Source organism: Juglans microcarpa x Juglans regia, chromosome 2D, assembly GCF_004785595.1.
Source record: "Juglans microcarpa x Juglans regia isolate MS1-56 chromosome 2D, Jm3101_v1.0, whole genome shotgun sequence".
NCBI classification, from domain to species: Eukaryota; Viridiplantae; Streptophyta; class Magnoliopsida; order Fagales; family Juglandaceae; genus Juglans; species Juglans microcarpa x Juglans regia.
This window is the reverse complement of record NC_054596.1, coordinates 5,409,138-5,479,188: the sequence shown is the minus strand read 5'-3', so window position 1 is coordinate 5,479,188 and position 70,051 is coordinate 5,409,138. Positions and strand designations below refer to the sequence as shown.

At 35.8% G+C, this 70,051-nt stretch overlaps 11 protein-coding genes across 14 annotated transcripts in view; 5 read left to right on the top strand and 6 right to left on the bottom strand.

Moving 5' to 3' along the window:
* The window catches only part of LOC121248823 (stress response protein NST1-like), a 13,894-nt gene extending 3,766 nt beyond the window's left edge, over positions 1-10,128 (bottom strand). For all 3 annotated transcript variants that reach the window (XR_005937517.1, XR_005937516.1, XM_041147411.1), the window contains exon 1: positions 8,744-10,128. Coding sequence is in view for 1 of the 3 variants with exons in the window: in XM_041147411.1 (XP_041003345.1) it covers positions 8,746-9,972 (1,227 nt within the window). In the remaining 2 variants the exon portion in view is untranslated. The remainder of the gene's footprint in view (positions 1-8,743) is intronic.
* Positions 10,129-16,581: 6,453 nt separating this feature from the next.
* LOC121248821 (pyridoxal kinase-like) lies at positions 16,582-27,508 on the top strand. 2 transcript variants are annotated; one of them, XM_041147409.1, is made up of 14 exons: positions 16,583-16,810; positions 16,930-17,032; positions 18,227-18,320; positions 18,468-18,572; positions 19,744-19,827; positions 20,484-20,557; positions 21,124-21,188; positions 21,929-21,992; positions 23,089-23,154; positions 23,792-23,848; positions 25,740-25,784; positions 25,881-25,934; positions 27,115-27,255; positions 27,287-27,508. In XM_041147409.1, the coding sequence occupies exons 1-13, from the start codon at positions 16,737-16,739 to the stop codon at positions 27,253-27,255; spliced, it is 1,026 nt and encodes a 341-aa protein (XP_041003343.1). In that variant the 5' UTR covers positions 16,583-16,736; the 3' UTR covers positions 27,287-27,508. The 2 variants fall into 2 exon arrangements, with proteins under 2 accessions (XP_041003344.1, XP_041003343.1); XM_041147410.1 differs by lacking the exon at positions 27,287-27,508 and having other exon boundaries at positions 16,582-16,810; positions 25,740-25,797; positions 27,115-27,210.
* A 2,749-nt stretch (positions 27,509-30,257) lies between these two features.
* Positions 30,258-32,142, bottom strand: LOC121248820 (heavy metal-associated isoprenylated plant protein 21-like). The gene is made up of 3 exons (XM_041147408.1): positions 32,015-32,142; positions 31,841-31,916; positions 30,258-30,706 (listed from the first exon to the last, which is right to left on the bottom strand). The coding sequence occupies exons 1-3, from the start codon at positions 32,084-32,086 to the stop codon at positions 30,393-30,395; spliced, it is 462 nt and encodes a 153-aa protein (XP_041003342.1). The 5' UTR covers positions 32,087-32,142; the 3' UTR covers positions 30,258-30,392.
* A 1,879-nt stretch (positions 32,143-34,021) lies between these two features.
* Positions 34,022-40,629, bottom strand: LOC121248819 (methionyl-tRNA formyltransferase). The gene is given in 12 exon segments (XM_041147407.1): positions 34,022-34,271; positions 34,274-34,295; positions 34,637-34,840; positions 34,896-34,955; positions 35,425-35,525; positions 36,726-36,759; positions 37,315-37,419; positions 37,517-37,587; positions 38,330-38,432; positions 39,520-39,654; positions 40,260-40,322; positions 40,396-40,629. Coding segments are annotated over 12 exon segments (1,065 nt in total). The 5' UTR covers positions 40,498-40,629; the 3' UTR covers positions 34,022-34,206.
* Positions 40,630-41,283: 654 nt separating this feature from the next.
* Positions 41,284-44,859, bottom strand: LOC121248818 (E3 ubiquitin-protein ligase SINA-like 10). Its single transcript, XM_041147406.1, has 3 exons — positions 44,176-44,859; positions 41,475-42,242; positions 41,284-41,443 (listed from the first exon to the last, which is right to left on the bottom strand). Exons 1-2 carry the CDS (start codon positions 44,698-44,700, stop codon positions 41,547-41,549), a joined length of 1,221 nt encoding a protein of 406 aa, XP_041003340.1. The 5' UTR covers positions 44,701-44,859; the 3' UTR covers positions 41,284-41,443; positions 41,475-41,546.
* A 1,034-nt stretch (positions 44,860-45,893) lies between these two features.
* LOC121248814 (ATP-dependent Clp protease proteolytic subunit 3, chloroplastic) lies at positions 45,894-50,297 on the bottom strand. The gene is made up of 5 exons (XM_041147401.1): positions 49,912-50,297; positions 49,362-49,476; positions 47,050-47,225; positions 46,441-46,536; positions 45,894-46,328 (listed from the first exon to the last, which is right to left on the bottom strand). Exons 1-5 carry the CDS (start codon positions 50,230-50,232, stop codon positions 46,038-46,040), a joined length of 999 nt encoding a protein of 332 aa, XP_041003335.1. The 5' UTR covers positions 50,233-50,297; the 3' UTR covers positions 45,894-46,037.
* A 320-nt stretch (positions 50,298-50,617) lies between these two features.
* On the bottom strand, positions 50,618-55,099 carry LOC121248815 (ELL-associated factor 2). Its single transcript, XM_041147402.1, has 4 exons — positions 54,803-55,099; positions 53,895-54,262; positions 52,037-52,067; positions 50,618-51,434 (listed from the first exon to the last, which is right to left on the bottom strand). The coding sequence occupies exons 1-4, from the start codon at positions 54,927-54,929 to the stop codon at positions 51,004-51,006; spliced, it is 957 nt and encodes a 318-aa protein (XP_041003336.1). The 5' UTR covers positions 54,930-55,099; the 3' UTR covers positions 50,618-51,003.
* Positions 55,100-56,544: 1,445 nt separating this feature from the next.
* On the top strand, positions 56,545-58,933 carry LOC121248816 (50S ribosomal protein L22, chloroplastic-like). The gene is made up of 2 exons (XM_041147404.1): positions 56,545-56,878; positions 58,383-58,933. Exons 1-2 carry the CDS (start codon positions 56,644-56,646, stop codon positions 58,754-58,756), a joined length of 609 nt encoding a protein of 202 aa, XP_041003338.1. The 5' UTR covers positions 56,545-56,643; the 3' UTR covers positions 58,757-58,933.
* Positions 58,934-59,148: 215 nt separating this feature from the next.
* On the top strand, positions 59,149-60,899 carry LOC121248817. The gene is made up of 2 exons (XM_041147405.1): positions 59,149-59,771; positions 60,562-60,899. The coding sequence occupies exons 1-2, from the start codon at positions 59,510-59,512 to the stop codon at positions 60,714-60,716; spliced, it is 417 nt and encodes a 138-aa protein (XP_041003339.1). The 5' UTR covers positions 59,149-59,509; the 3' UTR covers positions 60,717-60,899.
* A 1,309-nt stretch (positions 60,900-62,208) lies between these two features.
* Positions 62,209-63,582, top strand: LOC121248813. Its single transcript, XM_041147400.1, has one exon. It carries the CDS (start codon positions 62,865-62,867, stop codon positions 63,312-63,314), a length of 450 nt encoding a protein of 149 aa, XP_041003334.1. The 5' UTR covers positions 62,209-62,864; the 3' UTR covers positions 63,315-63,582.
* A 2,101-nt stretch (positions 63,583-65,683) lies between these two features.
* On the top strand, positions 65,684-66,130 carry LOC121248089. Its single transcript, XM_041146445.1, has one exon. It carries the CDS (start codon positions 65,684-65,686, stop codon positions 66,128-66,130), a length of 447 nt encoding a protein of 148 aa, XP_041002379.1.
* The last annotated feature ends 3,921 nt before the right edge of the window (positions 66,131-70,051 follow it).

Genomic DNA, 70,051 nt, shown 5'->3' with positions numbered 1-70,051 from the left:
TTGGAGGATTAGGGAGATTTAAATAAGCCCACTCTCTGGAATTGTCTCCCTCTCTGCCACATTATACTGATACCTTCGTTTCTTTCTTACTTCATGTATTCCTTTATTTTGGGCAATATTTCAATCTCCTTGTCTCTCAAAAACTCACAGTATGAAGCAAGGCTCCATTTTGGTTCCACAAATACATTCCCTACCACTTCCATGCATCAAAAAACTATAGCACACAGAGTGATTCATGTGACTTCTATTGATGACATCAAAGACAGCAATGATTGCAGTAATTGATTGTACAACTTATTAAGCAATCGGCAATAATGAAATTGATTTGCCCTACATATATATTTTTTTACAAGTAAGAGATAAATATTATATATATATGAATGAAATAGGCATAGCTCATGTACACAGGAAGTATACAGAAGAACAACTAAATACATTCTACATGCGATAAATTAAAGACAAAAAATCATGGACATTGCCCCCCTGTAATAAAATAGCGGAAAGCCAAGACAATAAAGTATGAAAGAAAAAATTCTTCAACCGAACCAATGTGCATTCCTTGTCTTCAAAGCAGCGCGCATTCCTTTCCATCCAAATACACCACATGATGCACAACGGAATCATCTTCCACACCGCTGCCACTTGATGACAGCATTGTATCTTCCTCCAACAACCCAATAGATCCACCACCCTCATAGGCATAACCCAAGCAACATCAACTCTTTGAAAGATCTCATCCCACAAGACCCTTGTTACCTCACAATGTAATAAGAGATGGTCCACCGATTCTCCATTCTTTTTACACATGTAGCACCAATCCATGACTACACATCCTCTCTTCCTCAAGTTGTCCGTGGTCAAGATCTTTCCAAGGGCAGCGCTCCAAACAAAAAAGGCTACTTTAGAAGGCACACGAGACCTCCAAATAATCTTCCAAGGAAACAGAGCATGATCTTGTGTTGTCAAGATGTTATAATACACCTTCCCTGCGCATAGCTTGTGATTATTAGACTTCCACTTCAATCTATCTCGCTATGCTATAGGGGTCCCTATAGAATATAGTGAACTGAAAATTTTTGAAACAATAGATAATTTCCAGTCGTGAAAATCCCTACTAAAGAGAATGTTCCACTGATACGAACCATGAGAAAATAACCACACATCCGCCACTGACGCCTCCCTGTTAACTGCAACACGATATAGGCCTGGACAAGCCCTTTCCAAAGCTTGATCTCCACACCACGTCTCGCCAAAAACTTATTCGATTGCCCTCATCAACCACAAAACGAATTTGATTTGCAAAGCATGGCCACTCCTTCCTTATAAACTTCCATAAACCAACACCATACCCCTCTCACTTCGTTGGAACACCAACCACCCCTAGCGACACCATATCTAGCGTCAATAACTTCCTTCCACAATGATCCCTCCTCCAAATGATATCTCCAAAGCCATTTTCCCAGCAGAGCTTTATTAAAAGTTATCAAGTTACACTCCCAATCCCCCATTCACAACTGAGGCACAAACTGTTTTCCAGCTAACTAGATGAAATTTCTTCTCCTCCCCTATGCCTTCCCATAAGAACGCCCTAAATAGTTTTTCCATCCTATTCACCACCCCTGCAGGCATAGGAAACAAAGATAAAAAGTATGTTGAGAGGTTAATGAGAGTACTCTTAATAAGAGTGAGACAACCCCCTTTTGATAAATACACCCGTTTCCAACCAGCCAACATTTTCTCTATCTTCTCCACCACCCCATCCCTAATAACTCTATTCTTAAAAGTTGCTCCCAACAGAAGGCCCAGATATTTCATTGGGAAAGAAGACACCTTACAATCCAGAAGGCTTGCTAAACTGAGGATATTAGGGATCGTACCCACAGAAACCATCTCAGACTTGCCAAGGTTCACCTTGAGCCCAGACACTGCTTCAAAGCAAAGTAACAAAACTCGTAGAGTTTGGATTTGGCTCTTATCCGCTTCGCAAAAGACTAAAGTATCATTTGCAAAAAGAAGATGTGAGATGATAGTAGGGCCTCCAGAGCCATTGCCCACCTGAAATCCAGCTAAAAACCCTCCCCCAACAGCAACCTGCACCATCCTACTTAGAGCCTCCATAACTATAACAAATAAAAGTGGAGATAGAGGATCTCCCTGTCGCAGTCCCCGTGAACTATAAAAAAACCAGCAGGTGTGCCATTGACTAGAACTGAGAACTGGGCCGTTGAAATACAATGACACATCCATGAAATCCACCTAATCCCAAAGCCACACCTTTCAAGCAAATATAAGAGGAATTCCTAATTCACATGATCATACGCCTTCTCCATGTCAAGCTTGCAAAAAACCCCTAAGCCTCCCTCCCGAAGTATGTGATCCAAGCACTCATTTGCAATGAGTACCGAATCAAGAATTTGTCTCCCTCGAATAAATGCGTTCTGAGACTTGGAAATAATATGCTCCAACACTGGGCTAAGCCGGTTGGCAAGGACCTTCGCAACAATCTTATACACGCTACTAACCAGGCTTATTGAATGAAAGTCCTCAATAGTCGAAGCCTCGTGTTTCTTAGGAATGAGAGCAATAAAGGTCGCATTAAGGAATTTTTCAAATTTTTTGAAAGAGTGAAATTCACTAAAAACATGCATTACAACACCTTTCACAATGTTCCAACAAGTTTGAAAAACCCATTGAGAAACCATCCGAACCCGGTGCTTTATCCTTAGCCATACCAGAGATGACCTTGTAAATCTCTTCTTCAGTAAAAGGTCTTTCCAGAACACTCACACTCTGTGAGTCAATTGCCTCAAAGGCAAGGTATCAAGCTTCGGCCTCCAAGAAGCCAATTATGTGAGAAGGGTCTCATAATAGTGTACTATGTGATTTTCTAACTCGGGAGGAGAAGAAATCACCTGAGAGCAGTGTTTTAAATTTCGTACTGTACCGGCCGGTACGGTCGAAATTTTTCGTACCGGCCATCCGGCCGGTACAGGTACTATACCCATTTCGTACCGACCTCAATTTCAGCCTGTACCGGCCTATATTTTGGCCTGTGTTTTTTTTTTTTTTTCAAACTACAAGCATATTTTTTAACCTCCAATTCAGACTAGACTATTTATAATTTATATATTATGTATTTATATATAGACTATTATTTTGGAATATAATTTATATATATATTTATATATATAATTTATTTATATATCGACTATCCCGAAACGTTATCCAGAAACGCTATCCCGAAACAGTACCGATATCGAAATATTTCGTTCCAGTGCCTTGACCGGTACGGTATTCAAAACATTGTCTGAGAGCCTAACTGGAGCGACTCAATATCATTGTTACGCCGATGTGAATTAGCCACTTTGTGAAAAAACTTAGTGCACATATCTCCTTCTTTCAACCAAAGGGCCCTGGATTTTTTACGCCATGAAGTCTCCTCTGACAACAGAACTCTTTCCAAGTTTGCCATAACCATGCCCTTCCTCAAGACCACCTCCTCCGAGGTATCCCCCAATAATTCTTTGCCCTCTAACTCTTGCAATTCCTCCAGTAGTGTAGACTTCTGATTGTCAATGTGACCAAAAACTTCCAAGTTCCACTTCTTGAGGTCTTGTTTAAACGCCTTTAACTTGCTTGCAAGAATGAAACTTGAAGTATCAATGAACTGATATGATGACCACCAAGCACTCACCATCTCTGCAAACTCATCCGCTGATAGCCATATGTTTTCGAACTTGAAATACCGGCAACCCCTGTGAATACCCCCACAATCTAAAAGAATAAGGAAGTGATCTGAGCTAACTTGAGCTAACCATTTCTGGCTTATTCCGGATAGTGGGCTTCCCACGAAGGAGAGACAAGGAATCTATCCAATCTCGACCAAATCCTCTCATTTGACCAAGTGTACTCTCCCCCTACCAGGGGAAGATCCATGAGATTCAAATCAAAGATAAACTTGAAAAATTCCTCCATAGCTACAGAATTTTGATAATGCCCTGATCTTTCGCTAGGGAAGCGAGTAATGTTAAAATCACCCCCTAAGCACCACGGCACTTCCCATAATAAGTATAGGCCAGCCAACTCCTCCCACAACCTTCTCCTGTCCCTGTCCACGTTAGGACCATAGGATCCTGCAAATGCCCATTCCCATCCATCAACCACATTTTTAAACAAAGTCGCCACCAAGAAATCTCCAATACACTCCTCATTCGCCTCTACCACTCTTTTATGTAATAATCCACCTAAAGCTCCCAAAGAAGCCAAATAAGCCCAACCCACATACGAGCACCCCCATAAACTTCGCACAATTCTTCTATCAATGAATTGCAACTTTGTTTCTTGAAAACAAACCACATCCCCTTCCACATCCGCAATAAAGATTTGAAACGAAGGCATTTATTACAATCATTGAGCCCCCGTACATTCCATGATAAAATCTTTGGCTTCATAAAAACCTAGATTGCCCCTCCCTTTCGATCTATCCCTTCCTCCACTCCCTTCCTTCACATCATAGTTAATGGAAAAAGTTAGCCATCTAAGTTCCCTATCCTACTTTGAAGTTGATTTCGAGTGGCTAGCTTCGAGTGTTACAAGAAGGGCCTTGAATTGTTCTTCATAACCTCCAAAAGAAACCCCGATAACAGCTTGAATCTCCTCTACCTTCTTAAAAACCCAATTAGACGGATAACTCTCAAACTTAGAGCTGGGAGGAAGTGTACATAGAGGAGTTAGAAATGTCCCCTCCTCACTAGGACTATCAGGGGCAAATAAGGCCAATTCCGAGCTAGAAACGAAGTCTGGTTCACCATTGGGTTTGTCCACATTTAATTGGTTCACCACTGGTACATCACATAATAAAACTAGGTTCTTTACCTCCCCAAGCTTATTCCCATCAACACACTCCAACTCTAGTGGTAAAAAACCCAACGGAGACCCCTATAACGACAACCCACACTCTGGCATGTCTGACTGCATCTGCAACGCATCTGGGCCTCCCACCATCACGCGCGATTGGGTCTGAGCAGTCAACAGCCCACGCGATGGCGACAGGAGATCAAAACTCAAAAAACCATCCACTGCCGACGCCTCAAACAACTTGCCATCCACTGTACTGGTGAATAGTGACTGCGTAGACTCACCAAGGTGGTCAACCGTGACCGACGGGAGTTTCTATGCCGGAGTGGGGTCCGGAGAGACTCTTATCGGCGCCGCAGGAGGAAGGCAACCTGCCTGGGCCGAAATATCGATCTACGCCCGAGACATATGCTTCGCCCGATTAGTCAGCTGCCAAACCTTCTTTGGGCCTTGCCCTTGGCCCGGCCCAGGGCCCTTGACCAACCCAGCCTGCCCAGAGTGAGCCCTCCCCACCCTTGAGCCCATCACCCTCTCTTCATTAAACCAAGAATCATGGCTCAAGCCCATCTGCATTACTTCTTTCCCTTTAACACAACGTTTAAGGTAGAGTATATCTTCCAATAGAATCCCAACTTTTCCTCCATATCAGCCAACACCCGTAGCAATTTATCCTCATTTAGCCCTAACAACACACTGCCATCTCCCTCATTTCTACGCACGATCTCTGAGAAGGACACTTCTGGCACCACTGCACTCACGAGAGGCAGTACCTTCTGCACCACCTCACTGTAGGACAGAGAACCATCAACCGTCGACGATGGAGCACCACCACCTCCCCTACCTTTTGGCTTGCCTGCCTGGGGAGACCACAGAATGCAACCCCTGTTTCTCCCCCTCAAGGCAGAGGAGGAAAAAGTAAGCTCCTTAATGGTGTCTCCAAATTTTTTCTACCCCTCACCCTTCCTCTCTTCCGGTACCACTATCATACCCCTCCTCTTATCATGCCCAAACTTCAAAAGGGAGAAGAAATTACCATTGTGGTTGCATCCCCCTGCACCATTAACACAGAGTTTCCTTTTCTACGTGTTCTTAGAAACTCAAGAAAGCCCAAAGACGCAGCACATTCCCTCACCATAAAGCCCAACCACCCCAAAGCTTCATGATCCAAGGAGATATATTTCACCACGTGACGACTACTCTTAGTGATACTCCACCACCTATCATTCTCCTTCCTAAATGTAAATAGCTTCTCTTCAATGAATACATCTGTAACACCCACTTCCCGTAAGCTAGGAGTGTCACGTACTTTTCATAAAAATAAATCCGGCAAGAAATCTCAAATTTAATAACTGAAATTAGGATTTATTTTGTACAAAAACTGTCTAATAAAATGTCTTCCAAATATTTAAATGAAATAAATTGAACAAAATTCATGTCATAAAAGCATGTTTTATTTTAGAAAGTCTGAACCAAAATTTAATGCTCCTTCTATTCCTGGCCTGCCTGCTCGTATGCATCATCCTTAACTGGGTGGTTAAAAACATGAAAACAAACTAAAATGAGTCGAAGACTCAGTAAGAAATCTATCACAACGTAAACATAATAAACATAAAGTTTTCATAAAAATTTCATGCCGAGAGTTTAAATTCATGACTGATCATACTGATGCTTATGCTATGTATGACTAATTTAACTGAATTAACTGACTGATCTGACTGATTTATATGATTTAACTGATTTATATGATTTAACTGATTTATCTTACTTAACTGACTGGCCAACACACTTAACCCTGTGTGCGAGGTTGCGCACCGGCCCCACAATCCCGCTACAGTAAGGGGAGCTGTTGATAGTATTCTGGCATACTATGGTGGACCACGACTGAGTTCGTGGCTTGCACATCCACCCTGAAACTAAACTGCATTGGTACCATGCATCTGAATGGCCTTCTGATTAACTGATCTGATCTTATCTTGCACTTGAACTTAAGATAGCTTACGTGTCTTATACACATAAGATGCATGACATAAAACATACATAATTATAAATTTCTGAATTTGAACATGATGCAGAATGACATGATCGTATGCTATGCTGGATGACATGCTTACATATGACATGAGCGGTTCATAAATAATGGTTATCAATGAACTGGCTTGAATAATACTTATATATAAGCTGAACTGTGATGATCCTAATTTATGATCAAATTACTTACCTCGCTGCGTTTCTTCTTGAATATCACTTCGTAACTCGACACCGAGAGAAGCTGGGTACGACGGCGGCTCCGGGGGTCTGGGAGTGACCGGCGATGCGTCTGGGGGTTTTCCTATGGTGGTGCGACACCGAGAGAGAGAGAACGTGAGTCGGAGAGAGGGTGCTTTGTCACGCTGAAACGCTGTCGAGAGAGAGAGGAGGGTGGCGACGGTCGTGTGCTTACCGGGAAGATACGGGTTCAACAGGAAACAACAAGTCGGTGGTTTCTGTGCTGTCCGAGAGGTGCTCTGATGTCCTTAAGGTGGCGAAAGCAACTTGTACTGGCTGCTCTGTTTCGGAAGTGGAAAACAGAGGCTCGTCTATGTGGTGCATGGTGAGGCTTACTATGTTGTCCGAAGAGTGGGTTCATGGTGCTTCGGTTGGTGGTGCGAAGTCTCTTCACAGTGGCGTGCACGGTTGTGCATGGTCTGGATGGTGGAGTTGACGCGGTGGAACGTGGGTGATGGTGGTTCCGTCGAGGTAAGTGGCTCTCGGTTGCTTCTTTCATGGACGTGGCCTGGAGGCCGTGCATGAAGTGGACGGCAGCGTGCAAGGGCTTAGGGAGTGCGGCTTGGCGTTTTGGTGAGTGTACCATAGAAAACCTAGCGGAGTAGCGTGCATGTGCATGGGAGTGGAGACGTGTGGAGTGGAGAAATTGATCATCAACAGAGTCGGCTTCCACTAGAATACTAACAACTAACATTGAGAGACGTACGGGTTTGGAGGTGTATTGTGTTTATAACATAGGCTAAAATCATGAGATGAGGTTCGGTGGAGATAGGAAAAACTAAGATTTAAATTCAAACTAAAACTTAAAATCTGATAATAATAATAATAATAATATATTTATAGGTATATAAAAAAAATACATAAAACCTATCTTATATCCTAATCATAAGATCGGGTTGTTACAACATCACTGCACATTCCCATCGAAACCAACAAAAAACACCAACTCAATAATCACCAAAGTGGACTACATCAAAATGGACTACATGCTAATCACCACCGAAAAATATTGTCATTGACAACCCACCTCCAAAAGCAAAAACCAAAGAAACGAAAAGTGTATGGAGAGAAAACAGTGTTTTGCCCTATATATACAACTTATGAAGCAAGAGGCAAGGCCGCATTTTGGTTCCATAAATACATTGGCTGCCACTTCCTTACATCAAGAAACTATAGCACACAGAGTGATTCATGCGACTTCTATTGATAACACCAAAGAAAACAATGTGTGTAGGAATTGACTATACAACTTATTAAGCAATCGAACCATGATGAAATTGATTTTCCCTTTCAAGATACTAAATAATTGTCATATCCATTGAGCATTATCCGCGTTTGAATATAATAGGACAACATATTCAGACACAAAATAAAAAAAATAATATCAAAACTTCGAATGGTCCAAAAAAGTGCAGTTTGAGAGTAGATTTTCTCGTGCTTAAACAGAGAAAACAAGAGTTGCAATATTCTGGACTGAGATACTTTTTTGTAAGACAAAGGTATAAGGGAATTTCATTCGTTCCAATTATCATATTACGAAGGTACACAAAATCCCAAGATTGTACTAATTAACATGTCTCCAGGCTAAAATAACGGTATGGAAAGAAAAGTTTAGAATTACAGTCACAGGAATTCAGAAGGAGAATTGGCATCAGGCTTCCCGTTATCACTCAATCCTCCTGGATGCTGCAAACTCTGCAAAACTTGAGGCGGCAAGGCTCCCAACGCACCACCCAACCCATCACTCGCAGACCCAAAAAACTGACATACAAGTCGAGCCATCACCCCGAGAATCTGCATTTGGTTCTGGCATGCCTCCGCGTGCATTTGCATCATTTGCTTCTCATGCTCAATCTGCAACCCCACCATCCTCTCCCTCCACTCCATCTCCTCCTCCTCCCTCTCCTGCTCCATCCTCAGCTTCCTTCGCCGCTCATCGACAAAGTCTCTTTCCAACCTCCACCTTCTCTCAAATTCCCTCCTTGCCCATATCAACTCCCTCTCTTCCAGCTCCAGTTCCCTATTCTCCAACCATTCTTTCGTCTCGTATCTCCTCTCCACCGCCCTCAAACGCGCTTCTTTCCTGTTTTCCTCCCTCTCTATCTCGCTCTTCTCCAGCTGAAACTGCCTCTCTCTTTTCCTCTCCTCCCTCTTCACCACCACATCCCTCAACTCTGAAACTTTTGTTCCCATCAATCTCAATCTCCGATTTACTCCGAAACCCTTCTTCGATTTCTTCCGAGCAAAACCCATTTCCCCATTACCCCTTCCATCCACAAATTGGCCATCAGACCTCACAATTTGTTCACCATCGCCACTGCAACCATTACCATCCTCACCATCACCACCACCACCACCACCACAGTCATCATATTCCTCTTCTTCTTCTTCTTCTTCATCATCGTCTTCCTCCTTTTCCTCCAAATCCTCACAATCAATCCCGAACCCCAAATCCCCACAATCCCCGAAAACATCCATATTCTCACACAGCCTCTTTCCCTTGGCATCAAGCTCCACATCCCCAAACACCTCCTTGTACTTCAAGAAATTTACCCAGTGATTTTCCCCATCTTTCCAGTTGAAGTCGTCCTTGGAGACCTGGATCTTCTGCTTCACACCCAAGTACTGGTGGCGCATGTTCTGGACCTTGATGGACACGTCCCGCCAGGTCCACTTGAAGGGGAAACTTGTTGGGTCCTGGAGATGGTGTACCGTATTAACGTGGTCCGCCACGGGCTTGAATTTCTTCTCTCGCGTCTTGAGCTTGGCCAAGGCTCCCGAGTTTCGAAGCTCCGAGTACTTGGTCAGGAGGGTTTGTTCTTCCATCTCCGACCATTTCTTTCGCTTCATGTGTAGAATGGAGTTCACAGTTTTGGGAGATACGGAAAAAGAGCGGTGTATGAATCCGTGACGAAGAAGGAAATGGAAAGATTGGGGTTATGGTGCTCACTTGGCACTTGCCATATGTCTGAGGCTCGGTCAAGTTTAATCAGTGCCATAAAATTTGCAACTTCCAAATTTATGATTTTTTTTTTTTTTCTTGGAGTTAGCTTAAAGCTAACATTTTTATATGTTTGTCTGGATTACATTTTAGGAGCTAAAAGATTTCAGAGATCTCCATTAGAATATAATCTTATTAAAAAACTCTAAACACCTCAATATATTTTATATCTTGAAGTTTCTTATGACAATTTGGTGAATTGTTAGGAAAAAAAAATATATATATAATAACGATGCGTTATGACATACTTACATGAAAAGTCTTTTCTTTCTTTTTTTGATGGTAATTATTTTTTTCCTGTTTTATTTTTGAAAAATTAAATTAAATTATAATATTTGTATTAGATTATTTCTCTTTTAAAACTTGAAATTATTTGGATAAATCATATTTAACAAAAACTCTCGCATTCACTGAATAGTAGCTACGCAGTATGTAGTTGCGCTAATTAAAAACTTTTTAAATAAATATTACAGCTATATATTATTCAGTGAAGTACAAAACTTAGATTATGATTTACATATATTATGATATTACCTCTTTTATATAATTCTTGTATAGTCGTTTCCATAATTCAATCTCACCTTTTGATTGCAATATATATAAAGTTTAAATGTAAAATTATCAATAGTCATAAAAAATACAAATTTGAAATTTATTTGTTTCTTTTTTTTATCGTTTACATGTTTTTTTTATCACTTCATTAAAAGTATTCTTAAAAAATCTCAATTTATATATTTATTCCAAACTTAAATCACCTGTTGATACCCTTTAACCCGGCTTCATCCCTAGTTTATGCCATTTTAAAGGATTTACTGGCTAAGGTTCTCGAGTTTCTTTAAAAATTCAGAACTTCTTGATTTTCATCAGTGTATTGTTGGGAAAGTGGTTGTGTAGATATCACAATGAAATGAGATCATTGTGGAGAATTATCAAATAGTTAAAATATGGTGGAGTTTGGGGAGGACGGCGCTCGAATGAGGTGAGCGGACCATGTGGGGTGGGACTTTGGACACACATAAGAAGAGGCTAGACAAACTTCCATCGATACACAGGTTGTGCATATGGGATGATTCCATACTTAAATTTTGGAATTATTTATGGTGTATAGATTGATTCCTTAAAGAAGCCTACCCAAAAATATATAGCATCGCATGAAGACAGGAAGCTTCAGTAGCAGAACTCATGGATTTATCTAGTGGCTCTCATCAATGGAATATCATTTTCTTAGAGTTGCCTAATATCGGGAGATTGACACATTTATAGATTTCATCAATCTTGTGTATAATTGTAGAGTGAACGAAATGGCTGATACGATTTTATGGTCACCGTCTAAGAATGGGAGATTTACTGTACAGTCGTACTATAAGTCCCTTATGAGACATTCTACAAGAACGTTTGCATGAAATGACATATGGAAGACTAATGCTCCTCTAAAAGCTTATTTTTTGTTTGGACAACTTTACTATGTAAGATTATTATCTTAGATAATCTAAAAAAACACCAAATCATTGTGTTAGATTGGTGTTATGTGTGCAAGAAAATTTGGGAGTCAATGGATCACCTATTATTGTATTGTGATGTAGTTATTAGTTTGTGGAATGATATCTCTGCTAGAGCATGGTTTCATTGGGTGATGTCACAAAGAGTTGTTGATTTTTGGCTAACTGACAAGGCATTCGGAGTAACTCTCAAATTGCAACTATGTGCAAGATGATAACAATATGTCTATGGTGGTGCATATGGATGGAGATGAGTGGTCGGAGTTTTGAGAATCATGAACAAACAATGGACAAAAATAAAGCTTTTTTTCTTCAAATCTTAAGCCAATGGTCGATTGTAATAAACTTTAATTGTAATACTGGGGCCAGCACGAAGCCCGTGTTCCAATATCTCTTATGTTCGGGAAGCCCACTTGAGATTTAACAAGTATTTCTTAATAGACTATAGGCCCAAAAGTTATTTTGGCAGAATTTATTTTTTTATTGGGCTTGATATTTAGGTTAACATCTTTTAATGGATCAAGTGAGATCTATCTATTTGGGAATTGAGGATGAATTGGGCTATTTTAGCAGTTGAGTCGAGGCTCATTATCATGAAAGAAAAAAGCCAAATATACTTAAGAAAAACTTACAAAAAACTTATTTCTCCACATACCAGTTATTGATATGTTGAAAATTATAAAATTTGAATTTCAAAAGAAAACTAACAAAACAAGTCTTCTAAGTAAAAGTGTAAGAAAAACTATAAGTACATGTAGTATTACTCATTATGAAATGCTCGACCCATAAAAAAGGACAGACCAAATAAATTATTTTGAACTGCTCTAACCAACCCGACCCAATTGTTAAGTTCATACGCTACACAAGACTTGGGTCCAAATATTTGAAATGATTCCTACTCAATTACCCCCAAGGCTCGCACCTGTTTGCTCTAAACTGGGAGACCAACGTGTAGTTATTTCTTTAGAAACTCCCCACCACGCACAACTCCAATCCTAAGCACATGCATGTTTCTCCTTCCCTCATCCCTAGGGTTTTCCAATAATCCACACACACACATGCACGCACACGCACACGCATGCACACACGGTAGATCCTTGCACGTAAATTATCTTCAACCTAGGATTATGGTTGCCACATCCCAAACCTCTTATCTTCTACGCTTAAAAGCTTCGCTAGCTAGATCCTTGCACGTAAATCATCTTCAACCTAGGACTAGGGCTGTCGTATCCCAAACCTTTTCTCTTCTATGCTCAAGAGTTTCACTGCCTAGCCGTAGCTTCCTCCCCTAAGCCAAGCATCTCCCCTTGGCCATCCACCCATCCAGCAATCCATCACGCAACCCACACCAAGCTATTTCTCTATCACCAATGGAAGCCATCTCAGCCTTAGTTGCATCGTGACGTCTAAACCAAGAGCCATGATAGAGCACAACCACGTATGACCACCACCCGATGCTGTCGAGTTCTCTCCTGCACAATGGAAGCCTCCAGGCTCACTACTTCAAACCTCCAACCCACACCACCATAGTCCGCCCTGAACCATGTGTAGGATTCTAGGAACCCCAGCACGCAAGCCTCCATCATCCTCTATTTCAGGCACCCGAAACAGAGCAAGAAACCCCCATTCGTTCCTCAGCTTTCAACCCTGTGACAAGATTGAAGCCATCGCATGTCGCCCCAGACCTGTCGCACGCCTCCTCGCTGTCTCACGGTGAGCTCTCTCTCTCTCTCTCTCTCGCAACACTTTCTCTCTCCCTTCCACAATGGTTTACCATTGCACCCAGCCGCTTGCCGCTGCTTGTTGCTTCTTTCAATAAGTCCTCCGTTGTCCTCTACCCACAATGATGCTGGGTTGTTTTCAAATAAAATGAAAGTGTTTGTTTAACTTTCCCCTATGGCTTTTACGTAAAGTATAGTAAATTTGTTGAGATTAAATTACATATAGGCCCTTTTAGTCACAAACCAAGACAAATGTGTTTTGAACGGGTGATTTAGGTAAGGCATGATTTTACGATGGGACTCAGTTTGATTACCAAAAATTATTATTTTATTTTATGTGGGTTTCGTCTCACTTTATATTAGCCCAAAAAGTTTGTTTAACAATAAATAGTTAAGGATTTAAATTATATTAGCTGGTATTAAATTTTTTACAGTTAGATTTCTGTAGCAAATAATTCAAAGGTTATTGTTATAGTTGGAGAAATTAACTGAATATCGATTAATTGGAAAGATGATATTTTAGGGTTACTAGAATCTTAGAATGTTAGGAAAGATGGGTTACTATAGTATTCGGGCTTAAATATCAAAATATGTATTTAATTAGAGATTTAAGTAAGTTATATGTCTATTTTATATGTGACGATTAATATTTATTCAGTACTATTGTGAAAAAATTCAGAAAAATTAAGAAGTCCAGGTAAGCTAGATTTCTATGCTAAACTTTGTTTAAAACGATTGGAATGAGGTTGATTTTATGAAAAATATGTATATTTTGTTATGAAAAGAAATTTGAAATAATCTCAATTATTTATTCCGTATTACTCATTAAATATGTATAAAAAATAAAATATTTTCTGTCATGACTAGTGTAGACATGAGTTATTTTTTGTATTATGTTTTTGAACTGTGCAAAAATGAATGAATATGAAAATTTGTGCATAATTATATGATTATGATTTGATTATGTTGTGTTCTGAATATGTTATGCACTCTGATATGATATGATGTGACCTATGTAAACCTCTGGTCACTTTGGAAACCAAAGTGATTTTTGCATGGTCTTTCTTATGTGCACATTCGGAGCTCTGAGAATGAATAAATGGAAGATTTCACATTTTGTTTCTACTCGGTCGGCTGCCAGGTTTTGCACAACCCTATTAGAGGGTTAAACATGAAATTTTTGTTCTAATGTGATTTTTCAGTTATGCTATGCCAAAGAAATTTTGAATTAAAATATTTATGAACTTTCGCTATGATATTTTTTATAACATGTTATGATTATGCATTCTGAAAATAAAAATGTTTTGTTCTGCATTCTGAAATCTGTAAATGCTCATGCTTACATACTAGTATATGTTCTCTGCTTACTGAGTTGTTGATAACTCACCCTTTATCTTTATAATATTTTTTTAGATAAATTTGATGTCTTAGCTGAAAGTCAGGATTATGAAGTGTTAGCAAGGTTTGATGATTGTAGAGGAATAAGTGCCAAATATACAAGTATTTATTGGAGATTCTTATTTAGTAGATTTATTATTTTATGTTATTTTAGTATTTTGAGTCATAGATATTTCCGAGTCTTTGTGGAGATTTTAATTTATTTCATTGATGTGCTTCTTTGGTCTCATTGTGGAGGAACATATATATTTGGTTTGAATAAATGAATTTATATTTTATGGGAAATCTATAGTATATAAATATGTTATGAGAGATGATTTTAAGTTACAAGTGCTAATTCTCTGGACTTTCAGAAACGGAGCATTACATTAATGACATGAATGTACATAATTTTCTTATATCTTCAGACACTCATGCATAGGTGCCGATCTTGTATTTGTCTTGTAAACTTAGTTTTATCTTTTTTAATAAAATTATTATTTATTGATATGAAAAAGGTTGTCAGTTGGCTGGTTTGTATTCACAATCCATCTCAACTCATCTCACTACTATTCATTACTATTCATCAACTTTAACTCACAAATCTCACTATTATTCACAACCCATCTCACTATTATTCACAATCTATCTCAACTCATCTTCAAATCTAAACGACACCTAATAACCAAATAAACAATATAAAATGGCAACACACACACCCATTGAGACTTGTTTGTTAGGATAGACAAAAAACATCTAACGTGATAAAATTTTAACAAAAAGTCGTAAGAGGTGATAAATTTTGAATCGCGGTGAGGTAATAAAGCAATCGTGATGAGTTATGAATACCCAACTACATGGTTAACACTGAGTATTTAAAATTTTAAACAATTGAATGACAACTCGAGTCATCCCTTGTTTAATTGATGAATATTTTAACTTATTTTGATTTGTTTAATTAAAAGAAAAAGAATTGAATTAACTCAATTATTTAATCAGATTTGATTAATCAAATTCCGTATCTTATAAATAGATATTATGTATATATATTGTTTTTGAACAGATAAATATAATAGTTTATATAATAAATAGATATTATATAAACTATACATATTTGCAAGTAAATTCGATAAAAAAAAAAAAATCAATTCCATAATGGATATTCACAACCAAAACTAAAAAATACAATTAAACTTCTCAAAACACACAGAGACTTCAAAGGGTTATATTTTAATAAAGTTCACCTGAATGAAATAAACACGTAATAATTATTTAAAAAACTACATTCAAACCAATACACATGATAAAAAGCTTCCACACCAAATATCATAATTAATTATTGAATAAGTAGAGCTTCGAATTTACAGCCTCATCTTCATTTTTATTACATAAAATAAAAGATGTACCAATTAAATAATAAATTAACCAACACATGATGATTAGAGAGTAATAAATCTTGATTAGAAAAAAAATTAATCAATCCGTAAATATATGCTTAATGCTAACAATATATTCGATCAATTTAAATCGGAATTAATGAAGAATTAAATTTTTTCCAAATCATTTTTTAATAAAATAATATTTTTATAAAATACTAAATAGTGATATTTTATCATTTAATTATTTTATAAATACTTTTAATTTAAAGTAAGAGTAATGTAGAGATATAGTTTTAGAATATACAAGTCTCATATATTTTTTTTAAAAAATAATTTTTTTTATGTAAAATTTAAATTTAATTATTTTTGTTTAAAAATGAATACAAAAAACTTGTATAAATATTATTTATCTTTAAAATATTTATAATAAAATTGTATCTTTGATTAATTTGGTCAACGAAGGCCAGCAAGGTCAGACGCTGGGAATCAGATTCGCCTAGCACGTACAAATTTACCTAAAGCATACGTTTTACGAAGGCAGAAATGGCGCACACATGATCCACGTCATTTTCTTATTTTTCAATTTAAATGCCAGACACGTTACTCAAGCTCAAGTTTTGGTACTCCCCCCCAATCCATGCTGTTGAAGTTGAAGTCTCTGCTCGAAGGCCATCCTCAATTTGGTATTTCACGAGATACTCACATTTTCCGGTACAATCTCTTTCCCGATTAATTCATCCTCTTGTCTTTGATTTTCTTTCCCGATTCTTATTTATTTATTTATTAACATGTGGTTCTCTCTTCCATTACTGTTTTGATTGGAATCGAAGGTCCAGGAGCTCAAGGAGTCCAGAAATGGCACCTCCGATACTTTCCTTGGCTTTGCCCTCCGAGACCGGTCGAGTTCTCAGTATTCAATCTCACACAGTTCAGGTACTGCCGCCCCTCCTTTTTTCCAATACTGACCCTCTGTATGGTTGCTGAGAATTAAGGAAGCAAAAGGCGAAACAAACTTGAGGTCCTTTTTTCCCAATGAAGGGCAAAGATGACCTTTTGCGTGGATTTGTTGGCGAACTTGGCTTGATCAACACAGTTTGTTTGCTACGTTGTTGTTGTTGTTTTTTTTTTTTTTTTTTTCAAAAAGCTTTTCTTCCTTTTTCTATCATTGAAGTTAATGCATGAATGTAATCTCAGTTAGTTTCGATGTTGGTTCGTTAATTTTTTGGTTGATATTTGTGTGACTGAGAAATTAGAAATAGAGATTAAGCTTATTTGGGCGATTATGTCAAGCACGGTTATGAATTTATATGAAGCGTGAGAAATGTGCTTTACTTTGCCACTGCTAGTAGAAAATTTTGGTTGATTATGGCATAAAAATTAAAAAAGTAAGAAGCGTGTTCGAAGTTTTGTAGGTCTCAAATCATGAGACAGAATTCGAAAGAAATGGCATTTTAAAAGATTAATAAAAAGCCTTGCCTTTCTCTTTCTTTCCTTTTTTCAGTAATTCTTACTAACCTATTATTGTCAAGTGGGTAAGAGAAATGAAAATTTTCTTCTATAACGGTCGGTTCGCAAAGTTTGTTTCCCACACTTATTGGAGACTTGGAGTCATATATTTGTGTCACCATTGATCGTCCCAAAAACATCAGGATTATTGACACATTTAAATGTTGTACAGATTTAGACCACTTAATTGTGGATATAAATAGCCAATTGCCGGTATATTCCTTCCTTGTCATGGTTATGTGTTTGTCTGGTCTGCAGTAATGCAAGGGCCATGGAATTGTTTGCCCTATCCATTGAAGTAGCGAACATGTCTGAATCTACAATGCCATTGTGCAAACAAAATAACTAATTGGAGTTATGGACAAATGAAAAATTAAAACAAAAAATACAATGCTTGTATGCCCTTGAACCCGCCCCAGGGGGGGGGGGGGTGTCCAATTGTAACACTCACTCAAGCGCTCGTGTGGATATGCAATCTTCTGTTACATGCTTTGTTTTAGGACAATCATGGTGGCAAAGGCAACTGTAATCGGCAACTAACGCAAACACAAAATGCTCAGATCTCTTCTTTATTTCTTTATCAATGCAGGCCTTAACAGTACTTCCTTACTCTTTCTTCAGGGATATGTTGGAAATAAATCAGCTGTCTTCCCTCTCCAACTATTGGGCTATGATGTGGATCCAATTAATTCCGTGCAATTCTCAAACCACACAGGCAAGCTGCTACTATTACTTCATTCAAACAGTCTCAGAAATTGCGAGGCCTGATATATGGTGCGAAGTCATCTATCAATTGGTATAGGTCCAGGCATTGCACAGTGAAGGTGGGGACATGGTTTAATTTTACCTTAAAATTTTGTAGGATACCCAACTTTTAAGGGCCAAGTTTTGAATGGACAACAGCTATGGGACTTGATAGAAGGCCTTGGAGCAAATGATTTATTGTACTACACTCATTTATTAACAGGTACACCAGCCAAGTTTTATGTGACATGGTACAATAAAACTTTTGTATTGCTCTCTGGATATTTTGTCTTGTGTGCCATGGTACCTGTGTATTGCTCTCTGGATTAATTATGTGACATAATTTGTTTTCTTTTGGGGGTGGGGGAATGGGATCAGTCTTTCTGGGATAGGAGAATCTTCTGTCCACTTTTATGTTTTTATGAGAAGAAGAAACAGGATATGGTTCCTGTAGTTTATAGACAGGAATTAAGTTTTGACCAAGGAAGTACTTCTAAAAAAAAACATTTTGACTGGGGAAACATGCTTGACAGATGCATATGGTTCGTACTCCCCATAGTTTGTAACACTGATTTCTGATTGATGCTTTGCAGCCTCAGAATCAATTTGATGTGTTACATCAAGACATAGTTTGATACTGCTATATGTTGCCCCACCTAACCAGCATTGTAGAATTTGAGACATGAAGAAGTGTTGGCACATAATTAGGATCCCCATCAATCAAATCCCTAATAGAGTTTGAGTCTAGTTGTTAAACTTTTTGGAAGAAGGAACCTAACTACTTTGAGGTAATTTTCCATATATTTTCCAAATCTAGTTTTACCTAGTATATGCCAAATACAAATCCGGTGTATCATAGTGGACCACATTGGAGTACCACTCTATTATAATATCATTATATTCCCACCCTTAAGTTACCTTATTAACTTTGACATATATAAGATATTGTCCAATAAACTCCATTAAAAATCTCGTGTTCTTTTAAATTTAGGTCTTTTTTTTGTCTCTAGTAGACTTCTATACTTCGTTTTCACTAGGCTTCTCCCGATTTTTGTGCTTTGTAATTAATTTTTTGTTTTATGTACAGAAAAATTAAAAACATTGCACCACATATTTCTATGGAGGTCTGTATCGCCCAAAAAAGACCACTATGAAATACTATGACTTGCTTGTCTGTTTCATGTTTTTTACTTGATAGTTATGTGTTCTATAAATTTTACCTGGGGAAGGAGTGCAACATTTTTCTTTATTGTCAATTTTACTCCTCAAAAGTCACTTTAGACTTTGTATCTGAAATTTTGCCCTGAATCTTTTTTTGATTCTTGATTTTTTCTTTATTAGGAAGTTTTTCTTTTCATTGTACATCGTTTTAAGTCTGATCATTTAATTTTCAGGTTATATTGGTTCGGTTTCTTTTTTGAACACTGTGTTGGAAGTTGTTAATAAGCTTCGTTCCATAAACCCGGAACTTACATATGGTGAGTAGATTACTTTAAAATGGAATGTCTGGTGTACTGATTGTTTCAGAAGTTTTCGTGATATCAAACAATGTTAATCCTTGTACTATTGCTCTGAAAATATTAATGTAGATACTGGGGACTCGATAAAAGTGGTTTGTCAAGGCTTATAACTTGTTGAGCAAAGTTCATAATTGAAATACCATCTCCAGCTGTATAGCCTTATATGTAGAGAAGCACTTTTTGACAGATTTGATTTATTTAGGCCATAAGAAAACCAATATTTTTGGGGTCAAAATATGATGGAAAAAATAGATCTTGGTTTTGTTTCTGGCACAAAATAATATGGATGAGACGCTGCCAGAAGCTGTTGTTGTTGATGCTGCTGCAGCTTACAATTATGATTAGCTTGGAATTCAGTTTTTGACTAGGCAGATATACAGGTTATATTGGCTTTAATGTTCAAGGATGCTCACTTTAAAGAGCATTGAAAGCCACCAGAAGAGGTGATAGGCATTAACAGCATATTCAAGAGGAGAAACCATTGACTCTAGCTAATAATATATCCATAATTTGCCAGTATGTTTTGTTCTTGAAGGGAAAAAAATGTGTTTCCATGTCTCATTAAAATTTACTTATAAAAAATGTCTCATTAAAATTTGGCTTTTCTTGTCTAGTATGTGATCCAGTGATGGGTGATGAAGGAAAGCTCTATGTCCCTCTAGAGCTAGTATCAGTATATCGCGAAAAGGTGACCAATCCTGTTAAAGTTTTAGTGGTTTTTTCCTTTATATCAAATCATATCCTTTTCATAAAATGTCTTATCCTAACTTTCATATCTTGATTTGAAATGAAAAGAGTATTAATAAAAAACTAAATGGCCTTCCCAAAATGTCCTATATTTTATTATCGGTGATGCCTTTCAATAAGAATTTTGCATTCTTTTTTAGAAAGGTTAGAATGCTACAGTACTAAAGAAATAAGAACTTCTGCCATTAGAAAAATGATGTATTTTGGGATGTCTTGAAAACGAAACTCAGAAACTTAAATTGGCCACAGGGCGTAGAAAAACTGACTGTGAATTTGAAATGTTGGGATGTTCTTGACTGCTTTCCGGAGTTAATGACTATGTCAGAGCAGTATCTCAAACTGTAAGTTTGACATTTGGATTACTTGGATCCTAAATATTAAACAACCAGAGTAGTCATTTAGTCATGAATGGTTGTCTATTTATGTAATTGTTTCTTATTGTAAATGTCATTAGGGAGACCGAATTGGATATGATGGTTACATTTTGGTAATGCTCTGTATGATTAGGTTGTCCCAGTGGCTTCAATGTTGACGCCCAACCAGTTTGAAGCAGAACAGTTGACTGGTTTCAGGTAGTTACTAATACCTCAATAAGGTTGGTGAAGCTTACTTAATTGAGTCTTTTAACTCTGGATATGTCTGGATGTAGTTCATCAGCCTAACATATAAAACAGTAAAGAAAGAAAGAAGAGTAAATGTAATAAATTAGAGTATGAAGTGTTATGACTTAAGCTGTTACTCTCTTTGTGATTATATTACACAGGAAATTATCCGGCTTTCCGACATATTTGACTTTTGAATAAACTGGAAATTTTAATTATATTGATGTTATGAATTACAGTTCTCAGTTAGGTTCATATTAGGGTGTAACTAATTCATATGATCTTACAAGGAGATTACTGTTTCAACTAGTAATGGGAGGGATGTATAAGTTCCTTGCATTGTTATTTGAGCATAGGTTCTATTTTGCACTTGCTTTGCTATTCACTCACATTTTCTATCAGAAGGATGCCTTATCCTTCTAACTCCCGCCTTGTTTGTATCTTTCTTATATGCATACATTTCAAATAAATATACAAGGCATAGGTGTTAATCTTGTATATGTCACGTGTACTTGGGCTATGCCTATTTTCCTCATCAATAAAGTTTTTATTTACTGATAAAAAAATAGAAGAATTGAATTTAAAGCTAATAAACACATTTCAGTTGTACCTATGCGCTAAGGTTGCATCTTTATATCCACATTTACTCTATCTTTTGCTTTTGCTTTGCTGTGGCTCTTGTGCCTAATGGTACGATATACTTGTTACAGGATTGGCTCTGAAAGAGATGGCCGGGAAGCTTGTAACATCCTTCATGCTGCCGGGCCATCAAAGGTTTTGTTATTTCATCATAAGCTGAACCTTTGAAGCCCTGAGATGCTTATGCCTACTTGAATATGCAAGCTTCTTGTTCTGTTCTTGGGTCTAAACTTCCATTTGTCTTGTTATTTGGAGTGGTGATTTTGGAGTACCTTGTATACTTTGTGTGCTAGGGTTGTGCCATTCTTTTGTGGTTTATTTTATATTTTATTTGTTTATCTAAACATAATTGTAATTTTGGTGACATCAGAGTATATATGTGTCAAAATCAATGCATGTGGTAGACATTGGCACAATACTGATTTTTGTATGGATCATTCAACTCTTAAACAAGCGTGCCCTGAGATGAACATGGGTCATTGCTAAGAAAACGACTGATAGATGTAGTCTTGATTGCTAAAATCTACAGCATGCTTCAGTTAAATGAACATTTATAGATATATGCCATAGCACTCTTTCTTAGATGGGCATCAAGTGCACCTGTTTCCTCTGATGAAATGAAATTAGTTCTCATGGAAAGAACCACAGGTGAGTTTGATGGATGAACTGGCCCAATTGCTTCTTCCCATCTCCCAATATGTGGGTACTTCCTATTGATGGATGGAGTACCTGACGCAGAACTGTGTGGTTTTTTGACATTATGATAATAGCAACCTCGCCAAATGTCTATTACCTGTTCAGTTGCGTTCTTCTGGTTCTTTGGAATTAATTTATGCAATCTTGAGCATCTATTATAATTTTGTAGATGTAGCTAGTGCGTTCTGAGTCGTGAAATTTACGTTTGATTAAACCTAGTTAAATCAACCAAGTATGATATGATGGAGACAGCTAGCTCCATTACTTAAGTGCTGTGATTGGTCTTCTTTGACGTCTGGGATATAGTCCAGATTCTGTGTCTAGATTGTACAATGTTTTCATTGGAGGCATCAATTTTTCATGTCAGTTAAGCTATTGTATAGCTTAAGGTTCCATTCCATCAAATAATATTCAAACAATTTATATATGCAAGTAACTTGTCCATGAACTTCATGTATATTACTTTAACATCTCTGTCTCTGTCTGTCTCTGTCTCTGAATTGTTAAATGTGATGTATGTTCTTATCAATCACAGGTTGTGATTACAAGCATAAATATAGAAGGCAATCTTCTTCTTATTGGCAGTCATCAGAAGGAAAAGGTAAATAACCTTTTGTATTATAGATGATTGAGGTTGAGATGTTAACTTTGGCTTAGACTTGGTCATTCTGGTATCTGAAGTATGAAAAGGAACTTTTAACATGGTGGCAAATGTTAAAGTTAGAAAGTAATCTACTGTTACACAAAAATGCTAGAAGCAATTAGATTTTATGAAATTAGGGACTTCCAAACGTAGGATTACATTGTGGTTGTTTCTTCAGATCCTCATCTCTTGTGTTCAATTTGGGAGTCAATTGTTGAGATATACGGAATCTCTTTTGGTGTTTGTCCAGAAATTTCTACTGCTATCTCTCTCTCTCTCTCTCTCAATACTTATTTTTCATAAATATGCATTTGTGAAACCATTTCCTGTCTCATACATTTGAAGTTAACCCATTCCAAGAACTTAGTCTTTACAAACATTGATTAAGGATCATTAATGATATGTTTAATTTGATATCTTGAGTTATAAGACTAGAAAATGTTTCTCTTAGTTTTCAGTTCGTTTGTCCGTGTTACGCTCTATTTAATTTTTTTCACTAGCATTTTGAGTATAGGTTCATAGTGGTAGAAAAAAGTAGTCGTGCTGATTGATTTATGATTAAAATCTGCTTGTGCTAAACTCTCAATTGTGACAGGATCAATCTCCTGAGCAATTTAAGATCGTTATTCCCAAAATTCCCACATATTTTACGGTATGTAATTCATCACCATAATTAGTATCATCTGCAAAGCTTTCGTGATTCTACTCTGGTACTAAACTGATTTGTGACTTTAAGTTGCTTTTTTAGCATGAAGCTGTTAACAAGGTGATGAGAATTGAACAATTTCCTTCTTCCAGTCTGGGACTGAGAAATATTAAAGTAGCACGTCTAGGGAATTTTATATGTAATGAGATCTTGAAATGCAAAGACGCCTGGGAACTTGTTTTCGTTTATGCATGGCTTTCCAATCATGTTATTTGTATCTGCATTAGCCTCGTAATCATGAAAAAAAAATACTGCTGTCTATATGAACAAATCCATCAAGACTGCCCAAGAACTATCATATTTTGCCAAAACAATGTGATGAAGGAAGATACATAGACCTTGTAACACTCTTAGAATTGCCTTGCTCTCATTCAATGAATCTTTTGTTCTTCTAACAATAATATGTCACAGAAAGTGAAATACTGTAATAAAAAAAAGAAGAAAGAAATAGTCCTTTGTACAGTGAATGCTTTCATTTTTTAGCTTTAGCTTTCATGATAAAATCAATTTATATATGGCAAAAAAATGAAGATTAAGGCCTAGTTTGGGTTATATTCTCATAATACCCCACTACTATTCATTATCTTATCATTACTTTTCAATACTATTAACTACTATTCAGTATTCTATCATTACTTTTTCACTACTATTCACATAATATGGTGACATTATGCAGCTGCTTGTTTCACCCATTAAAGTCTAATATTCCAGTACCTTTTGTACTTGATTTTTAATGCAATAAAGGTACCTTAAAAATAAAAAGAGGAAGAATGGCCAATGAGAATGTCTCCTTTAAGGACAAAAATTATTGAAGAAGGAAGTCGGCCATTTGTGGAGGAGACAATAGAACTTCTCGCAAAAACCATTTGTAGATACTACAGGAGATGGACTTAGAGGGATGGCTTTTGAAGGCTTCATGATTCCTCTCCAAATGCTGACGATGGCTTTTAGATCACTTTGCAAAGTGACCAGTCCATCCAAGATTTGATTATTTTTGTGTTTTTTGGGCGTTTCTGGAGAAATAGGAGAAAATCATGATTTGTGATGGACAGTGGAGACAATATCATTCGAAGGACAATTACTAAAGCTACTAGATGGAAGAAAGCAATAGAGTTCCTTGCAAAACCATTCAAAACTACTATTTGGGATGGACTGAAAGGAACATATTATATTTTGAATGCTTCGGGAGTCCTCTTCACAAACCTAATATGGCTTCGTAACTTGCTTTGCTTAGTTACCAGTCCATCCAAGATTAATTCAATTTCTATTGGTTGCTCTTAGTTCTAGTGTTATCTTTGTTTGAGATGTGGTGTTTTATATGCATACTGTGAAACTTGGGCCTCTGATTTTTCTTTTTATTTTCTTGATTATCAGTTTTTTTTTTTTTTTTTTCAAATTATTGTATTTGCAATAAATGTTATTCAGAACTCTCATATTTAGTAAGTACCTTACCACTCTCTGTAAGCCTTCTAACGTCCTTTCCATGTTCATTACATAATCAAATCTCTTACACATCTCTCACTATAGTATTACCAGAAGAGAGTTAATCATTTCTGTCTCCTTGACTATACACTTCACTTTCCACGGAGGAAGACTTTTTATACCGATAATTCTTTAGCATTTCAAGAGCCATTTGCAGTCCAAATTTTTTGGCAGTTCTCTTCAGCATGTTGTAAACAAAGTTTAGTTGCTTTCACTTATGTTTTATGATTGAATCAGGATCCAAAGTATTTTAATTCTTGCTAGTTTTAGAAAAAATGGCTCAAGCCTTTTTCCTTGCATCCTTATCTGTGTATTGGATGCAACAAATACAACCTTATAAAATGCTTGCTTGCAGGGAACAGGAGACCTTACGACTGCTCTTCTACTTGGTTGGAGCAATGTAATGCGTCTAAGTTGTATTCAAGCTTAAGCTATATAGTGAGTTCTTGCAAATAACAATTTTTTGGTGCTAATAATTGTTCTTTGTGAATTTTAGAAATATCCTGACAACCTTGACAAGGCAGCAGAGCTTGCAGTATCAAGTTTGCAGGTACTCTTTTCGCTGTTCTTTCAGTTCATTACAAGTTGCTAGAATTATAAAAGCCCTTCTGTTCTCTTTGCTTCTTAAGAGACTTCAACTTCGACAGTTACATGTATATAGAGGCCTCAAATTGGTAATTGGTTGACACATTCTATCTGACACTATGAGCTATCAGTTTAGGTCTTTATTGTTATCTCATTCTGAGATATTATTCTATTTATTGTATACAATTTTTTGGCCAATTTATTTGAAGGAGAGGAGTGGATGAGACAAATTTAAGCAAAAAAACTAAGAAGACGTTGTTTTAATGGTGCTTTGTGAATATGCATGAAGTTGCCTAGTAGAATTTATTTTAAAGGGGATGAATATTTAGAGGCTTATGGCAAGAAGCTGTAATGGATTTAATAGCTTCAAGCTTACTGCTTATGCTCCTTTGGGATGTATTCAAGTCAAGATGCTTTCATGAAGCTGAACCTTTAAATGAGCCATGGAGAGAATGGAGGCAATGAGGAAAAGCTAGGGAAGAGAGAGAACTTCTCTCTAGTATTTAGTTAACTTGGCTATTGAATTTTCTATTTGTGACGACTTAAGTAAACTGTTTTTGTATTTTCTATACATGTGTTTCAATTAGAATTTTGAATTAAACCCACACGACCAAAGTAAACTGTTATGGGGTTATTCGTTGATATGGATTGAAGTATTTGCCCTCAACTCAACTAAGCCTCCTTAGTTCCAATTACGAAGCCATGACTTCATATCTAACCAACTTGAGTTGACATCACTCAAGCACAGAGCATTGACTTCAAAGCAGTGTGTTACAGCAGTACCGGGATCAGAATACCGAGGTTTATACTCGACTAAGCCTTCTTTGGCTTGACATTGGATGCCATGCTACTATTGTTGAGGGTATCCCTTGGTTGGTTGCTGGGGATTTGAATGCTATCAGAAATCAGAATGAAGCAAAATATCATCTAATATTATCCATGCTTTGACTTGTTTGACCGTCAAAATCAATTTAAAAATCAATCTTGGATGCATCAACTTGGTCTTTCAAGGAACTTACAGATTGTTGCAGGAACCTTTACTTTTGAGATTATTAAAAACCAAAACCTAGGGTTGCACTTTGCAATTGGATCCTCATCTTTGAACTATGGTTAGTAGATCGTTGAAGTTTTTTCTATCCTTGCAGGCACTTCTGCAGAGAACACTGAATGATTATAGAAGTGCCGGACACGATCCCCAGTCAAGCAGTTTGGAGATTCGTCTGATTCAAAGCCAGGAAGATATTCGCAATCCTCAAGTTAAATTCAAATCTGAAAAATACAAATAAAATATATGCATTAATTTGCACCATATTTACTAATCTTTTGCTTATCTGGTACAAATTACCCGATGCTCGTGTCAAGTTTATAAAAAGAAAACGTGGTTTCATTCCCTCTTGTTCTTTTCCATAAACAAAAGGTTTATATTGCTCTTAATTGTCGAAGAACTGTATAAAAAACCTCAAATTTTGCTTGGACTAGATAGACAAATTGGGACGACTGAGTGTCGGTTCTTTTGATTCAAGTCTTTTTTTGCTTCGATATTCTGTTTTGCTGTCTTTACAGGAGTAAGGCATGACTGCTAGTACTAGTTCATGTATATAACCACACTATCATCACGCCTCACACGTGCTCCAAACTTAATTCAAATTGCATTCAAGAAACCGGTGCATGCCATGTAGCCTGTAGGTGTTTTCTTCAGTTCAGTTGGCATTCTCTTCAGCATAAAGATGATGTCTTTCACTTTACCAATATTTATAATAATAATAATAATAATAATAATAATAATAAGCACCTTCTTTTGCAGCAGAGGGCTTAATTCCTCTTTCAGGACGTGGCACCTTTGGTGGGCCAGAAAGGCTGATAATAGGGCAGCAAAAATTGACGGGCCGATAATCGTTTTGAATGAAATAAATAAAATATAAAATTTATATAAAAAAAAAATTAATATTTTAATAATAAACTGCACTGAAAGTTACCTTCGAAAATTAGACTAATTAACCTGATTTTATTCCGCCTTCAAATGATAATTAACTTTGAGCGTAATTGAAGAGAGAGAGAGAATATAATCCAAAGAGTCAACTTTTTAGAAGAGACTTCCGACACCTCGAATCATACGCCAATATTTGGACGATTCGGGACGGAATCCAAAGTTATGGAGGCTGATCAAATTGCAAGGAATATGCCCAAAACTCTTTTTAAGAGTTCATCATCAAGTAAAGACAACAGAAGAAAATAATTCCGACGAACTTTTTGTCTCCTCTCACCTTCTATTAGAAACAATTCTGTTGTATTAAGCAAAACGAGGTGCAGATGCACGTTAGTGTTTGAACATTTTGCTGATTACTGACGTACGTACATCAGAAGAACATATGCATCTTGTTGAAGTAGATGATTCAGCAAAACAAACGTCTATACCTAAAAAATCCTCTGCAAAAAATTCCTACTGTTTCACGACCGAAACTTCAAGCTTGCATGTCACACAATATCATACCCTTTTTTATGCATAAAACCATTGCTTGGATTCAACTCGTCCCCACTTCAAGATTTTCACATCTCTAACCTAGCTTCAAGCACATGACAGACAGGTATTCTACGCACAGCAACAGAACAGGCCCCTCTGCTTCTCCAAACTTCATCGACCAAAGTCAGAAAGTGAGGGTGATCCACCCAGAAATTATAGAATCAGAATAGTACTGCGGTGTGCTGAAGCCTGATTAACCAAGCAAGAGAGTCAAGTGGCCGCCAGAATTAATGGCAACTCTCACAACGACGGAACCGTACATTTTAATTTTAGACAAAACTTGGGGAAATAATAAAAACAAATTTAAAAATAAAGAATATATAAAAGAAAAGAAAAAAACCGTTTTTTTTTTTTTAAAGAATTTTTTACCGCCCCCGTACCTATAGTTGGGTCCGCGCCCTGCAGTCACAGCATCGTGGAATTATGTTGATGGGACGCAATTGATGGTCTAATCATCCTGTATTCTATCTAACCGTCCTTTACAGATCTTCTAATCATCCTTTGCTTGCTAAAGACGAGAACCATCTAAACTATGTTCACTTCTGGTCAAAGAAATTCCGGCTCCACATTGGACCGATCTGGCGTTATATATTTCGATCATGTTAGCTAGCAATTATTCTGATCTTCTCCCGTTAAAATCCCGATTGAGGACGTTAAACGCTACCTTCTTTATATAATATAAATGAAATTCAAAAGCTAATTCCAACCAAAAATTGCATGTTTGTGTAGTGGATTAGTTCTTTTTATAATCAAATTATAAGCATCAGTACTGAGTGCTGAAAAAAGTGAAAAAGGGCTTTAAAAGGCCACACATTTAGTTGAGGTTTCTTTTATAATTAACCAAGCTGGGTACGTACGTGGTACTATCTCGTAATCAATTCTCCTTCCTTTGGCCTTAAGTGGATAAATTAGGCATAGTTTGTTTTCACATATGAAATGAGATAAAATGAGATTAAAGTTAAAAAATTAAATAAAATAGTGTTAGAATATATTTTTTAATATTATTTTTATTTTGAGATTTAAAAAAATTTAATTGTTTATTTTATTTTGTATTGAAAGTTAGAAAAATTGTAATGATTAAATGAGATAAGATGATATAAGATGTTTATGAAACAAACGAGGCCTAATGTATCTGTGATCTCATCTTCACCGTACTGATCTCTGATCTCTGTATCCCTTCCCGGCCTCGCCTCCTCGTCAAGGTATTTATAGTATATTAGGACATTCTTCAGTAAATTTTGTACATGATCATCAGGCAACTTAATTCAACGTGTACGTACGTACGTACGTACTCTGCGTATGATGGTCAGATTCTATAATAATGGGCGAGGCTTATAGAAAACGAAAAAATATTGAGCTTAAATAATGAGTCTGGCTTCATGAGTATATATGTCCTGGGAGCTCTTGGAATATCGCTTTTAAATATTCCACTATATATGTATATATGACAACAACTAATATTACATTACCTGAAAGTATTCATGAATATTTTGGTGGTAGGCAACGAGAATCTTGACTGTTTGGACGGTCGATCGGTGACATATAATAACCTCATAACATGCTTGAGATATACATATATATATAGTCGTTTCTCGCTAGCCACTTTCATCATGAGCTCGATCGCGGAGAATGGATTTTGCATGTCACATGCATGCAAGGCCAACAAAATCTAAAGGTAGGGGATCTAGCGCTACTTTGTTATGGACCCTTCTTTATGATGTTGCTACGATTCTTAATACTAAAATATATAATTGCAAATTATAACTGCAGGCACAGAATACAAAACTCATATATTTTGTTGCTATCTCGTAAGTACTACTTTTCAAGGTTCTTTCCTAGAAGAACCATTACGCCGTACTTAAAATTCGTTAACTTTCAGTAATTACTCGTAAAATTAATGCCTTACATGATGGAACAAGCGTTCACATTATCATCACTGAAAAGTGAGACCATGTTCTCCTGATCATGAGCTGCTGCATTGTTCGAGGCGGCCGGAAAAGCTTGAACATTAACGTTTTTAACGTAGCCGGAGGGTGCCCTTTTGTCGTAGGCTCCTGACGCAAAAGGATAGTGTACTAGATGCTGAGGAATGTAAGGCCAGAATTCAGCTCTCTTGCCAATACTGATCTTTACCCTCTTCAAGACTTTATTTGGTTCAACATAACCAATGACTGTTACCCGTTGTTGCTTTCGGTTCACCTCCACAGATTTTACACCTAAATGCATTTTGGAGAGGAAAAAGCTACGACTATGAGTACTAAATAAATTTACCAGAAAATTAAAAGAAAAAGATTAACAAATGCACATGATTTATAATTATATGGGTAGTTGGTCTGTTAATTGACCTTTGTTTTTGTTCAAATTAAACAGTTATATTATTGAGTAATATTACATACAGTCGTAGAGTTTACAAGTAGCGCACAATTATTTTGAAAAAGAATGGTATCCACTATCATTTCTCTATATTATTATACTTCAAGTTCATTTTATCCGTAGGCCAGCCATATTATGCCACTTTTTTCCCATCTTTTTTCAGCCCCAACTTAAAGTGAGAAAATGTAAAGATAATCAATCTAGAAAGTAGAAAGTAATTAGAGTGTGCGAGTTAATGTTTGGACAGTTGCAACGAGAATGGACCTGCAGGCTGCAACAAGACAGAGGAAGGCAGAGAAGGACGTAAACTTGCTTCCAGGTCAAGAAAACCTGAAAGCTAAAGCTCCTAATATTCCACCTACCTAGAGATTTCCACAGAAATCTATTTCTACCCAGATGGCCGAAAACGACCACGAAATCAAACTGTTCTCTAAAACTTTGAAAAATCTAGTCGAAGATAGAGATATATATATGGGGAGAATGTGGCCTTCCTCTTCAACTCTGACAGCGGTGACAGCATAGTATCTCAATTTTATTGTTTGAATTCATGTATTTTGATTTGTTGAGGAGCGGAAATAAAAAGATATTGAAAATCTATCTATTTACGTACTCCTGTATTTTCAGTTGCAACGTATCTTCTGGCTATCTTCCACTTAACTATCAGCTGTCCTAGCTCACGAGAAAAACAGAAAAAAAAAATGTTCCTAAAATTTAAAGGTGATGATTGCTCTTCTTAAGGGTCACGACAGATTCATTTGTTTAATTCCCTTATTGTCAATCTAAAAATACTTTTGTTTTTTCTTATAAATGATGCTGCAACAGTTTATTTTAATTTTTACCATTGCTTCTCTGATTTGTCACGGAATTGCGATTCTGGAATAGAACAGAGCTTCATTAAAAGACGGAAACAATAAAAACACGCACGCACGCAGAGAGAGAGACAGAGAGACAGAGAGAGCGCTACAGTACGATATAACCTTTCATGGAGGTAACAGCATTTTTAACTCTCCTTTCACAGCCATCACAGTCCATTTTGACTTTAATCTCAACTGTCTGCAAAAAAGACAAACCATCTTTAACTTCAAAGAACATGAGGACAACATAAGAAAATAACGCAGAGTAAAGGAAAATTCGTTGGTGCTATTGAGTACCTGCATTGTTTTGCGCTTGCTCCCTGTGCTAGTGACAGTGCAGAAGTTGGAAAGGTAATCAAGAGCACCCATGTTCCTTCGCTTTTGAAGAAATTAAGCAAATATGAGAGAGAGAGAGAGAGAGAGAGAGAGAGGTATATATGTGATGCACTGCGAAGAGTCGGTATTTATATTAGAGAAGCAGCATCACGCTGGATTTAAAAAGACGATCTACAAAACAGCAGTACGTACTATATTTATGTATACGTGTACTTTCATCTTTGTTCAGTTTAGAGACTGAATTTTCTATTCAATCATTTTATTACTCCGAAATTACGTTAACACCCTTCAAGGTGTGATCATATATACTATATGAAATAATTTTGAGAGAAGTTACTGTTTGGGAGCAACTACTTTACACACTCTATGTGGTATCATCCCAATCATCTATTTAAAAAAAAAATTAATAAATTATAGTGTATGCATTATATACACTACTATAATAAATGCTATATAGCACTATTCAATCCTCCTTAGCATGGGAGTGAGTAGCCGCAGCTTCCTCAGAAGATTGGAAGAACCTCTTTTCAGCGATGTCCCTTAAATTCCCAAAAGAGAATCTTCTAAAATCATAAGCTACCATTCAAATTTTCAGACTTCTCTGTTGACTTTATACTGCAAAACTTTTTTGCTGTCAATGGAACTTTAACCCCTTTTAATCTAATTAATTAATTCGTTATTAGGTCAAATCCAATATCACGCATAAATCTATATCAAGCGGATTAAGATTAGAATAATTTTACTTATCATTCAAATGCCACACATAAACATATTTTTTATCTTTTTTTTCATAATAAAAATATAGTGTATAGATGATAAGTAGAATAACTTAACTAATTTAACAAAAATAAAAAAATTGATTAGTAGAATAACTCAATTAATTTAATAAAAATAAAAAAATTATGTATAGTGTGTGATGTAAGATAACTCTTGAGATTATTATCCATGGTATGCTTTCCGTCATTACTCACAAAAAGATAAAAAAAATAGAAAAGAAAAAGGTCTCGTCGAATGATTTCAACTACTTCACCGACGGCTATTAGCGAAGTAAGATTAGATAGTTTATTTACGGAATTTGATGCTTTTGTGCCATAAACGCGGAATCCATTCCCACTTATATATATATATATATATATATATTTCATATAAAAGTTGGATCAACCCCACGAATTAGACCAGAACTGACAACTTTCATCGATTAAGCAATGCAGAATACTGGAAAAACCAAATCATGATGCTACTGTGACATTGACAACTATATATATATAGTCTATAAATAATTAAAGTAGTTCTGCCAGATTATAATTTCTGATGTTCGACAAAGAATCTGCATCAGTCATGGTTAATGAACTAATTGATGCTTAAAGAGGCATTAAAAAAAGAAGTTGTGATTGTTGATTTATGAGAAAAGCGAGGAGGGTTGAAGACATGATTTCTTTTAGTTTTATGGAATATGTGGTGGGCTCAATTGGTAGCGTCCGACTTAATTCATCAGCCATTTACTTGGCAGAATTTACGAATCTTTAATTTAGCCATCGAAGACTGCAATTTTGCTTCTCTCTTTTTACTTTCCATGCACCAGATTCACTTGGTGCGGTTTCATTCATCACATCAGCTAGTTGCAGTTCCAATAGAAAACGAACATGTATCAATCAGCTACTGCGTTGATTTTTTTTTTTTTTTTTTAAGCTTACAGATAGATAGTTGCATGATTGGATCTATGGCCACTGGCCAATACGATTCTTCAATCTGTTCTTTCGCTTTCTTTTCTTTTCTTTTCTTTTTCTTGTTATGTTACCTATTCGGACATCGAACACTTGGTCCTTTGACAATTGACTTTGTATATTATCAATCATATCACTGACGTTGTGATTTAGCAGTATAAGAAACTGGGAACAAAAACATGTACGTACTGCACAATAGGTAAAATATATGAAGTGAAGTGGACTCTTGTATGTGAAGCTTGTCTGTATGGAATTTCAAGATTTATTGCAGTTGAAAGTTTGTGACATGGTACATGGATTGAAAACAATGGACAGCAGCATAAAATTAAAGATGACACAAAATCATTGATAACAACTCCATAAATTCTCCTAACCTCACACCCTCAAGATAAATCTTAAATGCCGCCCAAGTAAAATGATCAAACTCTGTCATAACTTTTTCAGTGTTTGTCCTCGCAAGCCATTCCAGAAGGCAGCCGCACTAATGGCCTTCTTCCCGGAAGTTGAACTTCCAAAACCTTGCAGAGTTACCAAAATCAGGAAGTCATCCATTTGCCATATTGAAGGTGTCAACATAAGATCACATTCATTTTGTTTTTCTACACATTAAAAAATAAATAAAAAAAGCATCCATTTTATAACTCAGTTCAATGAAATGAGTTATAATGTATTCCAACGATCCAAATATCGGGTTTTACTTTAACCAGAAATGCAGTTCAATCATGTTGGGTAGGCCAAAAAATAACCCAACATGTTATACTACAAACGTCGTTTACTGGGAAAAAAACAGAGAGAAATGATTCCCAATCAGCACAATTTAATAGAAACAAAAACATGGTAATGGAAGTTTGAAGCACACCTCAAGCCCTGTGCATTCTCCACATGGAAATACTAAGGCACCCTTGACAAAAGTAATTTCATCGACTTCATTGCTCTGAATATTGTAATGGCTACAGACCCTCGTAGTTATGATTTTAAGCTCTAAGATATTTTCATGACCATTTTTCTTGTCAACAACTCCAACCTTAGCTCGGGTTCCTGGCCAACCTGCAAATGCACGAACCTAGAAACATTGCACGTCATGACCGCTTGGTTGGACTCAAAGAAGAAGAGCTTACTTTATTATGTAGGACTGGAGCTTCTTCATCAAAAGATAGCCATGACTCTTCAGGGGTTATCTGCATAAAGCAGGAAAACTCAAATATGACTAAACTTTTACCAATTCGATTATTCAAGGCGGTGGGACACAAACTATTCAGCCAACTTAATATACTATTGAGGTACTTCAAAATATAGATAACTTAGAAACATATATGGCATTGTCTCTAACCAGTTCCACCTCATTTACTTGAATATTCAGATTTAAGTGATTAGATTTGCAGCCAAATGCTGTATGCTATACCTACAAAGGCACCAAATCCCATCTTCACACGTGAAATTTCATGGTATGAGAAGCAAAACCACCTCTGGGAGAGAAACATGGTGTTTAAATAAAATGAAAATTATGAACTGCTGCGCGCACACAGTATGTTAAAGCATTGGATACCTAAATGAGGGCAGCTCATCTTCCTCCAATGCAGATTACACCTCAAATATCTCTATAAAAGTTGCAAGATAGTACTCCTAGTTCTATTTCTAGCATGTTACCTTTGGAGCTAAAGTAGCTTTAGAGTCATCCTGGGGTTGTGCTTTCAACCTAGCTGATCCGTCAAATATAGAAGGAAGTTCATGGATTAGAAGTTTAGATCCTGAATGATTCAAGAGTAGATTGATCAGTTACTTCCCAAAACATATATATCACTGGGAATCATAGTTATATATTACAAATTTAGCGCATAACATAACTTATACAATTAAGAACTTGTGCCGAAAAAAGGCACTAGGAAACAAATAGATAATATTAATTGCTACCATCAACCAAAATCTATTGCAGTCTTGATTATATATAGTAAACCTCATAATTATAACTATATAAAACAATTTGAGGCTTACTTACTAGCAGCATGGTCTTAGAATACATCAAGGCTTATAACCTTAAGAAAGAGTCTGATTTGGCATAGTGGTGAAATCTCATGCTATTTGTGCCTTGGTTTTTTTTGCCTGATAACATTGTGACTTCTCAGTTCTTACACCTTTTAACACTTTGATTCATGTCTCTTATGTAGCCTACAGTTTAACTGATCCTTCTTTTCTTGATAGACAAAGTGACCAACCATACACCTAGTAACTTTATGGTCGTCACTAAGAACATCTACATTTATTACATTTCTGTGATCTGCTTTTTGATATATATATTTTAAGCCCACTAGGAAGTTCTTTACACAATCTACACTTATTACCTTTTTGTTGACCGATTTAATGCTTTTTTCGTTATCAATGAATAAAAATTCAAATCTTGAAAAGCTTATGCCTCAAAGCTTTACAATTTCACAATGCCTATGGCCAATAAATATCCTTGTCAGTATGAAAAAAGGCAAAGATAAGGATGAAATGATTCTTAGAAATTTAACAAACTTGGTGGATGATACTCATTGGTTATTACATAAAAAAAATTATACCTATTCAATAAATAAATTATATATAAATACATAAATAACAAACTTGGTGGATGATACTCATTGGTTATTACATAAAAAAAATTATACCTAGTCAATAAATAAATTATATATAAATATAGAGAAAATAAAACAAACTTGCTGATGAATGTCAATATGTCATACACATACACAGACATGCATTTGTGTGTGTTCATTGACTTCATCTGTGAAACAATTTATACGATACACGTGGAAAGCTAATTGATAAAGGGGCCCTATAGCATTATCAATTTATCAGGCACAACCATATCATTAGCAGCCGACAAAAGTTAAGGTATAGATGCAAAGATAAAGTAGCTCATTGAATCAACTACGTGGATGTTAAAGGTAGATACTAACAAGAAATCGCACCTTCAGAAAATAGTAATTCAAGTAAATCAGGTGCCTGCGAGCAAAGTATTCCGTGGTTACTCACAAGGTGCTAAGAATAAAGCAGTTATTGCTTTTCTCTCTCTCACACACACATAGAGTTCTGAATAACTTATAAATTAACTTGTATAGGGCCTCAGCTAAAAATGCAAGCTGAGACTGAAGGTAAATGCAGATACGTCAGTGTCTCTGTGCTTGCAAGGAAGATACAATAAGTTGCAGCCAATGAATGACTCCCTTCCAAAAATTTTAAGAAAATAAGAACAATAATAACAGAGAAGGGTATATTACTACTTTCAAATACCACTTCTGACAGCTCATTACTACTTATAAAAAAATAACAGAGAAGGATATAAGCCAAAGAAATATAGGTGAAATATTATTACTATTTGAATTAAACTTGATATAAGGTCTCATCAAACTTGATAGATCTTTTCTTCGAATATATGGAACCACATAATTGTTTCAGACGAATCCAATTTTACGTAGGGCCTAGAAAACTGAAGACTAGCTGAATCCTAAAACATTAGCCATGCTTCATGACCAGTGTAGTAAGTACAGAAAAGTATACCTTAATTTGATTGTCAATTTTCAATCTTCCACAGGAAATAATAGGTCCAGCATCAAGTGCACGCACAGTGAATGCCAATGACACTCCTGTTTCTTTAACGCCATCCTAATGCAGAAAGTTATGGCTGTGACTGTACAAATTTAAAAAGGACTGTAAAAGTATTAAACAAATTGAACATCATAAATCTAAAAAGATAGAGAACCTGCAACGCTCTTTGAACAGGAGCAGCACCACGGTACAGTGGCAGCAGACTGGGGTGTATATTCACTGTCCCTGAGAAAATCAAACTAGAATTTGAGTATTTTCATAGCAGACTTTTTCAAATTTTATATGAAGAAGATGGTTATAAATTTAGCATCTAGTCAGTTTAAACTTATGACTTAAGAGTTAACACTAGCAGGTACCCATTTCAAATTAAATCTGTATGTTCACATCTAAGAAGAATGCCCCAAGAACCCAGCAGCCTAATCAAGATGTTACCATCACTCGATCAAACTAATGTGGTCCAAACACAGCAGAATTCACAGAGATATGCAAAACTAGGTTGAACAAGATACTTTATTAGCCACGATACATCATACATGAATCCAAATATTCTAAACTACATGCAGAAATTTTCTGCACTAGGATGGTATATATGCACAAGGAGGCTGAATCTTCGTAACAAAGGATCCTCTAGCTGAGGGTTGCCAGTATAACTAGGGTTAAAATGTTGAGTTTCAACTTTATAAGACAAGAAGCACAAATCACATTCCAAAACCACTAACCAACTCAAGCATGAAGCATTCAATGCAGTACATTTGGAACACAAAACCCTTTGATCATATAAAAAAGCCCTCCAAAGCAAAAGCAAGATAGAGTATAATCATTTGCATTACCAGGTAATTGGGTATGCTCACACATTGCAAATGACATATTTATGTTTAAAAAATGTGATTTTATTGATCTTCATATGATGTTTTAACAAACTATCAGGCACAATATTCTCAATTAGAAAATAATACATCTTACTAACCCAGTGGTGGAATATCGAGGAACTTGCTGGGTAAAATATTTCCATATGCTGCTGTAATGCAGAGTTCTGGCTCTAAAGCTTTTAAATTCGATAAGAATATGTCCTGCATATAGAAACAAATTGAATTCTCTTCATGTGGTCCACAATCTACTCTACATGATGTTAAAATGAAGGTCATATTCATTTGCCCCAAGGAATTACTTCCAGTTTGGGGTGTTTGCGCAAACACATAGTAAGCATTTTTTCTAAATTTTGAAAACAGTTTTATAAGTCCTATTACTTATAAAAAAAAAAAAAAAAGTTTTATAAGTCATATTTCCATGACTTACAAAAACAACAAATAAGTCATATTTCCATATGATGTTAAAATATTTTTAAATTCCAATGTGAACTTACAAAAAGAGAAAACCATAAGTTTGAAAGTGGTCATGGATGGAATTTTTTTTTTTGATCGGTAAACAAATATATATTGATCAAAAGAGTAGGCAAGAGCCCAAGTATACAGGACATATACAAGAGCAACACCTAAGCGTGCATGGATGGAAATTATTTTAACCAGTAATGACTCCTGGAATTTTACAAGAATCCTAGGATCAAATCTTGCTTACACCAGGTGGAGGAGGGGGTCATGGGATGGAAGGCAAGTCATGGACCAAGTAGGCCAGAAAAAATAAAGTTTCACATTTCAATCAGTACATCTATGGAGGTTGCAAGAGAACACACCTAGTATAAATATGATCTTGATAAAAGAGTAATTATACATATATGACATTTTCTTACAATTATGTGTAAAATAGAAGGTGCTTATGCAAAACTGGAAATTCAAGTCAGATGAGAAATTCAAATTTCAAAAAAGCTTAATATTTAAGATGAAGTGACACTATCACATTGGCCGATTATAAAATAGTTGCGTCCGTGTATAAAAAAGCAACAGGTTAAATAATATTTTGAATGTAACAAATATATCTCAACCTTGTTTTTTCTTCTCTAGACATGTCGAGGTCTATTTGAAAAGCAAATAAATTAGAGGCATAAACCAATTATGTTTTTAAAGCAGCTCAAAAAATGCTGGTCTAGTGCAGGAAATGCCATTTGGCCTAAAGACAACTGGCTTGTTTCCTGTCAACGAACCAATCATTACTTTAACGCATCCTTGAACAGATTTTTGAAGAGCAGAAACCATTAATTACCTCTCCAGCCCTTTCAGGCGTGAAAATGAGGTCAGAAGAGAAGCCTCTATCAAGAGCATACTGTGCCAATGGAGAAGGCATCACCTTTTTCCCCCTATTCCTTCTAGAAGGCGGCTGAGTAACAATTGCTGCAACCTAGATTATACTGCATTAGTAATCTATAAGTGCAACACTCAACCTCTTACTCTATGCAACTAAACATAATAATCCAAACAATACAAATGTTAACGATCTCTTTAATCTATTTTTACTTTTAAACTAAGCACTACACAATCTTGGTGTAACACGATGTTCAAAGATGTGTTCCATGATTATAAGCAGTGTTTTTTGTTAAATCTCTCAAAATAGTCCGACTTACGCGTTGTTTGGATCTCAGGCCATGACAAGATGAGGAATGGACCATGACCCACAGATCGGTAGAGCTCAGTAAATTTACAGTACCAAGAATTAAGTCCACTTTTGAGTTTAACCACTCAACTTGAACACACTTTTCACAACAACAACAACAAAAAAAGGGAAAAAAATGCACACTGGCCATTTTTTTAAATTAATCTTCCCAGAGTAAGAGTAAAATTAAAGGCTTAAACGAAAAGACGCTAAGGATCCTAGAGAAATGAACCCATGAAAGTAACCCCGAATCAAACAGATAGTAAAATAAACATTCAAGGTAGCATGACAGATAAGAAAGTGAAAGAGCCAAAGTCAGCTGCAGATAAGGGAACCGAATTATGGTCCAATACCTCAAACAAGGAGTCCGCAGCAGCAGATGCACTGAGAAGGGCGTCAAGGACTGTTGCAGAGACCTACAAGAATACCCATTGCATCAGAGACCCAACTAACGACGACAGACAGCAAAACAAAAGAGAGGATGGGTACCTGAGGAGAGCCCAAGAAGACAACGGGCTTCTTCTTCAGAGGAGGAGAAGAGCTGGAAGTCTGGAAACAGCAAAAACGACGAAGCATCAGCGAGGAATACATTCCTCTCTCACCCTCTCTTCAACGGCTACTGGAGTTCTACATATATATACGGTTGTTATCTGCTAACACCATAGTTTCATTTGGATGATCTGTTACAGAAGACTGAGTGTCTGGGCGAAAGGATTACGGTGCAACTAGGGCAGGTTGGGACCCGGATCAACTCAAAGCCCTGGCTAAGCCCAATTTTAAGCAGGCCAGGCCCAACTCTATCTCTCGTAAACCTCCGTATGGTGGAGCTACTTCATATTATGTGTTGGATTGATACAAAGATATATATATATATATATATATATATATTTTTTTTTTTTTTTAAAAACTGTTTAGAAGCTTACCTATCAGCTAGCATGAAAATATATATAAAAAAAAATCTAAAATTTATATAAAAAAATTTACTTTTTTATTATGAATCCAACTTTTTTTAACAAGAACTGCTACAGATACAAAAAAATTACATAAAGTAAACTCACGAACTGATGTGACTTCATAAAATTTGTTAAATCTACTTTATAATAATAATAACTTTATAATCTGACGTATCATATCAAGACACATTAATTTATAAATTTATTTTTGTATAATCCGTTAAAATATTATTTTCTTTTTTTAACGGGTGTACTCAAGGCTTACACGCATCGAGCATCGAAACTGTATCTAACAGTAACACTACTCAAAAATATATTTTCGATATCAACCAAATTGTAAGTAGTCGTTGAATAAAAGTGAATTTTTAGCAATAAAATTTGAACACAATTCAATATCAATTTTGTAAAGAGACTTCTCTAACTCGTGCAAATCCTTATCGGTTAGTCATGTTCCTTACTTTTAAACATATACGCAAAAAGAATTTCAAGTACATACAACCAATCAAATGAAGTAAAAAAGAATAATAATTATGTGGTAAAACTAAATATTTTATAGAAAGAAATAGCGGAACTTAACTTTAGATGCATTTATTTATATTTTATCAGTACTTAAGATGTAACGGATAAAGAAATAGAAAACAACTTAAGTCGCTCTCCAAAACAATACATATGTCTATAACATAAACTTTAAATAGCACCGATTCTTCTCTGGTCGCATGTAGAAGCAGCAGCAGCAGCAACATTATTTTGCTGGATGCGGACGTCCAACTTGAGCTGGCCAGAAACAAAAAAATCAGATGGAATTAGAATGAAACATGTCGAGGGAGGATCATCCACCCGATGTTGAATGTACTTTGCCGAAGATTGTAATCGGAGGATGTCTCCATGCGCTTTAGCCAGAAGAGTGTAAACGAACCCTCTTGTTGATGAGCAAGGCCCAATACAACTAATTGCCACTATATTCCCAATAAGCTCAATGCTATTGTTGAGGACAAATAAAACCCCGTCATGCTGTTCTCGAAGGACAATAAATCTATCATCGACATTTAACGAAATAGAGAACATGCAGTCATAGAGGAAGCCTACTGCAGAGCTTGGATGTTTCCTGCTGAAGTGTAGGTATAACTGCTTGGATGAGTCAATAAAGCTGCAATTTGAGAAGGGACACGAACAAGGTGCATACATGCATGTCTTCCCATGTTCATTTTTCTTGCTGTAACTAACTGCTTCTTTGCATCCAGTGTTTGGGCATGAAATTTTAACTGCTTCTAGAACCTTCTCAATGGATCGGCATCGGTTGTAGCCAATAGGCCAAGAGCAGGAGGGGCATTTATTCAAAAGTCTGATGCAGCAGGAAGAGCAAGCTATATGCCCATTCTCGCACTGAATTTACATGCAATCAGACAGAAAGTTCAGTCCAGATTTAATAGTATATGTATGCCATGCTATGCCAATGGGCCATTGGCCTCATGGCACTTCCCACCATCCCATAGGCATAACTGAGTTAATGAAATTGAATCCCCTCATCAACGGAGGCTAGGTGTGCCCTTAAAAATGCCTAGAACAATATATGTGTCGTGAATCATATACTTTCGAAACAAAACGGAAATAATTCTTAGGAAATGGCTAAAACACAAGACATTAAAATTAAAAGTATTCTGAGTCATTTTAGGGGGCAACAAACAGCACATAGTTCTTAATCATTTTTAAATTTTCATGACATTTTAGTCATAAAAAAATGTCATGACAATTTCAAATTGAAAGTTTTATTAAGGCCTCATTTGTTTTTTGAGATGAAATGAGTTGAGATAAAAGTTGAATAAAATATTGTTAGAATATATTTTTTTATTATTATTTTTGTTTTGGGATTTGAGAAAGTTGAATTGTTTATTATATTTTGTGTGAAAATTTGGGAAAGCTGTAATGATTAGATGAGATGGGTTGAGATGAACTGTCAAAACAAACGAGGCCTAAGGTTACACGGGTCTCAACCTGTAAGTATCTACACTATGACTAGTATTTCACTTATTAACAGTTCAATCTAGATCCTTGAGTAAGTGGGCCATTATGGGACTAAATGACTACTAAACTCTACAAAATGAGAGAAAAAAGAAAAACAAAGAAAAGCACGGAAAACAGATAAGCATGTTTTGAAAATAACCAGGAAAGTTTACTGGTACTTCCATCATGTGCTAGTTTTATATTTTCCTGGTTAAGTATGTGGGCATGTTAACAATGCATTAATTTGTATTCTTTATACCACCGATCCTGTTGCAGTTAAGTATCATATCTAGTTTTTTCATCAAATTTTGTAGGAGAACCTTACAATCTGTTGCAAAAATTAAATATCTTTAGTATTCTAGTTAATAAGTTTCACCATTAGCTTTTTTTTTTTTTTTTTTTTTTTTCTATAAGTTATAAAACTTCATTAAAAGGCACGAGCAAACTATGCAAAAAATAACTAAAACACTGCATATACAAACAGCACTCCAATTTCAACTTATTTCGGTCCATGCATGGAAACCAAATATGATTACCCTGGATATACGGTTTTTTACCATTTCACCTCTTCATCTGAAGTCACATAGAAACAAATGAATTTATCTATTGAAGTCGTGAACACAGCATTGAATATATCTATGACTACGACCTTATCTTAACAATTTTTTGAGGTTACAAGATGTTGTGAAGACCATGTGGTTAAAAATCTTTAAAGGAGAAATTTTATTGAATTCATGACACCATTTAAAATGAGCTTCTCAAGTTTTGGGAAGTTCATTTACTATACTCTACAAACTCATTACAAGCCATAAATAAAACCTCAAATTTCCACCACCTAACAAAGCTCATGACATGAACAGCTCGAAGTATGCCAAACAACACTCTCTTGAAGCCATTATTTCAATAACTAACCTCCACAATTCCACAAATTTTACAAACCATAAACTTATATTTTCTTACAAACAACCTCTTCTTTAACCTGCATGATCACAGATCCGATATACCAAATCGGATTCGCACCAGATAATGGCGCTAAACCGCCCGCACTTTAACAATTGACAAATTGTACCAGACAATGGCACCTTCTCGCCAATAATAATATAACTACAATTACGGCCAGAGATCCGATAAACCAAATCGAAATAGCAGACTACGATCACAACGAAACACAAATACCAAATAAAAAATTAAAGAAACGACATCGAATTCTCAATAATTCAAAGGAATGCCAAACCAAAACACAAGAAACCTCTATGTTCCAAACACATAACCAAGCAAAAAAATAAAAAAGAAAAGAAAAGAGATGAAAATGGACCTGGAAAACGGGACAGGACAAAGGTTCGAAGCAAATAGTGCAATCCAAAACTTCCGGGTCGGTAAGTGTTACGGTAATGGATCCATCACGACACAATTGGCCGCCACCGTTGGATCTGGGTCCCACAGACACAGAAGAGTCTTCTTCTTGCCACCGCTGTGCTTCTTCTTCAGAAATTTCTTCTTCTACTTCTTCAGAAGCATCTTCTTCGCTATCTTCTTCTTCGTAAATTTCATCGTCTCCTTCATCTTCGTCAGTTTCCTTACCTTCTTCCTCTTCGTATTGTTCTTGGTTGTCTCGACCTGCGACGTCGCTTTGGACAGAGAATCTGAGTCGCTTCCGCTCCGGGCTACTTGGGCCTTCCCCGTCTTCATCTCTATCCAGCGAAAATTTCGCCATCTCTCTCTCTAGATGTTTTTGGTGCGCGTGCGAAGTTAGGGTTCGGAGTCCGGACACCGCGACAGCTTGGATTTTGGGAATTGTTTGACAAGGGATATATCGCGGATCTTCACGGTACATGAACATTTTTTTTATTTCTGTTCAATTTACAAACAATTTTCTATCCAAAAAAGACTCAAATCGATAAAAATATATTTATCTGCAAACAATTTCTATATTCGGTTCATTGGCGTTCTGGTGCTTGATAGAGCTAGATTCTCAAATTTTAGATGCGCTCGATTCTTTTAGCTTTGGTCTTTTATTTCTTTTGCTCAATTTAGAAATTTATAAGGAAATTTTTGTTCATAAATAATTTCAATTTTTTATCTAAACCATTTCATCTCATTTTTTTAACCCAACTTAACCCTTAATAAAATACATATATAATATAATTTTATTTAAAAAATAAATTTTAAAATTTAAATATTACAAATGTATAAATAATGCTTTGCATACTAACTTAATAATAAAATACTCGTTAAGCTAAACCTTTTTATAAAAAGTATTTCTTCATAAAAAAAATATATATATATATATATAAAGATCTACCATTAAAATTAAGAAGATTGTTTTCTTTTTCCTTTTTCTTCCGGAAACAGGAACATGCGAGACATTATGATTTAATATAAACACTCGTACATTTTGTGACATGAAAAATGCTACGTACACCAAAAAAGTATTTAAAAATAAACTTACAAATTGATGTAATTTTATATAATCTATTAAATTTACTTTACAATAAAAATAATTTTATAATCTGAAGTACTACATCAAACCACATCAATTTATGAGTTTACTTTTATATAATCTCTTTATAATTAAAGTATTTATCTTGTGACTTTTCTTTTGCTAAAAAGAAGTTTATGAGAGTAGAATTGTTTTCTTAGTTCCATAAGATTCCATTTAAATAGTGAAAGTGTTTCATCTCATCATTACAATTTTTTCAAATTTATACACAAAATATAATAAACAATTCAATTTTTTCAAATTTCAAAATAATAATAATATTAAAAAATAACATTTTAACAATATTTTATTATATTTTCAACTTTCATCTCAACTCAATTCACTATCCGAACGGAACCGAGTTCCATGGGAAATAAAAACACAGTTTAGCTAGTAGTCTTTTTAAGCTTCAACCTGTTGCCTGTTTGGAACTGGCCACTTTTTATAAAGATCAAACTATGACTGTTGCTGCCCAAAAATAATCCCAACATGACACGTCTACCACTCCAAGAGGCACCCTAAGCACTTCACCATAATTATTAAACAAGAACAAATAAGTTATAAAGGCACCTTAAGCATTTATAAGTGTGTAAAGAATCATTAAACAAGTCCCAAAAGAAGAAAAACGCCCTGCTCTGAGAGATAAATATTAGAAATTATACCAATTAGAGCCCCGGGAAGAGTTCTAAAAATACAGCTCATACAGGAGTAGATGCTTGCTTTTCTTGTTCAGCGTCTCCCTCTCCATCACCTTGACCACCTTTATATCCATTCTCTAAAATCTTGTGCTCTGAGGGCAAATTCTTCTTGGCTTTCCTACTTCCCTCAACTTTCCACAGATCCCAGACTCGAGTTTTGGGTGGAGGTGTTGCATCTGCGATGGGTGCAACTAATCCTGGCTTGCCATCATCAATAACTGCATCAATAAGCCCATATTCCTTGGCTACCCAAGGATTCATGAAATTATCACGGTCTGTGTCTGCTTCAATCTGAAAATAAATACACAAAACAGAAGGAAAAAAAGGAGTGAAAAGAAAAGAAAAGAGATGGTTCGATTTCTGTAGAATTTTAAAAATAAGGGAATATGATTTGATGCCCAACCTGCTCCAAAGGCTTCCCTGTGATTCTAGAAAGTATTTTGTTCAGCTTAATCTTGTGATACGCCATTTCTCTTATTCGTATACCCATCTCTGTTGCCTGGAATCACATGTGACCATTAAGTGAGAGATAACAAAGAGTTTTAACTTACGATCACCAATGGAAGGATCAGCCTCCTATAAACATATTTCTCCTTTCTCCCGCAAAATTCCTTTTTAATAGATAATCATGATAGCTGGGACGATTTCTTTACAAAATATAAGAAACAACTTTTAGGTTTTTTAATACATTGTCTGTCATGACTGAAGGAAATCATTCTTGTTAATCATTTTTTGAAACAACCAGTCATCAGTCCCGTGTGCCAAACAATGTAATAAAGTTCACCATTTACTCTCCCTCCATATCACCCCAGAGGACAAAAAAGGGGCTAAATTGGGGGTTTCTTTTCCCTCAAAATCCTCTCTCCTCCCACATTGATCTCCCAATCAAAGTCTCCTTTCCCGTCATTCCTTTTTTTCCAAACCCCACCCTTCCTCGCCCTCTCTAAATCCAATTAAGGCATAAAGGATTATAATTCAAAAGATAACCACATAACATTAACTGAGTACTTACTTTGCCCCCAGCAGTTCCAAGTGGTTGATGGATCATCACTCTTGCATTTGGCATGCAGAACCTCTTCCCTTTTGCACCAGAAGCAAGGATAAAGGCACCCATAGATGCAGCAAGCCCCAAACACACAGTTGAAACATCTGCCTTACACAACTTCATTGCATCATATATACCCATCCCTACATGCATAAAAAAAAAAATGGAGAGCAAATTAATCAAAAGCAGGCAAAGGATTTCTTCAAATTTACTGAGCTCAATGCAGCTTTATACCCCCAATCACTTGCATTGGCTACAAATATCCATTTTTGCCAATTACCTTGCGGTCACTTAAGGACCTGCACAGTTTTTTTTTTTTTTTGTGAGGGCAGGGTGCGGGGCACTCACAATTTCAATGGATTAATTTATTTACTGTCATCCTAACTAGGGGTGTAAATCGGCCCAGCCCAGTGATGGACCGAAATTATTTTCCCCAGACTGGACCGGTAGCTATCGGTCCAGTCGGTCCCGCCTAATTATTTTATTATTTTTTCATCTCTTTTTTTTTCAAATAAATTAACAAAAAGAAAATTATTTAAATTACTAAATTACAATTAAGTGAATTATTAATGTGAATTATGTAACTAACTCATTAAAAAAATATTTTACTATAATTATATTTATGATGTTGATAGTTACTACTTACTAATTTAGACTTTACTCTTTAGTATGAATAATTATTAATTTTTGGGGTGGAAATTGATTTTGGAGCTGAAAAATCGAGAAACAGTGTTGCTCGACCTAGCGCTCGAGCGAAACTCTAACCGTGAGTTCGTTCGAGGTGCGCTCGACAGTGGGCTCGAGCAAAGCCCAACCAGTGAGTTCACTCGAATCTTGCGCGATAGTGAGCTCGAATGAGATACAAACCCCAATGTTCGCTCAAGCCACGCTCGAGCCAATGTTAATTTTTTTTTATAAGTAAAAAATATTATATATCAAAGGAGAAACCAAGTACACTGAATGTATACAAGAAAACAACTTACCCAAAATGACCCAAAAAACCCCCAATGACCCAAAAAGCCCGTGAAAAGAACAACCCAAAATACACCAAACCGGTCCCCAACTCTTGTTTCCAGTAGAACTAAAACTCTACCCGAACACCCAACCCGAAACCTTTGATTCCCCATCTTCACAGCCAATGTTGATGACTATCAAATAATTTAATTGTACATAGATTATTCATGCTTGCTTGCAACTTAGGCATTTAAAAAAAATTACCTAATTATTTTAATTAAGTGTAAATAGTAGAGTATGTATGATGTATTAATTATTTACATATAATGACATAAATTATCACATGATTTATGATTTATTATTAATTAATAGTATATATTATTTTATATTTTATATGGTCAATGATAACAAATTAGATGAAAATTACATCATTAACTTATATAATTCTTATATAAAAATAATATATTAAATTATTAAAAATATTTTTAAAAATATATATATAGGGGTTCGGTCCGGTCCGGTCCGGTCCAAAATTTGTAGACCCCGGGATTGGACCGAATGTCATCGGTCCACATATTTTGGGACTGAGACCAAACGGTCCATAATTCAGTCTGGACTGAAAAGTTCGGTCTGGTCGGTTTTGCCATCTGGACCGAATTACTTGCAGCCCTAATCCTAACGATAACCTTCTCTCTTAGGGATTGGGTTGGTTAGGTAAACTTTTAACCTCCAAGCATAACAAATTCTTGAGGTTCTTGCCTGTGACTAAGAAGTTCCATGGAAGCACCCAAATCGAGAAGATATAGTAGAGACAAAAACCATATACAGGATATAAACAAATAATAGGCATGACAAGACCATCCATTGCCAAATAGGCTGTCACAAATCCAAGTGAAAACCTCAACACAAAATCCAAACTATCCACTACCCTATAAATCACCATCTCTGATGTAACAAAGAAGGTTTCATTGACACAAATTTGACTGAAAAAAATTACGATAAGATTTTCCAATCCAAGCCATCTTTCAGAGACACAATGACCATTTTAACATCTGCAAATGATCTTCATTCAGAAGCACAATGAACTAGTATATCTTTGACGTGATTTCTTTAGGGAGAATTGTTAGTCTTTATTTTCAAGCTTTTATTGTCTGATACAAGAATGAACACCTAAGAGAGCAAAGCCCACACTCTTCATAAACAACTCATTTCCTTTACCAACCTCGATATACTCCAACACATAAAAAATAGGAAGACATATTACAAAAATAAGCGTAAGGGCCGAAGCAAAGAATAAAGCATAGTGAATAAACTTTCTGGCATACCAGCAGTAACAGAGCCACCAGGTGAATTAATAAACAATTTAATGTCTTTCTTTGAGTCTTCAGCATCCAGAAATAGAAGCTGGCTTATGATCAAATCCGCTGTCATGTCATCGACCTGTCCATCATTGAGGAAAAAAAATCTAAATACTTCTAGGGTTATCTTTTTCATTTTTCCGCTTTGGAGATAAGCGAAGAGAGGGACGGGGAGATGGGTTGTCCAACGCGAATGAAATTGGTAAATACAACTTCTGATCTACAACACAGGCAGCAATAATCATCTAACACCAACAGCTACGCTTGAAAGGAAAATTTAACAGGTACACCACCAAGATTTAACAGGAATGAACTGAATAGCCAATAATCAACACAATACATTATAAAAAAAAAAAAAAAAAAAAAGGTTCAGTCAAAAACTTCAACTTTAACTAAAAAGCCAGCAAATTAACACAAACTAAAAATAACCAAAAATGGGCAAAACCATCTCTGAATCAAACAACTAAGCCATAAAAGCCCCAATTTTAATAATTCTAGAGATACAGAAGAAGGAGACCTGAGAGCCCAAGAATATAATCCTCTGGCGGAGAAGCATGTTGGTGGTGTCGAGCTCCTCGAAACTGGGCAGCCATGGAGCTGAAATTGCAGAGTAGTCTTGGGAAATATCCCAGTTGCTCGATAAGGTCTGCTTGGAAGACGAGCTATTAAAAGCCTTAATTGCAGACACGGGTCTTCTTCTTCTTCTTCTACCGCTACCGGTAGCGTTACCTGTAGCGATTTTCTTAATGGTTACAACTGGGGACTTCGGGTGTAAAACGCCATGGTTGAAGCACATAGACCTTGAAGGTGAGGCTGCAGATGTCAAACTCATCTCCATGTTTCTCCGTAGGATTTTATGTTCTCGTCTTTTTCCTCTCTTGCTTTGCTTTCTAGTTTCTTTTGCCCGGAATATAGGCTCCGAGTCCGACGTCGTTTAGCTCAGTAAACGACGTCGTCGGTTGGCCCGTCAAAGATAATAGGCTTATTAGGCTCAAACTTCAAATTTTGAAGACATGTAAATTGACCTAAAAATGTAGTTTTATTATTTAATTATTGGATTTTTCTATAGAGAATATTTGAACTCCCAATATTTACTAAATAACTTATAATAGTTGAACATGAACCATTTTTGGATGACCTATTTATTCAATTTTTCTAGTATCAAATGACTTGATTATGTTTCAGTTTTACAGCAGCATGAATGGACAAAAATTTAGAATAACTTGATTAAAGGCCCTTTTTGGGGGCTTTTATTAAGGACTTGATAAAACACTTCAAGTACCTTGAGTTGTCTTACATTTGGTTCAATCAAATTAGCTAAGAAACTACCATAATGTACAAAAGGGTCAGGAGGACAGCCCTATCTCGATTCTAGACACAAAGCTCTCAAAATATTAGTGCTACGCACAAAATTTACAAGGAAATGGGATTAGAAAAAATAAAATAAAATACAAAGACATGGCAATCCAGTCTGTTTAGCCTTCATATCCTAATAACCAACGCTTAACCTTTTATGTTGCTTGTTTTTGTATCTCGTTTTGAACATGGGCAGAAACCACACTGCCAACCAAAGGTTAAGTATTCCGAAGGTGATCCACTCGGTTCCCTACTAGATAGAGATGACCGAGTCACCATCACTGCTTTCACTGTCACCACCGCTACTACCACTTCTGCTCCCACTCCTGCTTCTGCTTCCACTCCCGCTCCCACTCCCGCTGCTACTGTTTGTGCTTGAAGTCTCCTCCTTCTCTCTCGCCTCAGCATTCACCTGTGCTCTAAGGGCTTCAGCAGCATTGGGACCTTTATCCATTACATCATCACTGACATCTACTTCAGCAATCTCATCATCCATGTCTGCTGGATGTGGCAAGTTAATATCAAAACCGTTGTTGAATTCCATTTCAGTGAGATTTTCATTCTCAGCGGTTCCAAAATCATCTTCGTTGTCATTGACTATATCTATGTCTTCCTCCAGTTCACAATCCTTGGAGTCTGGTGATGAAGTCAAGGGATTTGGATGTGAAGGTGAATAGCTCGCATCTGCATCAGGAGGATAAATGGGTCAAGGATTCAATCATCAGAACATGTTGAGTAAGCATATCCATATTTAATTAGGAAAAGGAAAAACAGCCATTAAGGCTAATTGATGCAAATAAAAGAAGGTATTAGTTGCAAATAAAATTCCTTCAAGTGATAAAGATTCTGGTTAGATAAATTGACCTCTTTTTTTGTACATCCATCTATTTGTAAAAATGTTTGATCTGGGAATAAAAAAAAAAGGCAGGAAGAGATAACATTTTCAATGCTAGGTTTTGCATCTTTTGGCTTTTTCTCTTTTAAACTCTCAATTAACTGCAAAATCATTTGACATAAAGAACGCCAGAGTTTATTGGAGTTTCAAAATGTTCAACTTAGGTTTTCAACTCCTTGATCAAAATCAAGCTTTCTCAATAGTGCTCTGAACGCCCTTTTATACTTAAAATCCCTTTCCATCAATTCCCAATTGCCTTAATCCAATCTATGAAAATTCATAAACTTAATTCTGCTCATGCAAAAAGAAAACTTCTAGTCCACAGCACATTGAATTTTTTATCCACGGGCAAACAAATAAAGGGAAGAAAGAAAAATATATAAAGACGTACCTAAGCTCTCTGCGGTCCGTTCAACCTCTGCCTGTACAGTATAAAACAGAACAAATTTGACTCGTTGATACAATAGAAAAGGAATTCATAAAAACAGAGGGATTAGAATGCTAAATGATGTATCTAACTTATTCATTTTTCCCACCCACAACAGTCGGGGCATTTCAAATCAGTCAAAGATTCTCAAACCACGTTGTATCATTTGTAAAATGTCATGTATGCATGTCATGCCTTATGAATTAAGAGCATAGCATGCGATTTGATCTCAGAATGTCTAAGATGACTACCAAAGGATTCATGAGTTATAAATAAATACTGCAAGTACCAATCTAGAGTGGAGGTATGAGATTGATACAGCTACTACCCCCACAAACTAAACGAGACTTTCCTCCCACAGGACAACGATTTTTGTGTCGGCATGCGATGTAAGATTATAACAGGTACCGACAGCATGCCATCAAAAGCAGTTCTCAAAGAATATTATTATAAAGTTAAAAAATCGTTTGAATATTATTTTTGTTTTAAAATTTGAAAAAATAGTATTGTTTTTTGTGTTTTGTTTGGGAAAGTTGTAATGATTAGATGAAAAAGTTGAAAATTTAAAATTGAAAGTGTTTTGTGTTTGAGTGATATTTGGGAAGGAAATATCTAAGAATATCTTAAAATACTTGAGAACAATTGTGTTGCCAATCGGATCCTAAGTTATGGTAAAACTGATTCTGCCCGGATTAAAATCAATACTGAAAAAAATTGTAAAAAAACAGGAACCTCAAGCGGAATTATACTAAGTTTCTAAGTTCAATCTGTGTGAGTTCGGGTTGAGTTGTTGCAATACGCGGAAAAAAAAAAAAAAAAAAAAGGGTCCCCAACATCTGTTTGAGCTTTCACACCTCTTAACATCACATATCCTCCTTGGTCTCAACCTCTCAGGCACATAGACATCCATACATGTGCAGGAACCTTCATATGTTGAGTCGACATTAAGTACCACCTTAGTCCAATTCATTGCTCCTTTTATTTTTTGGATAGGTCTAGTCCAATTCATAGCTTCTTAGGTTGGGTTTTACAAAAAACAGCTGAAAGCCCATGCCACAGCTGTATATATGAGTCAGCATGGTCACTTTTGGGTCAAACAAGGACTCATATGTAGGGCTGTAAACTGGTTGGCCGAGCTGAGTTGAGCACAAAGGCATTCAAGCTTGGTTTGTATACTTTGTGGTCAAGCTCAAACTGAACATGAGCACAAGACTCAGATCAACTTCTATGATTTGCAAATGAGCTTGAGAATGTTCAAGAGCTTTTGTTAAGTTGGTTCTTCTTCTTCTTCTTCTTCTTCTTCTTCTTTTTTTTAATTGGCACAAGGAGTCTAGGAACAAAGTTTTGACTAATCCTGGGATGCACAGGCCTCCGCGGCAAGGAGTTTCCTGCAAGTGCACCTTTGGTAATTCAAGGGAACATTCCCCCAGTCTGATGGCCCCTATAAATTGTTTGCACCCAAGAGTTCAAACTTTAGACCTATAGGGAGCATTCCACCAAGACCAAGGATACCACTTGAGCCAACAAGCTCAAATGAACATTTTAATGAGCCAGACTTGAGCTTCTTGGTTCATTTTACAGCCCTATTTGTGTCTCCTGCTGTGTAACGAATCCAAGCCATTTTGATTGAAATGGCCACGATATGGACTTCAAACATACCATTGTCTAGTAAATTTCAAATATGTAAGTGCCATAGCAATCCAAATATAAGTGATGGTATTCTATTTCAAACTTTTGATAAAAGTGTGCACCCCATTTTCGCTCCTTGACGTCTTCATACTTGCAAGAGATAACAGGAATTGCAAAGGCAATGAAAACTCACCGGTATTTGATGAACTACGTCATTGTTCAAAGACACAACTTTTGATCGTTTGCCCAGTGGTGGTGAATAAGATTCTGCAGTTGCTCCAACTGAAGCAGTTGTAGCTAAGTTAGTTACAGCTGCAGACTCACCAGGCAGCCGAACATGCCTCAACCGCTTCACTGCCCTGTGCAACCGCTCCAACCGAAAGGTCTGACCATCAAAGAACAACAATGCATCACTCTCCTTGTAATCCTCACAGGTACCCTCAAAGCTCACTTTGGGCTTCCCAGGTTGATTATTCTGAAATTCTACCGTAACTCTGTTGTCCATTATTTTATGGAGGGACCCAGATTGGTTCTTATCAATTGAAGCTGGTTTAAAATCATCTGGGTAAACACAGAAATTAGCGCATCATCAACTTCTTACTCACTCAATAAAGAAGCTGATTAGCAATGGAGTATGAGGAATTGGTATCTGATGTATACATATGTAAGTTGTTTTTAATTTTATTTCATCTCATTTGAAAACGAATTTCCCATTTTTTTGCATTCTAGATTGTTTAGAGAAAAATAAAAAATGACAACAATGAGCAACTTATCTTACAATTAAACTAGCCAATGTTACATTCAAAGTAGTCCTCTTTTATCTCGATACGAGAATTCTTGCCAAGCAAACATAGCATCAACTAATCACAACCAACTAATAACTTTTGCACTTATAATTCAATAAACAATAATCCTGCACTCCAATACTACTGTTCAGTCAAACTGAGTAAATTCGTTTTAAAATCATGAACAAAAATCAAGATAACCCGTAAGGGACGCAAAAGTTTCTTCTCTTTCCATTCTTTCTGCTTATCTTTCTCGGTAACCAAACATAGCCGAGAAAATTCAAAAGGGGAAAGGGTTCTGTTGTAAAGGACTTACAGCGTAAAGTGCAGAACTTGGGGGAGGGATGACGATGATCTTTGAAAGAGGGCCCTAGGGCTAGGTTGTACCACCTATCGGGCTGAGGAGCAGTGCTGGGCTCCTCATTGCTGTTGCTCTTTGCCATTTTCTTTAAGCTCAATTGGTCCTGTGGCCAGAATTGAAACTCTAGGTTTTGGAGTCAATTGCAGAGCGCGAGAGGGGGATATTCGTATTGTGAAGGAGAGGGTGTTTTGGTCTTTGGACTAGATGCAATCAACCATGTTCTCCCTCCAATTTCATTTTGTTTACACCTGTCAAGTGATTGGTTCTCATATTTTTTATTTTTTAAATATTATTTTTCATATAAATGTTTAAAAAACATTTATTTTGCGGAAAATATGGATACGCATGATAATTTTTTTTTAAAAAACACATAAAGCTCTAAATCGAAACATTTGTTGAAAATTACCTACAAAGATTATATAAATAATTTTGCTACATACAATCACTTTTATATATTCTTTATGTACTCTACTAATGTGTTTGATTAAAATAATTATTTTAAATTAGAAAAAAATACGCAACAATCACATTAATAAAGTACATAAAGAATACATAAAATGACTATACATAAAATTTTTGTTATACAAATAGCTGGAAACAAGTTTAAAAACCTTAAAAGTATATTTAGATATATTTATTGAACAGTAAATTTTTTTGTTAATAATAACAATTATTAATAAAACTCTAAAATTAAAGCTTTTGGTATCAATAGAAATCTCAAACACGCACTGCAATTATTTTACTTTTAAAATGGCTTAGTTTTCCATGACTTACAATTAATAAAAGTGGTTTCTTGATCACATCATAGTTAAAACTCTAATAGTTAATTTACAAAAACTTCTTATGATGTAGAGGAATTATAAGAATTAATAGCAATGATATAGTTCTTTATTTCTTATAATCTCTTTTTATGATTTTATTTTAAATAGAGGTCAACTATAAAATTTTCATATTTAAATAAAATAAACTTAAGTGTTTTTATAAAGAAAAATTATCATCTTTATGAATTGAGCAATGTTATTTATAATTTTAGAGTGTATAAATCTCGTATATTATCTTCAAAAAAGTGGACAAATATATGATTTATATAAAAAAATAATTTTTTAATAATAAACCTAATTCTTTTTCAAAAGTAATACGTAAGATTTACATATTATAAAAAGATATCTAATATTACTTTTATGAATTATATAAAAAATTAGGATAATGATAGTCTTACTACTTCTTTCCACTCATTTATTATTATTTTTTAATCTTTTTTTATTTAATGGTTAAGAAAGTAACTATCAGTGAAGTTGTATGTTTTTTAATTTTTTCTTAATAATTAAAGATGATTAAAAAATATTTAAAATGAGTAATGCTACTCATCATTCTAACTTCTATCATCTTTATATCATTTTATGATGTGATATTAGATGAATAGAAATTATTTATTACATTTCATTTATAAACTTATTATCAGATAGCACATCATGAAATGATGAGAGGATGATGAGAGTTTGAAATAATGAATAGATTTTTTAACCTATTATTATCCAACAAATTATAATATAGGTGTAGAAATATCATTGGCCCAATATGCAAGCAATTGACAATGTTGGGCCCATAACTACATGCCCGAGTAAAGTTAGAAATCGAGCCCACTCCTTTATCCAAGCGAGTGAGCTTTCTCATGGTTTTCGCAGACGTTTGTTTAGTTTATGCTTATCAACCCCTAAGCCACGAACGACAACTCTCCTCACAAGTTCACAACCCTATCCCTGCTGGTTGGTTCATGCTTGTTTCTCGGCCCGGCCATGGCTCTTAGTCTTTCTCCTCCGCTGCATAGCTTGGCTTTCCTCCATCAGACTCCACAGCCTGCTCTCGCACTCCACCGAGCTCCCTCTTCGAAGACCAGATTCCCGGCTATTCGACTCCAGGCGAAGCCTAATGATCATAGAGCTCGCAAAACATCCTGGGATTCCAAAACTCAGAAAGACCGAGTGCCTAATCGCCCTCGTGCTACGACCTCCGAGACTACTCCATCTGAAGGTACCCCACTCGACCCACCCCCAAATGTCATGCCCTCCATCCTTGTCAGTTTGCTAAGGAGAAGATTTTATCCGAGCTTAATGATTTTATTTTATAGATAAATGAGATGTTTTGGAGATATATTTTTTCTTAAAATTCGTGCATTTCGTAAAGTCAGGCCATAACTCTCCTTCTTCATTGGGGCCAGATCCCATAAAGAAAATCCAATTAAAGTCCTCCTCAAATTTCAGATAAACTCTTGCACGGATTTTCATTGAGGTAACCAAATCAGTTGTAGAGGATTAACAGCTGGGCCGTGGACCCCAACGGAGATGTGATGAGGACGGTTTCGTGCTAGACTGGAAGGCTAGCGGTGAATCCATACTGAATCACTGATGAATGATTGATAATTTTGCAATGACACTGGGATTTGATACAATAGTTTACATTCGAGAGAGGAAAGGTATTCTGTTGAGATGTGGAGTGCTTAACGGTTCGGTTTTGTTCTTTGTCCACGACCCCCCCCCCCCCCCCCCCCCACCCCCCCCAAATCCCGTTTGTTTGAATTTCGAAAACAATGATTAATCAAAATCTTGCTTATAAAAAGCTCTTATTTAGAACTAAAGCAAGTCAGGGAAAGTCTTCACATTTGCATTATGATTTTCACAATGGAAATTACTCCTAGGTTCTTTGTGTTGGAAGTATTAGATGGCGAGCCTGCATGTTGGTAAATGGTAAGTTTACTAATTCGTGCATACAGCCTACTGGTGATTCATTATCTTCTTTTCACCGAAGAATGCTGCTTGATAAAAGCTACTCAAAATTTGATTTTTAAGGCATACTACGTCTTGTTAAAACTGAAAAATTATAATCTATCTGTATAGATTTCTTTTTTACAATTAATTTATTTGTGTAGATTTCAATTGAAGTAAATAAGTTTTGGAGGATTAGATGATGTGGCTCAAGTTTTCTTTAAAATATAGTTTATTGACCACTATCTTCTAATAGTTTCCTGAGCCAACTTAGCATTAGCCCGTCTCCACATCCTTATGGGTAGCTTTCTTATGCTTGGCCATCGAATATATTATATGTCTCACAATGGCGAGTCATGACTTTTAAAAAAAATTACAGAATAAAAGCCGGTCAGTTGTGGACCTGTGGTGGTATACTCCTTTGTCACTTAGGTGCTAGTGGAAGTCTGGGAATTTTGTGCAGTAATTAATCACTTCTTGTGGTTGTTGCCTAAAATCTGTCCATATAAGGGCAGGATGAACTTCCTGCTTATAAGCTTTCCTAGGAGAAATGGACGGTGATGTTGGGTTGGAAGAGATATTTATCACCGCGTGCTGATATACTTGCAGCACCTTTCACAGGATGTTGTAGAAGTCATGATTCATAATTTCCAGTATATCAAAATTTTCCTCTTTAAGTACTCATGCTGTTGTGCATTATGAATAAAATTAGATAATCAAACGGACAGAAACTTATGAAAGAAATAATTTCATATGCTTATGTAATACTGCAGGGACAGTGACAAAGGACAGAAAGCAGAACACCTATGCAGAAGCATACGCGATTGCTAAACACATACCGATGTCTGCTAATAAAGTGAGAAGGGTAATCGATCAGATTCGTGGACGGTCATACGAGGAATCACTTATGATACTGGAGCTCATGCCTTACCGAGCATGTGAACCCGTTCTTAAATTGGTTTATTCTGCAGCAGCAAACGCCACTAACAACATGGGTTTGGATGAAGGAAGTTTAATAGTTAGTAAAGCTGAAGTTAACGAGGGTGTTACTAGGAAAAAAGTTAGACCTCAAGCTCGGGGAAGAGCTTATCAGATAAGAAGGCGCAGTTGTCATATCACTGTTGTGGTGAAAGATACAAGCTTGTAATAACAAAAAGATATGCTTGCAACTTTTGATACCAGTTCAATCTGAGAGACAGGTCCAGCTTGTAATGAAATGTCAAAAGGCATAGCAACATTTATAACTCCTTCGACCTTGGATGCAATGTTGCTCACTCCTATGATGACTATTCAATTATCGATTCATTGTTAACTTTTTCCAGCACCTAATATTTCTTACTGCTTGCTACTATTATTGTTCGTATCATATGCATATGATATCCCCTCGAATTATTCGAGAAACAATCATATACGATATAAATCTGAAGTTTCAGTCATCTGCATTATAAGGTTCTTGCTTCGACAATGGTCCAATGTTGTTGCTGAGAGGCAGATTCCTTTAAGCTTTTGTGTTCGAGACAAATCTGTAGCTGTGCAGTCTGTAGATCCATAGTTAGCCTTCCATAGCATTAATTATATGAAACTGCTCAATCTCAAAACGACATGTGGGATTGGATTCATCAAGAGGAACCAAATTTGTCTCGGACAGCCACAGGTTTACCATCTAGAACTAAAAGATTGTGGTGTGGGATCTTTGTAAAGTCCACGTCCGGTCCAACTCCCATTTCATTTGGATTCAACCCATTCGAGGATCTGCTGGATCAAAATCCATTAACTGCCAGCGCAAGTTACCGACAACTAACTACCCTGCTAAACTTTTGTGCGTGCCACGCCGTAAGATTTTAAAAGAAAAAAAGGAGTAACAAAAAGCCCAAAGATTTTGCTCTTGAGAGTGAGAGCCATGGCTGCGGCTCTTTCCCATTCACAGGCTCGCTTTCTATTATTCTTCCATCAAAATCCACCGATTGCTCCTCAAACCCTGAGATTACAGACGTCGGAGACTCAGAAGAGCACATATTCGCCGCCGAGATTCCGGCCAGTCCGATGCTCAGCGAAACCGAACGAGAAAATTACCCTCAGAACTTGCAAGAATTGCAAGACCCAATTCGACCCGGCCCTCAATCACCCTCGCGCTTGCCGCTTCCACACCGCTCACTTTGGTGGTACGTGCTTCCTCAATATATTTCATTTCCCGTTAGATTCTTCTCTTTTTAAAAAAAATTGTATTTTATCGTAAAATGAATGCATTTAGGTTTGTTTATTTTTTATTTTTTAATGTTAGAAAACTTAGAATCTGATAAAGAAAAGGAAAAAAAAAAAGAAGTTAATGAACATAAATGTGTTTATTTCCTGGAAGATGGCTGGTACACTGCGTTGCCGAAACAGAGAATTATAGGTATGGAAGTATTCATTGTGATGTGGTTTTATTAAAGGAAATATGAAGGAAAACTCTACTCAATGATGAAAGTCTGTGTAATCTAATCATGTAAACTTGCCTGTTGATAAAATGCGGTTCTATTGGGATCATCCTTTAAACTTCTCGTCGTAGACTGACGATCTCTTTTATGGAGGCCTTTATTAGGTAGCTTGCACTTGCAATTTTTGCAAGCAATTTTGGGGATATAAGAATTAACATGCGTACCTATATTTGTGTGTTTTTGTCATTCATCTGCTTGTATACCTTGTCCAGTCCAGTGTTGCAATTTTGGGGATTTAAGAGCAATTTGGTTTTTTGACTATGGAATTTCTTGTGAAGTTCGGATCATAGTAAATGATGATCTTTGAATCTGTGCTTGTGAAACATTATTAACACGACAAGAGTTGCCACTACTATATTATATACTGATTCCTTTGTTATTTTATATGTGCTCACTGCTTTCGCTCTTCTTGTGGCGTTTGATTTGGTTTGATTTGGATTCGTTTTGCATTCTTTTCCATCCCCAACTCCCTCAGGAGAAACAAAGAGGAAGTTTGAAAGTGTGTACACAGGAGGTACCATGGATACTCCCAACTCCGGCAAAGTTGTTCAATACTGGCATTGTTGTGGGTCTGAAGATCCCTTTGACCCTGGATGCACTGCATCTCCTCATTCCTCCTATGATGACTGATGAAGTTAATTAACATCTGGTTCACTTCTTTTACCCAAGATTCTGGACTCGTTCCTATCTTCTATGATATGTTTGTCATACATATTGTTCATGTGTATTTTCTTTCCCTTCTCAATTGATATATGTAGCAACTAATACATATTGGTTTTAACCCCAAAACTAAATGCAATATGTTGGGGACCATGCCTCTGAAGTGTAAACGGACTAGTTTGAATATTTCCCTTCCCGGCCGCTTGAGGCCGAAACTGATCACACTCGTCGAAAGAGAGAACAAAAAAAGAAGTATATCATATTGGTTTCTAGCTGGATTGAGATTTTGTGTTAGACCCAAATGTTGGGTCCTAACAGTCTGGTAGGACATATGGCTTTACTGTTATGCATTTGCGTGAGCTTAAAGTCTCAACAAAGTGTTTGGGATTCTCCCATAATGCCGCTTACAAAGCTTTCCATATTTTTGTGTAGGCAAAAGATGACACAAAAATCGAAGGGTTCTGCTGTCCGATCTAAGAGCACTTATTTTTTGAGTTTTGCTGAACAACCTCTACCACACTCTACACTCCACATTTATTTAAATTTTTAAATTTTTTAATATTTTTTTAAAATTTTTTTTGAGTTTATTCTTTTTAAATTATTTCAAATTTTTTATTCATTATTCATATAATAAATATTTGATAAAAGAAAAAAATAATAAAAATTAAAAAAAATATGGAGTGTAGAGTGTGAAGAGTTTGTGAAGATTTATTCTTATTTTTCATCCCATCCTTTAAAATACATTATCAAAATTTATTTTTTTTATTTTACGTACTGACTTTTACATCAGCGTATATATTTTTTCTTCATATCATTTAAATATTATACATTTTAATCTTTTTTATTAATTTCAAATATTTTCTCTAACTACTAATAATATCCTCATATCTTTTGATCTTTGCAATATCTCTACATATACAATGTCATATAATTATGTCCACTGATAAAAAAAAAATGTCATATAATTATGTCCTATTTTAAATTAATCCAAATTTATAAGTTAAATCAAAATATAAATTAATTCAAAAAATAAAAAGAAGAAATTATATAATGAAAATATTCTCAAAATATATTATGAGAATATTCATTTTCAATGATCATATAATGTGAATAAAGAGAGTTGAAAAAATGAGAAACATAACAAGAGAAGCGAAGATAAATTAATTAATATTGTTTACAATGATGAATAGTGTTCTCTACATCTAGAGGTTTATTGTAGCATAATGTAAAAGTATTTTTAAAATAGAAAACTTAGGCTGCGTTTGGATGTTGAAGTGAGTTGAATTGAGATGATAAAATATTATTAGAATAATATTTTTTAACATTATTATTATTTTGAGATTTGAAAAAGTTAAATTGTTTATTATATTTTATATTAAAATTTAAAAAAATTATAATGATGAGTTGAAACGAATTTATCATCCAAACGTACCTTAATGGAGGGTACCTACTTTTGAGAGTATTTTTTATATTTTAAAGAAAAATTTATTGTAAAGGATCCATTGGAGTGTTATAAGGTGTTCCTTCTGGTATCTGGAGTCCCTAGCCTTGAGATATCTTTGATAAGAACTTACGCCAGCGGCTATATGATTCGGCTCTTTGATTATTGATATGCATCTAAACTTTGCCATGTGGCAATTTCACAATCGTCACCTGGTTATGCAGCGACACGTACTAGATGCCACTTTCTTAGTATAATAGTACGTGCCCACATGTAAATACCTGGTAATCCGGCATCCATTGTGTTAGACACGTACAAACTACAACATATAATAGATTAATAACCCCAACTTGTTATAACGGTTGAATTTTCTTCTTTCTTCTTTAATCAATAATCGTACTATCAATATGTAAGAGCCGATCTTATTCTAGCGAGCTTTCCAAGAAGCAGAAGGCCAATGAGAAACGCCGAAGATTTATATCGAGGAATAAAATATTAGAGGGGACGGTGAGATGCAGAGAAATTAGGGACACGCGTCCATTAACCAGTAAAGTTCTCCCCGACCTTAGATCTTGACTTTGAAATCTATAAATAGATGGAAGGCAGTTCCTCCGCATCCATCATTCCTTTGTTGTTTTTACTTTTCAGCAAAACATATATTGTTCACTTTGGTCAGGATGGAAGCAACCTCTCGATGTTTCTCAGTAGTACTCCCTCCTCCACCGTTTTCCTCCGGCAAAACGAGATTCTTGCATGGGAAAAGATCGAGGGCCATGGTTTTTGCAGCTAGAAGAGACTCCCACGAGCCAGACTACAGAGGATACTGCTCGGTCGATGAAAGCATGATCATTTTGAGGAAACGCATTCACGAGATGAAAGTGATTGAGAGGAATTACGAGCCTCCGGAGGAATGGATGGAATGGGAGAAGCAGTATTACGCATGCTATGACGAATATATTTGTGATTTGGTGGGGTTACTACAGTCATATTTGATGAACACTAGGCCTAGTTTGGCTTTTGGGTTGCTTGCACTCGTCATGTTGAGTGTCCCGGCTTCGACGGTCATGATTCTGCTTCGTTTGATGGAGGTGGCTAATGGGTTCTTCTCTGCCGTTCCTCACGTTTGATTTGGTTAATTCTTGCAGTAGTTATCGACCCATATATGCAAATACTGATCATCATCGATCATGGATTTTTGTATATTGTATATTTCACTGCATGTTCCCCCATCTTTTTACTGGGAATGGCAAGATTCTTTGAATGGAGCAATATTATTTGATCATGTTCTTTGATTTGTTAAAAAGTTCATGCTTACTAAATAATTTCAGGCTCTTAATTATATGTTCAAAGGAGGTTTTTTAATGCTTGAATGTGGGAGATATAGCTAGACTTAATAGTTAAGACTTATTTCTAGGGTCAAATGTATGAGATGCTTTGGGTATTGGCTAGAATATCTCCTAAAGCTGGCTGCTATATTTGAATATAAATAAGGGCTTTGCCTGAAAATTGCCGGTATGATTAATCAGTTTCACTTTCCACCATCGATTGGTAATTAAATAGCGGAAATAATCGTCTCGATCAATATCCAAATAATCATCAATTTGAACGGATCGAAACAGATAACGACACTGCTGGATGTGTTTGCAAGCACATTCATTTTACCAACAAAATGATGATAATTACAAATAAATATGATAATAAGCAGTCGACTTGTAACAATACATGTCATGCTGTGGCATGTGTGTGTGATGGTTTAAAATCATGGTTTAATGGGTATCATGAGTGGTTTGGTTAGCCCTCCAATCCTTCGCTGTGGAACAAGCTGCTAGCAAGGGGCTTGACATGTATCGAATCCCATCTGCATCTGAGAAATGGGTTTTACTTTTAAAGAAAAGAGAGAGGACTACGTAGCTTTGTATATATCCTAGTCCTCTCTCTCCCTAGAAAGAGAGAGGACTATGTCTGAGAAATGGAATTTTATGAGTGAGTCACACTCATAAAATTCCATTAACATGACAGAGATATAATATACCTACAACAACATTTATCAAACGATCACAATTGGTCAGCTACTTGACAAGTACGCATCCAATTAAGGACAACAATTCGTGAAAATCTCATAAAAAGTGGACATTTTAGAAGAAGTCATGTATGGATCGAATACAAATCGGCCAGCTTCTCTCTCATGGTCTTTCCGCTTGATTTATGATCTCTAAGAATATTATTAACTTGATCACGCGTCGGAATTAATGTCTCTTAGTTTTTTTAGGATCCACACCAGCCTAGCTAGCTAGCGGTTCAATATATAGTGCTCGATGAGTTGAGCTTTTTTCAGGCATCAAATATGTATATATAGAATTAATATAGATTTAGTACTTGTAGCAGTACTGGTTAATCTTATGCTTAAAAATTAATTCATACATAGATGATTTGAACATAGATATATTATTATATATATAAAAACACGGAGCGCGCTAATATTAAAAAAAACAAGGGGCTAACATTATAAATAGATTAATTCTTACGGTAAGGGTCGGGGACCCGGGAGATCCAATAAGAAAACTAAAAAGAAATGCATAGAACGAACCTGACTCCAACCATTTTTTTTGGTATGTTTTTATTTGTAGTACTGTTTAATTTGGGAACCGCCAATGAAAGTGATGGTTTTTTTTTTTTTTGGTTTGAATTCTAAGACCTCACAAGGCAAATACTGATCATCGCACGATCGAATCCCAATTAAGGTTTCGTTTGTTTTTAAAAAACATCTTATCTCACCTCATCTCACCTCATCATTATAACTTTTTTAAATCTCCATAGAAAATAAAATAAATAATTCAATTTTTTCAAATCCCAAAACAAAAATAATATGAAAAAATATATTCTAACAATATTTTATTCAACTTTTTAACTTTAATCTCAACTCATCTTATCTTATCTCTGAAAACAAACGAACCAAGTGTCTTTAACGCAACTTCAAAAGTAATCAGAATATTATGTGTGACTATCGATGCTTGCTCGTTAATTATTAGGTTCTTCCCTTTAATTTGTGCTATACCTAACTTATTTAATTACGACAAAGTTGTGGCCCAATTAGATAATATCATAATATTAATTAATTGTTCCTTAATTAACCGAACCTTCGTCTCCAAGCTGTATACAAAAACACACGGTACACGTACGACACAGTAAGACGCGTTGGCATTTATGCCACTTGACGTCATTCTATCCACACGGTTTAGACAATATAGAAGCTTCCTCGAAAAGAATCTAAACGTCTTATGTTTTGTCACGTAATCTCTGATCTCAAATATCCCACCTTGTATGTGATCTATCGGTATGTTCTTTCCTTTCACGCTTAGTTTCCCATATGTATATATTTGCTTCATTGGCCAAGGAAAAATTAACAACTTCATATATTTCGCAATCATACAAGCTGATTAATCTGCTTGAGTTAGCTCGATCGATCGCTACTATATAGCTGCTAGAAACTGCATCAATGGAAGCAACCAGACTTTCCTCCGCCGCCGCCCTGCTTCCGTGGCGGCCTGTTATGTCGTTGCCATCACCTAATTGCCGGAGAAAACACGTTGGGCTGACTGTGAATGCAGGTAGAGAAAGAAATGGACGAGATTCTGGGGGTAGGCTAGTGGACGAGAACATGATCGTGCTGCGAATGCGCATTAGGGAGATGAAGATTTCAGAGACGAGCCAGGCCGAGCCACCATCGAACTGGATGGAGTGGGAGAAGCAATATTATACGCATTATGATGAGGATGTTTGCGAAGTAATAGGGCAGTTGCAGTCTTATTTGATGAGTATTAGGCCAAGTTGGGCGCTGGGGATGGCTGCAGTCGTTACGTTGAGTGTTCCTGTATCTGCTGGGATGTTATTTCTTCATCTTATAGACATGGCCAAGGCAATCTTAGCTGGGGCTCATGTCTGAGTTGAGGTTACTTTCGCCACAACGTTAAGAAACAAAAAAAGACGAATAGTTATTTATTTATTTACATATAGCGATCATACTCTATACTCTATGACATGGAGATGTCATGGCGGCTAAAATTAAAAAGAAACAACAAAAGACAAATATATAGATTGTTACCGCCTGAATTAGCCGCTTTTCCAATTCCTTGAGCATTTCCATGATCAACTCGGCCAGATTCTAAAATTGCGTCGTTCATTTTTTCAATTACGCGATAATGCACTTTCTCGAGTACTGTCTTTTCCTCTGAAAAATCAAGTTTTGAGCAGCGCAGGCTAATTGCTTCCATATTACATTCGCTAATTACTCAGGCTCGTTTTATGCTAACCTGCCCTCTACATCCAAACACACCTTTATAATTTATAAAGTTGGAGTCTAGTTTAAAATTGAATTCATTGTGGGATCCGTAACTGACGAACATTAATTGCCAAACATACGGTTTTTCATCTTTCTTGTGGGGTCTTCACATTGTTTATTACTTTTGCAAACTTGACGCCAGCTTTGTACGAAAAAATTTTGTCTTTTGCGCCGATAGTGAGAATGAATGTCAGGTGAACAGTAAATTTTATAAAATTCATTTTAATATTTAAACACATATAAACTCATATTAAGTGGATTCCATAAAATTTACTCAATCATCTCAACTCACTATTATTCATAAAAAACTAAACTAAACTCAACTCAGCTCAACATTTAAATGTAGACTTAATCCTCAGTTATTTTTTCAGATGAGATTAAAGTTAAAAGTTAAATAAAAAATTGTTAGAATATATTTTTTTAATATTATTTTTATTTTAAAATTTTAAAAAATTGAATTGTTTATTTTATTTTTTGTGAGAATTTAAAAAAATTGTAATTATTAGATGAGTTAAGATTAGTTAATTTCTTTTTCTTTCTGTGTATCTGTGTGCATGTTTCTTGCACGCATGCTATTATATGGTTTTAAATGATCACTTATTAATTTGGCATTACTTCTGAGAGGGAGGCTAGGGTCGGGCCGAACCACACGAGCCTAGCCCACAAGGTACCGATGGATTTAAGGGTAGCCCGGCAGTAGGAAGTTAGTGTTGAGCAACATCGCCACAATCGGCTTGCCAAGGGACCACTCCAATCGGGTATATATATCTCCCTCACTGGGTAGAAAATTTTCTATGCACTTTCATTTGAACTCCCTTAAATTACAGATTGAGAACCCAAGCTGACTTAGGCATCGAAGGTGTTTCTCACCACCCTGAGCCCTCATTTTCTCATATTTGCAGGAACAGATTGACCTATCGTTGAGTTGCTCGAATTTCAAAACACGACATCAACAACTTCTGTTATAGTTTGCCATAACAAAACCATCTGTGTAATATATAAGATTGAAGATTAGGAGTGGTTTGAATAGTGAGTTGAGATGAAAGTTGAAAGTTGAATAAAATATTATTAGAATATTATTTTTTAATATTATTATTATTTTGAGATTTGAAAAAATTGAATTGTTTATTATATTTTGCATAAGAATTTAAAAAAATTATAATAATTAGATGAGATGAGTCAAGATAGATTTTGTATCTAAACCGGACCTAAAGATAATAATACATTAATAAAGTAGCATTCCGGCAGGTTAAAGTTATTGTGAGAAATGATATTTGTAGTTGTGAGTGTACAAGTACTATATAATTACTTTAGAAAAAAATGAATAAATACAGGACCTATATGAAAAAATAATAATTTTTTAATAATAAATCTCACTTTTTTTTTAAAATAACTACATTATATTTACGTACTCCACGACTATATGTAATATTACTTTAAAGCTGTAACATTCTATGTAGAATATGCGCTGCTTGCTTGGTCGCATGAGTAGTAAGAGTCCGATTGAGCTGCATGATCTTTTAAAAAAAGAGTAATGATACATTTGCAACCAGTTCACTACTCATTTACTGCTTATACTATATTTAAATTTTTTAAATCATTTTTTTAAGTATTTTTTAACATCCTTAGTAATTAAGAAAAAATTTACAAAATATATAATTTTATTACTATTCATTTCTTTAATAATTAAGTAAAATAAAAAATTAAATATAAATAAATAATAAATAAATAGTAATCCCATTACTTCTCTTTGAAAAAAAAAAGTTTCTACCTGCTCTGAATTGACAGAGCACTGAGGTTAGGAGATTTGTTTTGATTTGATAACACTGTTTGTTTTGAGTCTCAACAAAGAGAATTTACGTTGACGTGACGGGTTGGCCTAAGTTCTAAATTAATTGAGTATTCTACAGTCGAAGAAATCTCTCGAAAAATCTCGAACAGAGTTTTTTTTTATATATTTTTTAATCATCATAAATATTTTTTAAAAAAATAAAAAATTTATAATATTATTAAAAAACACTTCTTTAATTACTAAATAAAAAAATAAAAAATAAAAATTTGAAGACATACTTTCGAGACCCAACTTTCGGTGGACTTAGCATGCATTTCTGAAATTAATTAGATCTGTAGAATATTGGGTTCATTTGCAAGTTGCAGCTTTGTTCTGCAGGGAGATGCTGCCCAATTAAACTCGAAAGGGTCATCATACAGCAGTAGTGTACTAGTACTATAAAAAAATTTTGAATCTTCCATGTACTTTACATATTGATGTTTCGATGGATTCTGTACTTAAAATAAGTATGTATGAGATCATAATCAAGATCGAACTAAAATTAATGAAGAGTTCAATATCAAAGCTTGTCCCTTTCTCCTTGTCCCTTGCCCCTTGGCACCACCAATAGCAGCATGCATCAGGGCAAAACAAAATAAATGCTGCACATGATGCATGTTTTCTCCTAGCTACTTGAGAGCTCTGAGTGATCTGGACCCACGTTGCATGCGCTGGACGGTAAGAATTAGGTATCGCTAGCTTGAAATTAACCCTCTCTTCAAATAAGTCCTTTAATTATCCCTTTTTCTTAGCTTGAAATGATCAAGTTACGTAGAACCCCCGCCTCTTCAAAAACATTTCAAGTGATAATATGTTGGCATATTTAGACGCGTAAACATAAAAATTTTGGTTGCCTGGCCTGAACTTCCATGCTGTCTTATCAAAACACACTTTTACTTCAATTATCCTTGAGAGATCAAATGCTTGCATGCTACACACACATTTATGTAATTAATATGTAATTTGTTATTTTTATTCTATTTAAATACACATATTTAAGCATTAAAATAAAAAGATAAAAATGACAAATCATATATTGATTAGGTAGAAATATGTGTTGTAAATTAACTTTTATGTAGAATTTCTCTTATATTTAATAAACTCAGTTTAGAGAAAAACTGGCACTAGAAAGTACCGGCCAATAGAAACTTATGTAACCAAAACTGAAATGTACAACCGGCATGCGCAAACAAGGTGCAACCGGCTGTATGGGTAAAGCTTACTTGAAAGATAAAAAGAAAGCAAAAACAGAAAAAGAAAAAAGCAAAGAGAAGGCCAAAGAAAAGCCTTCTTCCGTCAAGTTCCAGACCAGATGCTTCTTTAAAGCAAACAACACTTCAAATTTCAAAAAGCATTTCTCTACCAAGAACTAGAAAAGGGAAACCAACCAGCTTCAGCCTTCATAATTGATATATTAAAAAAAACAAGGATGTGCTTGGAATTTTAAGAAGAGAAGTTTGCCTGCAAACTGGGCCTCTCAATGATGCTAGGAAGTTGACAGCTGCGTGATTTTGAGGTTGAAGATTGAGGGAGATTCAAGTCTTGTGCATGACCAAATAACAGTCTCTTTTACTTTTACTTATAGATGAAAGAAGATCATGGATGAAGAAGAGAAAATAGTGAAGGCTTAAATAAAAAATATACAACGTATGTTTTGCCTTTCACTTCTATGATACTATGGAACCCAACAAAAT

Excerpts from the sequence above, each read along its gene's own strand:
- LOC121248821 (XM_041147409.1), top strand. The coding sequence starts at position 16,737 with ATGCTGTTGAAGTTGAAGTCTCTGCTCGAAGGCCATCCTCAATTTGGT. Across the intron at positions 21,189-21,928 it reads GAACAGTTGACTGGTTTCAG|GATTGGCTCTGAAAGAGATG; the intron begins GTAGTTACTAAT and ends TACTTGTTACAG. Across the intron at positions 25,785-25,880 it reads TTCTACTTGGTTGGAGCAAT|AAATATCCTGACAACCTTGA; the intron begins GTAATGCGTCTA and ends TGTGAATTTTAG.
- LOC121248820 (XM_041147408.1), bottom strand. The coding sequence starts at position 32,086 with ATGGGTGCTCTTGATTACCTTTCCAACTTCTGCACTGTCACTAGCACA. Across the intron at positions 31,917-32,014 it reads GCAAGCGCAAAACAATGCAG|ACAGTTGAGATTAAAGTCAA; the intron begins GTACTCAATAGC and ends TCTTTTTTGCAG. Across the intron at positions 30,707-31,840 it reads TGCTGTTACCTCCATGAAAG|GTGTAAAATCTGTGGAGGTG; the intron begins GTTATATCGTAC and ends AAATGCATTTAG.
- LOC121248814 (XM_041147401.1), bottom strand. The coding sequence starts at position 50,232 with ATGGAGATGAGTTTGACATCTGCAGCCTCACCTTCAAGGTCTATGTGC. Across the intron at positions 49,477-49,911 it reads TTATATTCTTGGGCTCTCAG|GTCGATGACATGACAGCGGA; the intron begins GTCTCCTTCTTC and ends AATGATGGACAG. Across the intron at positions 47,226-49,361 it reads TGGTGGCTCTGTTACTGCTG|GGATGGGTATATATGATGCA; the intron begins GTATGCCAGAAA and ends TTATGCATGTAG.
- LOC121248816 (XM_041147404.1), top strand. The coding sequence starts at position 56,644 with ATGGCTCTTAGTCTTTCTCCTCCGCTGCATAGCTTGGCTTTCCTCCAT. Across the intron at positions 56,879-58,382 it reads CGAGACTACTCCATCTGAAG|GGACAGTGACAAAGGACAGA; the intron begins GTACCCCACTCG and ends GTAATACTGCAG.
- LOC121248815 (XM_041147402.1), bottom strand. The coding sequence starts at position 54,929 with ATGGCAAAGAGCAACAGCAATGAGGAGCCCAGCACTGCTCCTCAGCCC. Across the intron at positions 52,068-53,894 it reads ACGTAGTTCATCAAATACCG|GCAGAGGTTGAACGGACCGC; the intron begins GTGAGTTTTCAT and ends TATACTGTACAG. Across the intron at positions 51,435-52,036 it reads ACGGACCGCAGAGAGCTTAG|ATGCGAGCTATTCACCTTCA; the intron begins GTACGTCTTTAT and ends CTCCTGATGCAG.
- LOC121248089 (XM_041146445.1), top strand. The coding sequence starts at position 65,684 with ATGGAAGCAACCAGACTTTCCTCCGCCGCCGCCCTGCTTCCGTGGCGG.
- LOC121248818 (XM_041147406.1), bottom strand. The coding sequence starts at position 44,700 with ATGTTCATGTACCGTGAAGATCCGCGATATATCCCTTGTCAAACAATT. Across the intron at positions 42,243-44,175 it reads TGTCCTGTCCCGTTTTCCAG|TGCGAGAATGGGCATATAGC; the intron begins GTCCATTTTCAT and ends ATGTAAATTCAG.
- LOC121248813 (XM_041147400.1), top strand. The coding sequence starts at position 62,865 with ATGGAAGCAACCTCTCGATGTTTCTCAGTAGTACTCCCTCCTCCACCG.
- LOC121248817 (XM_041147405.1), top strand. The coding sequence starts at position 59,510 with ATGGCTGCGGCTCTTTCCCATTCACAGGCTCGCTTTCTATTATTCTTC. Across the intron at positions 59,772-60,561 it reads CCACACCGCTCACTTTGGTG|GAGAAACAAAGAGGAAGTTT; the intron begins GTACGTGCTTCC and ends CAACTCCCTCAG.